The 72,089-nt window shown below is 44.5% G+C and overlaps 1 protein-coding gene across 1 annotated transcript; it reads left to right on the top strand.

The window, feature by feature from the left end:
• Positions 1–31,870: 31,870 nt before the first annotated feature.
• On the top strand, positions 31,871–59,043 carry fbp2 (fructose-1,6-bisphosphatase 2). The gene is made up of 8 exons (XM_046348252.1): positions 31,871–32,166; positions 36,182–36,344; positions 37,252–37,344; positions 40,495–40,503; positions 47,125–47,265; positions 47,897–48,034; positions 55,591–55,710; positions 58,814–59,043. The coding sequence occupies exons 1-8, from the start codon at positions 31,991–31,993 to the stop codon at positions 58,997–58,999; spliced, it is 1,026 nt and encodes a 341-aa protein (XP_046204208.1). The 5' UTR covers positions 31,871–31,990; the 3' UTR covers positions 59,000–59,043.
• The last annotated feature ends 13,046 nt before the right edge of the window (positions 59,044–72,089 follow it).

Below are 72,089 nucleotides of genomic sequence, written 5' to 3'. Positions count from 1 at the left end.
ATCCATTCCCTCAGATTATTTATCCATTCCCTCAGATGCTTTATCCATTCCCTCAGATGTTTTATCCATTCCCTCAGATGATTTATTCATTCCCTCAGATTATTTATCCATTCCCTCAGATTATTTATTCATTCCCTCAGATTATTTATCCATTCCCTCAGATTATTTATCCATTCCCTCAGATGTTTTATCCATTCCCTCAGATTATTTATCCATTCTCTCAGGTGTTTTATCCATTCTCTCAGGTGTTTTATCCATTCTCTCAGGTGTTTTATCCATTCTCTCAGGTGTTTTATCCATTCTCTCAGGTGTTTTATCCATTCTCTCAGGTGTTTTATCCATACTCTCAGGTGTTTTATCCATTCTCTCAGGTGTTTTATCCATTTTCTCAGGTGTTTTATCCATTCTCTCAGGTGTTTTATCCATTCTCTCAGGTGTTTTATCCATTCTCTCAGGTGTTTTATCCATTCTCTCAGGTGTTTTATCCATTCTCTCAGGTGTTTTATCCATTTCCTCAGATTATTTTTTCCATTCCCTCAGATTATTTTTCCATTTCCTCAGATTATTTTTCCATTCCCTCAGATTATTTTTCCATTCCCTCAGATTATTTTTCCATTCCATCAGATTTGTTATCCATTTCCTCAGATTATTTATCCATTCCCTCAGATTATTTATCCATTCCCTCAGATTATTTATCCATTTCCTCAGATTATTTTTTCCATTCCCTCAGATTATTTATTAATTCCCTCAGATTTGTTATCCATTTCCTCAGATTATTTTTCCATTCCCTCAGATTATTTTTCCATTCCCTCAGATTTGTTATCCATTCCCTCAGATTTGTTATCCATTTCCTCAGATTATTTATCCATTCCCTCAGATAATTTATCCATTCCCTCAGATTATTTATCCATTCCCTCAGATTATTTATCCATTCCCTCAGATTATTTATCCATTCCCTCAGATTTGTTATCCATTTCCTCAGATTATTTATCCATTCCCTCAGATTATTTATCCATTCCCTCAGATGATTTATCCATTCCCTCAGATGATTTATTCATTCCCTCAGATTATTTATCCATTCCCTCAGATTATTTATCCATTCCCTCAGATTATTTATCCATTCCCTCAGATTATTTATCCATTCCCTCAGATTATTTATCCATTCCCTCAGATGTTTTATCCATTCCCTCAGATGTTTTATCCATTCCCTCAGATTATTTATTCATTCCCTCAGATTATTTATCCATTCCCTCAGATTATTTATTCATTCCCTCAGATTATTTATCCATTCCCTCAGATTATTTATCCATTTCCTCAGATTATTTTTCCATTCCCTCAGATGTTTTATCCATTCCCTCAGATTATTTATTCATTCCCTCAGATTATTTATCCATTCCCTCAGATTATTTATTCATTCCCTCAGATTATTTATCCATTCCCTCAGATTATTTATTCATTCCCTCAGATTATTTATCCATTCCCTCACATTATTTATCCATTCCCTCAGATTATTTATCCATTCCCTCAGATTATTTTTCCATTCCCTCAGATTATTTATTCATTCCCTCACATTATTTATCCATTCCCTCAGATTATTTATCCATTCCCTCAGATTATTTATTCATTCCCTCAGATTATTTTAACCATTCCCTCAGATTATTTATCCATTCCCTCAGATTATTTTTCCATTTCCTCAGATTGTTTATCCATTCCCTCAGATTATTTATCCATTACCTCAGATTATTTATCCATTCCCTCAGATTATTTATCCATTCCCTCAGATTATTTATTCATTCCCTCAGATTATTTATCCATTCTCTCAGATTTGTTTTCCCATTCCCTCAGATTATTTATCCATTCCCTCAGATTATTTATTCATTCCCTCAGATTATTTTAACCATTCCCTCATATTATTTATCCATTCCCTCAAATTTGTTTTTTCATTCCCTCAGTTTTGTTTTCCATTCCCTCAGATTTGTTTTCCATTCCCTCAGATTTTTTGTGGATGTGGAGAATGATACATTTGCATCTGTTGACCATCAAGTAGTCTATTAATGTGTATTAATGCGTATGCCATTGTAGGCTTCCATTTGATACAATAAATATGTTGAAATGACAATATCACGGGAGTCATTTCAAATCAATTTGTGCCACTTGTGTAGCGTTCCTGGAGCTGTCAAACCAATTTAATAAATAGCCTGTAACTTCAGTGTATTTCTGCCGTAGCCTTGTGTTATTATGGACATGTTAAGTTCATTACATTGGAAGGTATCAAAGCTCTATCGCAATTGCCAATCATGTGTTAGAACGCATTAGATTGACAAGTCAATCCCAATTATTAACAGTTTATAGTCTTAATATCTGCCACAGAATAACAGCATAATTGCCAGATTATTTTCATTTACCCTTTATTTAACTAGGCAAGTCAGTTAAGAACACATTCTTATTTACAATTCTGGCCTACCCCGGCCAAACCCTAACCCGGACGATGCTGGGTCAATTGTGCGCTGCCCTATGGGACTCCCAATCACGGCCGGGTTGTGATACAGCCTGGAATTGAACCAGGATCTGTAGTGACGCCTCAAGCACTGAGATACAGTGCCGTAGACCGCTGTGCCACTCGGGAGCCAGAAAATAGCTCAACATTTGTTTTTTCATCCAAGTGTTTCTTGCTCAGAGATTCCAAGATCTATGAGGAACAAACTCAACAAACTCTCCTGTCGGATTTATCTATAGTTATGCACATGCGTAAAGGGGATTTATTTACAATTATAAACCTGGTTTGATCCATGAATGCAGATTGGCTGAAAGCTGTGGTATATCAGACCATATACCACAGGTTTGACAAAAAAAAAAGTTTTTACTGTTCTAATCAACGTCAACAAAACAAAGGAGATGATTGTGGACTTTAGGAAACAGCAGAGGGCGCACCCCCCCCCATCCACATCGAAAGGACAGCAGTGGAGAAGGTGAAAAGTTTTAAGTTCCTCTGCGTACACATCACAGACAAACTGAATTGGTCCACCCACACAGACAGCGTGGTGAAGAAGGTGCAACAGCGCCTCTTCAACCTAAGGAGGCTGAAGACATTTGGCTTAACACCTAAAACCCTCACAAACTTTTACAGATGCACAATCAAGAGCATCCTGTCAGGCTGTATCACAGCCTGGTAAGGCAACTGTACCGCCCTCAACCGCAAGGCTCTCCAGAGGGTGGTGTGATCTGCACAATGCACCACCAGGGGCAAACTACCTGCCCTCCAGGACACCTATAGCACCGGATGTCATAGGAAGGCCAAAAAGATCATCAAGGACAACAACCACCCGAGCCACTGCCTGTTCACCCCGCTATCATCCAGAAGGCGAGGTCAGTATAGGTGCATCAAAGCTGGGACTGAGATTCTGAAAAACAGCTTCTATCTCAAGGACATCAGACTGTTAAATAGCCATCACAAACTCAGAGAGGCTGCTGCCTACATGGAGACCCAATCACTGGCCACATTAATAAATGGATCACTAGTCACTTTATACAATGCCACTTTAATAGTGTTTACATATCTCTCATTACTCATATCACATGTATATACTATATACATCTGTATACTTCTGTAGCTCAGTTGGTAGAGCATGGCGCTTGTAACGCCAGGGTAGTGGGTTCGATCCCCGGGACCACCCATACGTAGAATGTATGCACACATGACTGTAAGTCGCTTTGGATAAAAGCGTCTGCTAAATGGCATATATCATATATTATTATATTATATTATTATTATATTATTATTATTATTATTATATTTTATACCATCTATTGCACCTTGCCTATGCCGCTCGGCCACCACTCATCCATATACTTACATGTACATATTCTCATTCACCCCTTTAGATTTGTGTATATTAGGTAGTTGTTGGGAAATTGTTAGATATTACTGCACTAAAAAAAAACATGAGGTGGCGCACACCCAGAATAATAGTCTGTGTGGAGGTGCTGACTAACTATAACATATCATAATAAAGAAAGTCTCACATGTGTGCTCCAGATGTTACTGTCGGAACTAGAAGTACAAGCATTTCTCTACACTCGCATTAACATCTGCTCAAATGTGATTTGATTTGGTAACCAGTTTATAATAGAATTAAGACACACTGGAGGTTTGCGGTATATGGCCAATATACCACACCCCCTTGTGCCTTATTGCTTAATCATAGCAGTCACATATTTAGCAGATGTTATTGTGGGTGTAGCGACATTCTTGTGTTCCTGGCTCCAACAATGCAGTAGTATCTAACAATTCACAATAATACGCACATCTAAAAGTAAAAGAATGGAATTAAGAATTATATCAATATTAGGACGAGCAATGTCGTGTTGACTAAAATCCAGTAGAATAGAATACAGTATATACATATTAAATGAGTAAAGCAGTATGTAAACATTATTAAAGTGACTAGTTAGTAAATACAGTAGAATAGAATACAGTATATACATATTATAATAATATAATAATATATGCCATTTAGCAGACGCTTTTATCCAAAGCGACTTACAGTCATGTGTGCATACATTCTACGTATGGGTGGTCCCGGGGATCGAACCCACTACCCTGGCGTTACAAGCACCATGCTCTACCAACTGAGTATATTAAATGAGTAAAGCAGTATGTAAACATTATTAAAGTGACTAGTTAGTAAATACAGTAGAATAGAATACAGTATATACATATGAGATGGGTAAAGCAGTATGTAAACATTATTAAAGTGACTAGTTAGTAAATACAGTAGAATAGAATACAGTATATACATATTAAATGAGTAAAGCAGTATGTAAACATTATTAAAGTGACTAGTTAGTAAATACAGTAGAATAGAATACAGTATATACATATGAGATGGGTAAAGCAGTATGTAAACATTATTAAAGTGACTAGTTAGTAAATCCAGTAGAATAGAATAGAGTATATACATATTAAATGAGTAAAGCAGTATGTAAACATTATTAAAGTGACTAGTTAGTAAATACAGTAGAATATAATACAGTATATACATATGAGATGGGTAAAGCAGTATGTAAACATTATTAAAGTGACTAGTTAGTAAATCCAGTAGAATAGAATACAGTATATACATATGAGATGGGTAAAGCAGTATGTAAACATTATTAAAGTGACCAGTGATTCCATGTCTATTTACAAAGGGCAGCAGCCTCTAAGGTGCAGGTTTGAGTAACTGGGTGGTAGCCAGCTAGTGGTGGCTATTTAACAGTCTGATGGCCTTGAGTTATAAGCTGTTTTTCAGTCTCTCGGTCCCAGCTTTGATGCACCTGTACTGACCTCACCTTCTGGATGATAGCGGGGTGAACAGGCCGTGGCTTGGATGATTGATGTCCTTGATGATCTTTTTGGCCTTCCTGTGACATCGGGTGGTGTAGGTTTCCTGGAGGGCAGGTAGTTTGCCCCCAGTGATGTGTTGGAAAGACAGCACTACCCTCTGGAGAGCCTTATGGTTGTGGGCGGAGCAGTTGCTGTACCAGGCAGTGATACAGCCCGACAGAATGCAATCAATTGCACATCTGTAAACGTTTGTTAGGGTCTTAGGGGCCAAATCATTGATGGAAAATGTTCTGGCGAGTTTTTAATAAGGGCAAATTATATTTTTTCTTGCGACTGATTCAAAATCTTCTATTAAGTCATGTCAATTATTATTTTGCTTCTAATGTCTTTAAAAGTGACTGCGATATTCATTCTTAATTTCAGGACAAGAAGAAGATGGCTGACATTTTACGTGCTCCTTGTGTTTTTATGTTCATTTTTTAATGTTATTTGTAACTTATTTTTTACTTATTTTGTACATAATTTTGCTGCTACGTCTCTTATGACTGAAAAGCGATTACTCACCACAAACTGGCAGAAGCCTTTTTTTCCTTTAACGAGTCCGATGAGCCCGTCAAATCAAATCAAATGGATTTATATAGCCCTTCGTACATAAGCTGATATCTCAAAGTGCTGTCCAGAAACCCAGCCTAAAACCCCAAACAGCAAGCAATGCAGGTGTAGAAGCACAGTGGCTAAGAAAAACTCCCTAGGAAGAAACCTAGAGAGGAACCAGGCTATAAGGGGTGGCTAGTCCTTTTCTGGCTGTGCCGGGTGGAGATAACGGAACATGGCCAAGATGTTCAAATGTTCATAAATGACTAGCATGGTCAAATAATAATAATCACAGTAGTTGTCGAGGGTGCAGCATGTCAGTTGAGTATCTCTACCACTCCTGCTGTCTCTAGAGACTTGACAGCAGGTCTGGGACATGTAGCACGTCCGGTGAACAGGTCAGGATTCCATAGCCGCAGGCAGAACAGTTGAAACTGGAGCAGCAGCACTGCCAGGTGGACTGGGGACAGCAAGGAGTCATCATGTCAGGTAGTCCTGAGGCATGGTCCTAGGGCTCAGGTCCTCCGAGAGAATTAGAGAAAGCATACTTAAATTCACACAGGACACCGGATAAGACAGGAGAAGTACTCCAGATATAACAAACTGACCCTAGCCCCCCGACACATAAACTACTGCAGCATAAATACTGGAGGCTGAGACAGGAGGGGTCAGGAGACACTGTGGCCCCATCCGATGATACCCCCGGACAGGGCCAAACAGGAAGGATATAATTCCACCCACTTTGCCAAAGCACAGCCCCCACACCACTAGAGGGATATCTTCAACCACCAACTTACCATCCTAAGACAAGGCAGAGTATAGCCCACGAAGATCTCCACCACGGCACAACCAAGGGAGGGCACCAACCCAGACAGGAAGATCACATCAGTGACTCAACCCACTCAAGTGACGCACCCCTCCTAGGGACGGCATGAAAGAGCACCAGTAAGCCAGTGACTCAGCCCCTGTAATAGGGTTAGAGGCAGAGAATCCCAGTGGAGAGAGGAGAACCGGCCAGGCAGAGACAGCAAGGGCGGTTCGTTGCTCCAGAGCCTTTCCGTTCACCTTCACACTCCTGGGCCAGACTACACTCAATCATATGACCCACTGAAGAGATGAGTCTTCAGTAAAGACGTAAAGGTTGAGACCGAGTCTGCGTCTCTCACATGGGTAGGCAGACCATTCCATAAAAATGGAGCTCTATAGGTGAAAGCCCTGCATCCAGCTGTTTGCTTAGAAATTCTAGGGACAATTAGGAGGCCTGCGTCTTGTGACCGTAGCGTACGTGTAGGTATGTACAGCAGGACCAAATCAGAGAGATAGGTAGGAGCAAGCCCATGTAATGCCTTGTAGGTTAGCAGTAAAACCTTGAAATCAGCCCTTTCCTTAACAGGAAGCCAGTGTAGGGAGGCTAGCACAGGAGTAATATTATACTTTTTTTTTGGTTCTAGTCAGGATTCTAGCAGTCGTATTTAGCACTAACTGAAGTTTATTTAGTGCTTTATCCGGTTAGCCGGAAAGTAGAGCATTGCAGTAGTCTATCCTAGAAGTAACAAAAGCATGGATTAATTTTTAAGTAATTAATTTGCATTTTATTGCATGACATAAGTATTTGATACATCAGAAAAGCAGAACTTAATATTTGGTACAGAAACCTTTGTTTGCAATTACAGAGATCATACGTTTCCTGTAGTTCTTGACCAGGTTTGCACACACTGCAGCAGGGATTTTGGCCCACTCCTCCATACAGACCTTCTCCAGATCCTTCAGGTTTCGGGGCTGTCGCTGGGCAATACGGACTTTCAGCTCCCTCCAAAGATTTTCTATTGGGTTCAGGCCTGGAGACTGGCTAGGCCACTCCAGGTCCTTGAGATGCTTCTTACGGAGCCACTCCTTAGTTGCCCTGGCTGTGTGTTTCGGGTCGTTGTCATGCTGGAAGACCCAGCCACGACCCATCTTCAATGCTCTTACTGAGGGAAGAAGGTTGTTGGCCAAGATCTCGCGATACATGTCCCCATCCATCCTCCCCTCAATACGGAGCAGTCGTCCTGTCCCCTTTGCAGAAAAGCATCCCCAAAGAATGACGTTTCCACCTCATTGCTTCACGGTTGGGATGGTGTTCTTGGGGTTGTACTCATCCTTCTTCTTCCTCCAAACACGGCGAGTGGAGTTTAGACCAAAAAGCTCTATTTTCGTCTCATCAGACCACATGACCTTCTCCCATTCCTCCTCTGGATCATCCAGATGGTCATTGGCAAACTACAGATGTGCCTTGACATGCGCTGGCTTGTCAAGGGGGACCTTGCGTGCGCTGCAGGATTTTAATCCATGACGGCGTAGTGTGTTACTAATGGTTTTCTTTGAGACTGGTCCCAGCTCTCTTCAGGTCATCGACCAGGTCCTGCCGTGTAGTTCTGGACTGATCCATCACCTTCCTCATGATCATTGATGCCCCACGATTTGAGATCTTGCATGGAGCCCCAGACCGAGGGTGATTGACCGTCATCTTGAACTTCTTCCATTTTCTAATAATTGCGCCAACAGTTGTTGTCTTCTCACCAAGCTGCTTGCCTATTGTCCTGTAGCCCATTCCAGCCTTGTGCAGGTCTACAATTTGATCCCTGATGTCCTTACACAGCTCTCTGGTCTTGGCCATTGTGGAGAGGTTGGAGTCTGTTTGATTGAGTGTGTGGACAGGTGTCTTTTATACAGGTAACGAGTTCAAACAGGTCCAGTTAATACAGGTAATGAGTGGAGAACAGGAGGGCTCCTTAAAGAAAAACTAACAGGTCTGTGAGAGCCGGAATTCTTACTGGTTGGTAGGTGATCAAATACTTATGTCATGCAATGAAATGCAAATTAATTACTTATAAATCATACAATGTGATTTTCTGGATTTTTGTTTTAGATTCCGTCTCTCACAGTTGAAGTGTACCTATACTAAAAATTACAGACCTCTACATGCTTTGTAAGTAGGAAAATCTGCAAAATCGACAGTGTATGAAATACTATGTAAACAACAGCTGGTGCACGATATCTAAGGAAGTTTTGCTTACCTGAGGTAGAGTATCTCATGATAAGCTGTAGACCACACTATCTACCTGTTTCATTAGTATTTTTCGTAGCTATCTACATACCACCACAGACCGATGCTGGCACTAAGATCGCACTCAATGGACTGTCTTCCGTATTAAGCAAACAGGAAAATGTTCATCCTGAGGCGGCACTCCTAGTGGCCGGAGACTTTAATGCAGGGAAACTTAAATCTGTTCTGTTCTATCAGCATGTCACATGTGCAACCAGAGAGAAAAAACCTGTAGATCACCTTTACACCAAGCAAAAAATAAAGCAGGAAGCACCAGTGACTTTGTCAGATGAAGCCGATGCTAAGCTACAGGACTGTTTTGCTAGCACAGAATGGGATATGTTACGCGATTCTTCCTATTCTTCCGACAGATTGGTGCGGCTGGCTTCCGGGTTGGATGCGCGTTGTGTTAAGAAACAGTGCGGCTTGGATGGGTTGTGTATCGGAGGACGCATGACTTTCAACCTTCGTCTCTCCCGAGCCCGTACGAGTTGTAGCGATGAGACAAGATAGTAGCTACTACAACAATTGGATACCACGAAATTGGGGAGAAAAAGGGGTATAAAAAAATAAAAAACAACAACAAAAAAGACAAAAATAAAAGAGACTGCAGCTCAGCGTTCAACACCATAGTGCCCTCAAGCTCATCAATAAGCTAAGGACCCTGGGACTAAACACTTCCCTCTGCAACTGGAACCTGGACTTCCTGACGGGCCGGCCCCAGGTGGTGAAGTTAGGTAACAACACATCTGCCACGCTGATCCTCAACACAGGGGCCCCTCAGGCTTGCATGCTTAGTCCCCTCCCTGTTCACTCATGACTGCAGGGCCAAGCACGACTCCAACACCATCATTAAGTTTGCCGATGACACACCCAGCAAGTTTGCCTGATCACCAACAACGTCAGGACAACAACCTCTCCGTCAATATGATCAAGACAAAGGAGATGGTTGTGGAAAAGGAGAACCGAGCACGCCCCCATTCTCATCGACGGGCTGCAGTGGAGCAGATTAAGAGCTTCAAGGTCTTTGGTGTCCACATCACCAACAAACGAACATGGTCCAAGCATGCTAAGGCAGTCGTGAAGAGGGCACAAAGAGACCTATTCCCCCTCAGGAGACTAAAAAGATTTGGTATGGGTCCTCAGATCCTCAAAAGTTTCGACAGCTGCACCATCGAGAGCATCCTTACTGGTTGCATCACTGCCTGGCAACTGTTCGGCCTCCGACCACAAGCGAGGGTAGTGCGTAAGGCTCACTGGGGCGAAGCTTCCTACCATCCAGGACCTCTATACCAGGTGGTGTCAGAGGAAGGCCCTAAAAATGGTCAAGCCACCCTAGTAATAGACTGTTCTCTCAGCTACCACACGGGAAGTGGTACCGGAGCGCCAAGTCTAGGTCCAAGAGGCTTCTAAACAGCTTTTACCCCCAAGCCATAAGACTCCTGAACAGGTAATCAAATGGTTACCCAGACCCCCCTTTCACACGACTGCTCTCTGTTAATTATGTATGCATAGTCACTTTAACATGTACATATTATCTCAATTACCTCGACTAACCGATGCCCCCGCACATTGACTCTGTACCAGTACCCCCTGTATATATATACAGTGGGGCAAAAAAGTATTTAGTCAGCCACCAATTGTGCAAGTACCCTTTGTTGGCAATGACAGAGGTCAAACGTTTTCACAAGGTTTTCACACACTGTTGCTGGTATTTTGGCCTATTCCTCCATGCAGATCTCCTCTAGAGCAGTGATGTTTTGGGCTGTTGCTGGGCAACACTGACTTTCAACTCCCTTCAAAGATTTTCTATGGGCTTGAGATCTGGAGACTGGCTAGGCCACTCCAGGACCTTGAAATGCTTCTTACGAAGCCACTCTTTCGTTGCCCGGGCGGTGTGTTTGGGATCATTGTAATGCTGAAAGACCCAGCCACGTTTCGTCTTCAATGCCCTTGCTGATGGTAGGCTTTGTTACTTTGGTCCCAGCTCTCTGCAGGTCATTCACTAGGTCCCCCCTTGTGGTTCTGGGATTTTTGCTCACCGTTCTTGTGATCATTTTGACCCCACTGGGTGAGATCTTGCGTGTAGCCCCAGATCGGGGGAGATTATCAGTGGTCCTAATAATTGCTCCCACAGTTGATTTATTCAAACCAAGCTGCTTACCTATTGCAGATTCAGTCTTCCCAGCCTGGTGCAGGTTTACAATTTTGTTTCTGGTGTCCTTTGACAGCTCTTTGGTCTTGGCCATAGTGGAGTTTGGAGTGTGACTGTTTGAAGTTGTGGACAGGTGTCTTTTATACTGATAACAAGTTCAAACAGGTGCCATTAATACAGGTAATGAGTGGAGGACAGAGGAGCCTCTTAAAGAAGAAGTTACAGCTCTGTGAGAGCCAGAAATCTTGCTTGTTTGTAGGTGACCAAATACTTATTTTCCACCATAATTTGCAAATAAATTCATTAAAAATTCTACAATGTGATGTGAGTTCTCATATTGTCTATCATAGTTGAAGTGTACATTTACATTTACATTTAAGTCATTTAGCAGACGCTCTTATCCAGAGCGACTTACAAATTGGTGCATACACCTTATGACATCCAGTGGAACAGTCACTTTACAATAGTGCATCTAAATCTTAAAGGGGGGGGGGGTGAGAGGGATTACTTATCCTATCCTAGGTATTCCTTAAAGAGGTGGGGTTTCAGGTGTCTCCGGAAGGTGGTGATTGACTCCGCTGTCCTGGCGTCGTGAGGGAGTTTGTTCCACCATTGGGGGGCCAGAGCAGCGAACAGTTTTGACTGGGCTGAGTGGGAGCTGTACTTCCTCAGTGGTAGGGAGTAGAGCAGGCCAGAGGTGGATGAACGCAGTGCCCTTGTTTGGGTGTAGGGCCTGATCAGAGCCTGGAGGTACTGAGGTGCCGTTCCCCTCACAGCTCCGTAGGCAAGCACCATGGTCTTGTAGCGGATGCGAGCTTCAACTGGAAGCCAGTGGAGAGAACGGAGGAGCGGGGTGACGTGAGAGAACTTGGGAAGGTTGAACCTATGTGTACCAATGATGACAATTACAGGCCTCTGTCATCTTTTTAAGTGGGAGAACTTGCACAATTGGTGGCTGACTAAATACTTTTTTGCCCCACTGTACATAAACTCAGCAAAAAAAAAAATATCCTCTCATTGTAAACTGCGTTTATTTTCAGCAAACTTAACGTGTAAATATTTGTATGAACATAACACGATTCAACAACTGACACATAAACTGAACAAGTTCCACAGACATATGACTAAAGGAAATGGAATAATGTGTCCCTAAACAAAGGGGAGGTCAAAATCAAAAGTAACAGTCAGTATCTGGTATGGCTACCAGAAGCATAAGTATTGCAGTGCATCTCCTCCTCATGGACTGCACCAGCTTTGCCAGGTGTTGCTGTGAGATGTTACCCCACTCTTCCACCAAGGCACCTGCAAGTTTCTGGACATTTCTGGGGGGAATGGCCCTAGCCCTCACCCAACAGGTCCCAGACGTGCTCAATGGGATTGATGGGCTCTTCGTTGGCCATGGCAGAACACTGACATTCCTGTCTTGCAGGAAATCACACACAGAACGAGCAGTATGGCTGGTGGCATTGTCAGTATGGCTGGCGACAGGGTCATGTCAGGATGAGCCTGCAGGAAGTGTACCACATGAGGGAGGAGGATATTCTTCCTGTAACGCACAGCGTTGAGATTGGCTGCAATGACATCAAGCTCAGTCCGATGATGCTGTGACACACCGCCCCAGACCATTTTATTTTTATTTTTCATTTCACCTTTATTTAACCAGGTAGGCAAGTTGAGAACAAGTTCTCATTTACAATTGTGACCTGGCCAAGATAAAGCAAAGCAGCTCGACACATACAACGACACAGTGTTACACATAGAGTAAAACAAACATACAGTCAATAATACAGTATAAACAAGTCTATATACGATGTGAGCAAGTGAGGTGAGATAAGGGAGGTAAAGGCAAAAAAAGGCCATGGTGGCAAAGTAAATACAATATAGCAAGTAAAACACTGGAATGGTAGATTTGCAGTGGAAGAATGTGCAAAGTAGAAATAAAAATAATGGGGTGCAATGGAGCAAAATAAATAAATACTGTAGGGAAAGAGGTAGTTGTTTGGGCTAAATTATAGGTGGGCTATGTACAGGTGCAGTAATCTGTGAGCTGCTCTGACAGTTGGTGCTTAAAGCTAGTGAGGGAGATAAGTGTTTCCAGTTTCAGAGATTTTTGTAGTTCGTTCCAGTCATTGGCAGCAGAGAACTGGAAGGAGAGGCGGCCAAAGAAAGAATTGGTTTTGGGGGTGGCCAGAGAGATATACCTGCTGGAGCGTGTGCTACAGGTGGGAGATGCTATGGTGACCAGCGATCAGAGATAAGTGGGTCTTTACCTAGCAGGGTCTTGTAGATGACATGTAGCCAGTGGGTTTGGCGACGAGTATAAAGCGAGGGCCAGCCAACGAGAGCGTAGAGGTCGCAATGGTGGGTAGTATATGGGGCTTTGGTGACAAAACGGATTGCACTGTGATAGACTGCATCCAATTTGTTGAGTAGGGTATTGGAGGCTATTTTGTAAATTACATCGCCGAAGTCCAGGATTGGTAGGATGGTCAGTTTTACAAGGGTATGTTTGGCAGCATGAGTGAAGGATGCTTTGTTGCGAAATAGGAAGCCGATTCTAGATTTAACTTTGGATTGGAGATGTTTGATGTGGGTCTGGAAGGAGAGTTTACAATCTAACCAGACACCTAGGTATTTGTAGTTGTCCACGTATTCTAAGTCAGAGCCGTCCAGAGTAGTGATGATGGAGGTGCAGGCAGCGATCGGTTGAAGAGCATGCATTTAGTTTTACTTGTATTTAAGAGCAATTGGAGGCCATGGAAGGAGAGTTGTATGGCATTGAAGCTTGCCTGGAGGGTTGTTAACACAGTGTCCAAAGAAGGGCCAGAAGTATACAGAATGGTGTCAACTGCGTAGAGGTGGATCAGAGACTCACCAGCAGCAAGAGCGACATCATTGATGTATACAGAGAAGAGAGTCGGTCCAAGAATTGAATCCTGTGGCACCCCCATAGAGACTGCCAGAGGTCCGGACAGCAGACCCTCCGATTTGACACACTGAACTCTATCAGAGAAGTAGTTGGTGAACCAGACGAGGCAATAATTTGAGAAACCAAGGCTGTCGGGTGCACCTCAGTTAGTGGTTGAAATCCGGGGACATGGAGAGAAAAATAGGTCCGGTATGTTCCGGTCCGAGTCGTGCCGTACAAAACTGGCAGTAGATTTTCGAGCTAAAGGATAGCTGATGACCACAAACCGTGGTTAGCTGAATTCTAACGATTAGCCAGTAAAGAAGCTAACTAGCTTCTGATTAGCTTCTGGTTAGCTTCAGGCTAGCTTCTGGCTAGCTTCTGGCTAGCTTCTGGTTAGCTTCTGGCTAGCTTCTGTCTAGCTTCTGTCTAGCTTCTGGCTAGCTTCTGGTTAGCTTCTGGCTAGCTTCTGGCTAGCTTCTGGATAGGATTACAGATTTCAGGTAAATAATACTTTCTTTTAAAAGATAAATTGGTGAGGCAGGTTGCAGGAGAGTGTTTTGAAGATGAATTTATGGAAAATAAAAAATATATATAAAAAGGTATGCGAAGAAAGTTGTAAATGTATATATATATACATATACGGGACACGACAAGACGAGGACAAAAGACGTCTGACTGCTACGTTGCACCTCCACCTCCAAATCGATCCCACTCCAGAGTACAGACCTCGGTGTAACGCTTATTCCTTCGATGATAAACGTGAATCTGACCATCACCCCTGGTGAGACAAAACCGTGACTTGTCAGTGAAGAGCACTTTTTGCCAGTCCTGTCTGGTCCAGCGACAGTGGGCTTGTGCCCATAGGTGGCATTGTTGCCGGTGATGTCTGGTGAGGACCTGTCTTACAACAGGCCCTCAGTCTCTCTCAGCCTATTGCAGACAGTCTGAGCACTGATGGAGGGAGTGTGCATTCCTGGTGTAACTCGGGCAGTTGTTGTTGCCATCCTGTACCTGTCCCGCAGGTGTGATGTTCGGATGTACTGATCCTGTGCAGGTGTTGTTACACGTTTTCTGCCACTGCGAGGACGATCAGCTGTCCGTCCTGTCTCCCTGTAGCGCTGTCTTAGGCGTCTCACAGTATGGACATTTCAATGTATTGCCCTCAGTCCTCATGCCTCCTTGCAGCATGCCTAAGGCACGTTCACGCAAATGAGCAGGGACCCTGGGCATCTTTCTTTTGGTGTTTTTCAGAATCAGTAGAAGGCCTCTTTAGTGTCCTAAGTTTTCATAACTGTGACCTTAATTGCCTACCATCTTTAAGCTGTTAATTTATTAACGACCGTTCCAAAGGTCCATGTTCATTAATAATTGTTTATGGTTCATTGAGCAAGCATGGGAAACAGTGTTTAAACCCTTTACAATGTTGATCTGTGAAGTTATTTTGATTTTTACGAATTATCTTTGAAAGACAGGGTCCTGAAAAAGGGACATTTCTATTTTTGCTGAGTTTATACATATATATATATATATATATATATATATATTTTCTACTTATCTATTTTTTACTTAACACTTTGTTCTTAACTTTTTAAAGCATTGTTGGTTAAGGGCTTGTAAGTCAGCATTTCACTGTAAGGTTGTTGTTTTCGGGGCATGTGACAAGTACAATTGTATTTAATTTGATTTGAAGACCATCAAACACTAGACTGAAGACCAAAGACACACACTCAAACCTCAACACCCAGAACTAGCCTCACCACCCCAGACCAAGCATTACCACCCCGAACTAGCCTCACCACCCAGGCCAAACCTTACCACCCAGAACTAGCCTCACCACCCCAGACCAAGCATTACCAACCAGAACTAGCCTCACCACCCAGGCCAAACCTCACCACACAGAACTAGCCTCACCACCCCAGACCAAGCATTACCACCCAGACCAAGCATTACCACCCAGAACTAGCCTCACCACCCAGGCCAAACCTCACCACCCAGAACTAGCCTCACCACCCAGAACTCGCCTCACCACCCAGACCAAACCTCACCACCCAGAACTAGCCTCACCACCCAGAACTAGCCTCACCACCCAGACCAAGCATTACCACCCAGAACTAGCCTCACCACCCAGAACTAGCATCACCACCCAGACCTAGCATTACCACCCAGACCAAGCATTACCACCCAGAACTAGCCTCACCACCCAGAACTAGCCTCACCACCCAGACCTAGCATTACCACCCAGACCTAGCCTCACCACCCAGACCAAGCCTCACCACCCAGAACTAGCCTCAACACCCCAGACTAAGCATTACCACCCAGAACTAGCCTCACCACCCAGAACTAGCCTCAACACCCCAGACCAAGCATTACCACCCAGAACTAGCCTCACCACCCAGACCAAGCCTCACCACCCAGAACTCGCCTCACCACCCAGACCAAGCCTCACCACCCAGAACTCGCCTCACCACCCAGACCAAGCATTACCACCCAGAACTAGCCTCACCACCCAGAACTAGCCTCAACACCCCAGACCAAGCATTTACCACCCAGAACTAGCCTCACCACCCAGAACTAGCCTCAACACCCCAGACCAAGCATTACCACCCAGAACTAGCCTCACCACCCAGACCAAGCATTACCACCCAGACCAAGCATTACCACCCAGAACTAACCTCACCACCCAGGCCAAACCTCACCACCCAGAACTAGCCTCACCACCCCAGACCAAGCATTACCACCCCGACCAAGCATTACCACCCAGAACTAGCCTCACCACCCAGGCCAAACCTCACCACCCAGAACTCGCCTCACCACCCAGAACTCGCCTCACCACCCAGACCAAACCTCACCACCCAGAACTAGCCTCACCACCCAGAACTAGCCTCACCACCCAGACCAAGCATTACCACCCAGAACTAGCCTCACCACCCAGAACTAGCCTCACCACCCAGACCTAGCATTACCACCCAGACCAAGCATTACCACCCAGAATTAGCCTCACCACCCAGAACTAGCCTCACCACCCAGACCTAGCATTACCAACCAGAACTAGCCTCACCACCCAGAACTAGCCTCAACACCCCAGACCAAGCATTACTACCCATAACTAGCCTCACCACCCAGACCAAGCCTCACCACCCAGAACTCGCCTCACCACCCAGAACTAGCCTCAACACCCCAGACCAAGCATTTACCACCCAGAACTAGCCTCACCACCCAGACCAAGCCTCACCACCCAGACCAAGCCTCACCACCCAGAACTAGCCTCACCACCCAGAACTAGCCTCACCACCCAGACCAAGCATTACCACCCAGAATTAGCCTCACCACCCAGACCAAGCCTCACCACCCAGACCAAGCCTCACCACCCAGAACTAGCCTCACCACCCAGACCAAGCATTACCACCCAGAACTAGCCTCACCACCCAGACCAAGCCTCACCACCCAGACCAAGCATTACCACCCAGACCAAGTCTCACCACCCAGACCAAGCCTCACCACCCAGACCAAGCCTCACCACCCAGACCAAGCATTACCACCCAGACCAAGCCTCACCACCCAGACCAAGCCTCACCACCCAGACCAAGCCTCACCACACAGACCAAGCCTCACCACACAGACCAAGCATTTACCACCCAGACCAAGCCTCACCACCCAGACCAAGCCTCACCACCCAGACCAAGCATTACCACCCAGACCAAGCCTCACCACCCAGACCAAGCATTGCCACCCAGACCAAGCCTCACCACCCAGACCAGAGACCAAGAAGAAAACCAAGATGGCCACCTACTATGACTTCCCATCCTGGACCAGGAACTGGAGGGGAAGAGACCATTTTCCCTCATTACATCATTGTAATTTATTTTAAAGGAATTTGCAGATGACCTGCAGTACCTTCTTGGACCACCAGTGGCCCCAGACCACTAAGCAAACCAGACATCACCAGTGTCTTTTAAAGAACGGATAGCCAGGGGCTTGCTCCAACATAATTTACAAACTAAGCATTTGTGTTTAGATGACCAGGGATGTTCTCTGTTTAGTGAGTCCTCCAGATTAGAGGCAGTAGGGATGACCAGGAATGTTCTCTGTTTATAGAGTCCTCCAGATCAGCGGCAGTAGGGATGACCAGGGATGTTCTCTGTTTAGTGAGTCCTCCAGATCAGAGGCAGTAGGGATGACCAGGAATGTTCTCTGTTTAGTGAGTCCTCCAGATCAGAGGCAGTAGGGATGACCAGGGATGTTCTCTGTTTAGTGAGTCCTCCAGATCAGAGGCAGTAGGGATGACCAGGGATGTTCTCTGTTTAGTGAGTCCTCCAGATCAGAGGCAGTAGGGATGACCAGGGATAATCTCTGTTTAGTGAGTCCTCCAGACTAGAGGCAGTAGGGATGACCAGGGATGTTCTCTGTTTAGTGAGTCCTCCAGATCAGAGGAAGTAGGGATGACCAGGGATGTTCTCTGTTTATAGAGTCCTCCATATCAGAGGCAGTAGGGATGACCAGGGATGTTCTCTGTTTAGTGAGTCCTCCAGATCAGAGGCAGTAGGGATGACCAGGGATGTTCTCTGTTTAGTGAGTCCTCCAGATCAGAGGAAGTAGGGATGACCAGGGATGTTCTCTGTTTATAGAGTCCTCCAGATCAGAGGCAGTAGGGATGACCAGGGATGTTCTCTGTTTAGTGAGTCCTCCAGATCAGAGGCAGTAGGGATGACCAGGGATAATCTCTGTTTAGTGAGTCCTCCAGACTAGAGGCAGTAGGGATGACCAGGGATGTTCTCTGTTTAGTGAGTCCTCCAGATCAGAGGAAGTAGGGATGACCAGGGATGTTCTCTGTTTATAGAGTCCTCCAGATCAGAGGCAGTAGGGATGACCAGGGATGTTCTCTGTTTAGTGAGTCCTCCAGACTAGAGGCAGTAGGGATGACCAGGGATGTTCTCTGTTTAGTGAGTCCTCCAGACTAGAGACAGTAGGGATGACCAGGGATGTTCTCTGTTTAGTGAGTCCTCCAGATCAGAGGAAGTAGGGATGACCAGGGATGTTCTCTGTTTAGTGAGTACTCCAGACTAGAGGCAGTAGGGATGACCAGGGATGTTCTCTGTTTAGTGAGTCCTCCAGATCAGAGGAAGTAGGGATGACCAGGGATGTTCTCTGTTTAGTGAGTCCTCCAGATCAGAGGAAGTAGGGATGACCAGGGATGTTCTCTTGATAAGTCCTTGAGTTGGACCATTTTCTTGTCCTGCTAAACATTCAAAACGTAACGACAACTTTTGGGTGTCAGGGAAAATGTATGGAGTAAAAAGTATATTATTTTGTTTAAGAATGTAGTTAAGTAAACGTAAAAGTTGTCAAAATGGTGAAGTACAGATACCCCCCCAAAAAGTGACTAAAGTAGTACTTTAAAGTATTTCCACTACTGCCCAATGTGACCTCTATGCAGTACAGAAGCTATTAGCTATTACAGTAGCTAACAGCTAGGTGCCTTCTTTGGGATGATGAAGCATGTGAATAATAGACGCTGGTGATGATGTCATCGTGTTGTTGTGAGTCTCTTACTTTGCGATCCTATTTTACCGCTTATATACAACACCAGTAGTAATCAGATGCTCTAAAATGAACAGCAAAGATAAATCAAACTGATAGACAATCAATATACCAGTATCTTTGTATGCCTAACAACACCGCTACCGTGACTCGGGCCTGGATTCCATCCCATAGTGGATTTGGCTAATGATCTGTTTACAGGGCATTTCCTGTTGTGACGACATATGCAGTGTTTACTGGTCATTTCCTGTTGGGACGACATATGCAGCGTTTACTGGGCATTTCCTGTTGTGACGACATATGCAGCGTTTACTGGGCATTTCCTGTTGTGACGACATATGCAGCGTTTACTGGTCATTTCCTGTTGTGACGACATATGCAGCGTTTACTGGGCATTTCCTGTTGTGACGACATATGCAGCGTTTACTGGTCATTTCCTGTTGTGACGACATATGCAGCGTTTACTGGTCATTTCCTGTTGTGACGACATATTTTTATATGCCATTTAGCAGACGCTTTTATCCAAAGCGACTTTTACAGTCATGTGTGCATACATTCTACGTATGGGTGGTCCCGGGGATCGAACCCACTACCCTGGCGTTACAAGCGCCATGCTCTACCAACTGAGCTACAGAAGGACCACATATGAAGCGTTTACTGGTCATTTCCTGTTGTGACGACATATGCAGCGTTTACTGGTCATTTCCTGTTGTGACCACATATGCAGCGTTTACTGGTCTTTCCTGTTGTGACGACATATGCAGCGTTTACTGTCAATTTGGTTTCCCCAAACATGGGAGCATTGCCTTTTAAAAGCATTGAATCCCAGCCTTGTTTTTTTCTGTGAACCAATGATATCCTCAACACACTAATTTACCCAATTTGACTTAAGGTCAAAGCCACTCAGAGACCCATCACAACTTGACTTAATTTCAAAGCCACTCAGAGACCCATCACAACTTGACTTAATTTCAAAGCCACTCAGAGACCCATCACAACTTGACTTAATTTCAAAGCCACTCAAAGACCCATCACAACTTGACTTAATTTCAAAGCCACTCAGAGACCCATCACAACTTGACTTAATTTCAAAGCCACTCAAAGACCCATCACAACTTGACTTAATTTCAAAGCCACTCAGAGACCCATCACAATAGTTTCCATTATGCTCCAGCTGCGGCCAGAGAGTGGAGTGTACACTGAAGACCAACTGGGGAGGAGCCGACCTTTAATCTGCAGGTCAACTAAAGAGCAGGTGACATTTGAGTCACACTTGAACTTCCCTGAACCAGTCTGGAACGAGCCTCAATGTCAGGTCTTAGACTGCGTCTCAAACAGCACACTATTTAGTGGGTACAGTTTGACCAAGGCCCATAGAGGTGGCACCCTATCCCCTATTTAGTGGGTACAGTTTGACCAAGGCCCATAGAGGTGGCACCCTATCCCCTATTTAGTGGGTACAGTTTGACCAAGGCCCATAGAGGTGGCACCCTATCCCCTATTTAGTGGGTACAGTTTGACCAAGGCCCATAGAGGTGGCACCCTATCCCCTATTTAGTTTGTACAGTTTGACCAAGGGCCATAGAGGTGGCACTCTATCCCCTATTTAGTGGGTACAGTTTGACCAAGGCCCATAGAGGTGGCACCCTATCCCCTATTTAGTGGGTACAGTTTGACCAAGGGCCATAGAGGTGGCACTCTATCCCCTATTTAGTGGGTACAGTTTGACCAAGGCCCATAGAGGTGGCACCCTATCCCCTATTTAGTGGGTACAGTTTGACCAAGGCCCATAGAGGTGGCACTCTCTCCCATATTTAGTGGGTACAGTTTGACCAAGGGCCATAGAGGTGGCACTCTCTCCCATATTTAGTGGGTACAGTTTGACCAAGGCCCATAGAGGTGGCACCCTATCCCCTATTTAGTGCATGAAGTTTAACCAATTTTTTATTTCACCTTTATTTAACCAGGTAGGCTAGTTGAGAACAGGTTCTCATTTGCAACTGCGACCTGGCCAAGATAAAGCATAGCAGTGTGAACAGACAACACAGAGTTACACATGGAGTAAACAATTAACAAGTCAATAACACAGAGAAAAAAGGGGAGTCTATATACAATGTGTGCAAAAGGCATGAGGAGGTAGGCGAATAATTACAATATTGCAGATTAACACTGGAGTGATAAATGATCAGATGATCATGTACAGGTAGAGATATTGGTATGCAAAAGAGCAGAAAAGTAAATAAATAAAAACTGTGGGGATGAGGTAGGTGAAAATGGGTGGGCTATTTACCAATAGATTATGTACAGCTGCAGCGATCGGTTAGCTGCTCGGATAGCTGATGTTTGAAGTTGGTGAGGGAGATAAAAGTCTCCAACTTCAGCGATTTTTGCAATTCGTTCCAGTCACAGGCAGCAGAGTACTGGAACGAAAGGCGGCCGAATGAGGTGTTGGCTTTAGGGATGATCAATGAGATACACCTGCTGGAGCGCGTGCTACGGATGGGTGTTGCCATCGTGACCAGTGAGCTGAGATAAGGAGGAGCTTTGCCTAGCATGGCCTTGTAGATGACCTGAAGCCAGTGGGTCTGGCGACGAATATGTAGCGAGGGCCAGCCGACTAGAGCATACAAGTTGCAGTGGTGGGTAGTATAAGGTGCTTTAGTGACAAAACGGATGGCACTGTGATAAACTGCATCCAGTTTGCTGAGTAGAGTGTTGGAAGCAATTTTGTAGATGACGTCGCCGAAGTCGAGGATCGGTAGGATAGTCAGTTTTACTAGGGTAAGCTTGGCAGCGTGAGTGAAGGAGGCTTTGTTGCGGAATAGAAAGCCGATTCTTGATTTGATTTTCGATTGGAGATGTTTGATATGGGTCTGGAAGGAGAGTTTGCAGTCTAGCCAGACACCTAGGTACTTATAGGTGTCCACATATTCAAGGTCGGAACCATCCAGTGTGGTGATGCTAGTCGGGCCATAGAGGTGGCACTCTATCCCCTATTTAGTGGGTACAGTTTGACCAAGGCCCATAGAGGTGGCACCCTAACCCCTATTTAATGCATGAAGTTTGACCAAGGCCCATAGAGGTGGCACTCTACCCCCTATTTAGTGGGTACAGTTTGACCATGGCACATAGAGGTGGCAGGTAGCCTATCGGTATCTGTAAATATCAGAGCTGAAAATATAATCTGTCTTTGCCCTCGAGCAAAGCACTTAACACTAATTGGCTCCGGGCACTACTATGCCTGACCCTGTAAAACAACACAATTCACCACTACTATACCTGACCCTGTAAAACAACACAATTCACCGCTACTATACCTGACCCTGTAAAACAACACAATTCACCACTACTAGACCTGACCCTGTAAAACAACACAATTCACCACTACTATACCTGACCCTGTAAAACAACACAATTCACCACTACTATACCTGACCCTGTAAAACAACACAATTCACCACTACTAGACCTGACCCTGTAAAACAACACAATTCACCACTACTATACCTGACCCTGTAAAACAACACAATTCACCACTACTATACCTGACCCTGTAAAACAACACAATTCACCACTACTAGACCTGACCCTGTAAAACAACACAATTCACCACTACTATACCTGACCCTGTAAAACAACACAATTCACCACTACTATACCTGACCCTGTAAAACAACACAATTCACCACTACTAGACCTGACCCTGTAAAACAACACAATTCACCACTACTAGACCTGACCCTGTAAAACAACACAATTCACCACTACTAGACCTGACCCTGTAAAACAACACAATTCACCACTACTATACCTGACCCTGTAAAACAACACAATTCACCACTACTAGACCTGACCCTGTAAAACAACACAATTCACCACTACTAGACCTGACCCTGTAAAACAACACAATTCACCACTACTATACCTGACCCTGTAAAACAACACAATTCACCACTACTATACCTGACCCTGTAAAACAACACAATTCACCACTACTATACCTGACCCTGTAAAACAACACAATTCACCACTACTAGACCTGACCCTGTAAAACAACACAATTCACCACTAATATACCTGACCCTGTAAAACAACACAATTCACCACTACTATGCCTGACCCTGTAAAACAACACAATTCACCACTACTATACCTGACCCTGTAAAACAACACAATTCACCACTACTATACCTGACCCTGTAAAACAACACAATTCACCACTACTATACCTGACCCTGTAAAACAACACAATTCACCACTACTATACCTGACCCTGTAAAACAACACAATTCACCACTACTATACCTGACCCTGTAAAACAACACAATTCACCACTACTATGCCTGACCCTGTAAAACAACACAATTCACCACTACTATGCCTGACCCTGTAAAACAACACAATTCACCACTACTAGACCTGACCCTGTAAAACAACACAATTCACCACTACTATACCTGACCCTGTAAAACAACACAATTCACCACTACTATACCTGACCCTGTAAAACAACACAATTCACCACTACTATGCCTGACCCTGTAAAACAACACAATTCACCACTACTAGACCTGACCCTGTAAAACAACACAATTCACCACTACTAGACCTGACCCTGTAAAACAACACAATTCACCACTACTATACCTGACCCTGTAAAACAACACAATTCACCACTACTATACCTGACCCTGTAAAACAACACAATTCACCACTACTATGCCTGACCCTGTAAAACAACACAATTCACCGCTACTATGCCTGACCCTGTAAAACAACACAATTCACCGCTACTATGCCTGACCCTGTAAAACAACACAATTCACCACTACTATGCCTGACCCTGTAAAACAACACAATTCACCACTACTATGCCTGACCCTGTAAAACAACACAATTCATCACTACTATGCCTGACCCTGTAAAACAACACAATTCACCGCTACTATGCCTGACCCTGTAAAACAACACAATTCACCACTACTATGCCTGACCCTGTAAAACAACACAATTCACCACTACTAGACCTGACCCTGTAAAACAACACAATTCACCACTACTAGACCTGACCCTGTAAAACAACACAATTCACCACTACTATACCTGACCCTGTAAAACAACACAATTCACCACTACTATACCTGACCCTGTAAAACAACACAATTCACCACTACTATACCTGACCCTGTTAAACAACACATAGATACTGAGTCATAGATGATGATTAAATTATTAGACTCATCACATAGATGAGTCTACTCACTATCTATCTATGATGAGTCTCCTCACTATCTATGATGAGTCTCCTCACTATCTATGATGAGTCTCCTCACTATCTATGAGTCTACTCACTATCTATCTATGATGAGTCTACTCACTATCTATCTATGATGAGTCTACTCACTATCTATCTATGATGAGTCTACTCACTATCTATCTATGATGAGTCTACTCACTATCTATCTATGATGAGTCTACTCACTAGTATCTATGATGAGTCTACTCACTATCTATGGTGAGTCTACTCACTACTATCTATGATGAGTCTACTCTAGAATCTATGATGAGTCTACTCACTATCTATGATGAGTCTACTCTAGTATCTATGATGAGTCTACTCACTAGTATCTATGATGAGTCTACTCACTATCTATGGTGAGTCTACTCACTACTATCTATGATGAGTCTACCAACTAGTATCTATGATGAGTCTCCTCACTATCTATGATGAGTCTCCTCACTATCTATGATGAGTCTCCTCACTATCTATGATGAGTCTCCTCACTATCTATGATGAGTCTCCTCACTATCTATGATGAGTCTCCTCACTATCTATGATGAGTCTACTCACTATCTATCTATGATGAGTCTACTCACTATCTATCTATGATGAGTCTACTCTAGTATCTATGGTGAGTCTACTCACTAGTATCTATGATGAGTCTACTCACTATCTATGATGAGTCTACTCACTATCTATGATGAGTCTACTCACTATCTATGATGAGTCTACTCACTAGTATATATGATGAGTCTACTCACTAGTATATATGATGAGTCTACTCACTAGTATCTATGATAAGTCTACTCACTATCTATCTATGATGAGTCTACTCACTATCTATCTATGATGAGTCTACTCACTAGTATCTATGATGAGTCTACTCACTAGTATCTATGATGAGTCTACTCACTAGTATCTATGATGAGTCTACTCACTATCTATGGTGAGTCTACTCACTACTATCTATGATGAGTCTACTCACTAGTATATATGATGAGTCTACTCACTAGTATCTATGATAAGTCTACTCACTATCTATCTATGATGAGTCTACTCACTATCTATCTATGATGAGTCTACTCACTAGTATCTATGATGAGTCTACTCACTATCTATGGTGAGTCTACTCACTACTATCTATGATGAGTCTACTCACTAGTATCTACAATAGGTCTACTCATTACTATCTATGGTGAGTCTACTCACTATCTATGATGAGTCTACTCACTATCTATGATGAGTCTACTCTAGAATCTATGATGAGTCTACTCTAGAATCTATGATGAGTCTACTCACTAGTATCTATGATGAGTCTACTCACTATCTATCTATGATGAGTCTACTCACTATCTATCTATGATGAGTCAACTCACTATCTATCTATGATGAGTCTACTCACTATCTATCTATGATGAGTCTACTCACTATCTATCTATGATGAGTCTACTCACTATCTATCTATGATGAGTCTACTCACTAGTATCTATGATGAGTCTACTCACTATCTATCTATGGTGAGTCTACTCACTACTATTATGATGAGTCTACCAACTAGTATCTATGATGAGTCTACTCAATACTATCTATGATGAGTCTACTCACTATCTATCTATGATGAGTCTACTCACTATCTATCTATGGTGAGTCTACTCTAGTATCTATGGTGAGTCTACTCACTAGTATCTATGATGAGTCTACTCACTATCTATGATGAGTCTACTCACTATCTATGATGAGTCTACTCTAGTATCTATGATGAGTCTACTCACTATCTATGATGAGTCTACCAACTAGTATCTACAATAGGTCTACTCACTAGTATCTATGATGAGTCTACTCACTATCTATCTATGACGAGTCTACTCACTATCTATCTATGATGAGTCTACTCACTATCTATGATGAGTCTACTCACTATCTATGGTGAGTCTACTCACTATCTATGATGAGTCTACTCACTATCTATGATGAGTCTACCAACTAGTATCTACAATAGGTCTACTCACTAGTATCTATGATGAGTCTACTCACTATCTATGATGAGTCTACTCACTATCTATGATGAGTCTACTCTAGAATCTATGATGAGTCTATTCACTAGTATCTATGGTGAGTCTATTCACTAGTATCTATGGTGAGTCTATTCACTAGTATCTATGGTGAGTCTGCCCACTAGTATCTATGGTGAGTCTACTCACTAGTATCCATGATGAGTCTATTCTAGAATCTATGATGAGTCTACTCACTATCCATGATGAGTCTACTCACTAGTATCTATGATGAGTCTACTCACTACTATCTATGATGAGTCTACTCACTACTATCTATGATGAGTCTACCAACTAGTATATATGATGAGTCTACTCACTAGTATCTATGATGAGTCTACTCACTACTATCTATGATGAGTCTACCAACTAGTATATATGGTGAGTCTACTCACTACTATCTATGATGAGTCTACCAACTAGTATATATGATGAGTCTACTCACTAGTATCTATGATGAGTCTACTCACTAGTATCTATGATGAGTCTACTCACTATCCATGATGAGTCTACTCACTAGTATCTATGATGAGTCTACTCACTAGTATCTATGATGAGTCTACTCACTAGTATCTATGATGAGTCTACTCACTAGTATCTATGATGAGTCTACTCACTATCCATGATGAGTCTGCCCACTAGTATCTATGATGAGTCTACTCACTATCCATGATGAGTCTACTCACTAGTATCTATGATGAGTCTACTCACTAGTATCTATGATGAGTCTACTCACTAGTATCTATGATGAGTCTACTCACTATCCATGATGAGTCTACTCACTAGTATCTATGATGAGTCTGCCCACTAGTATCTATGGTGAGTCTACTCACTAGTATCTATGATGAGTCTACTCACTAGTATCTATGATGAGTCTACTCACTATCCATGATGAGTCTACTCACTAGTATCTATGATGAGTCTACTCACTATCCATGATGAGTCTACTCACTAGTATCTATGATGAGTCTGCCCACTAGTATCTATGGTGAGTCTACTCACTAGTATCTATGATGAGTCTACTCACTAGTATCCATGATGAGTCTACTCACTAGTATCTATGATGAGTCTACTCACTAGTATCTATGATGAGTCTACTCACTATCCATGATGAGTCTACTCACTAGTATCTATGATGAGTCTGCCCACTAGTATCTATGATGAGTCTGCCCACTAGTATCTATGATGAGTCTACTCACTAGTATCTATGATGAGTCTACTCACTAGTATCTATGATGAGTCTACTCACTAGTATCTATGATGAGTCTACTCACTAGTATCTATGATGAGTCTGCCCACTAGTATCTATGGTGAGTCTACTCACTAGTATCTATGATGAGTCTACTCACTATCCATGATGAGTCTACTCACTAGTATCTATGATGAGTCTACTCACTAGTATCTATGATGAGTCTACTCACTAGTATCTATGATGAGTCTACTCACTATCCATGATGAGTCTACTCACTAGTATCTATGATGAGTCTACTCACTAGTATCTATGATGAGTCTACTCACTAGTATCTATGATGAGTCTACTCACTAGTATCTATGATGAGTCTGCCCACTAGTATCTATGATGAGTCTACTCACTAGTATCTATGATGAGTCTACTCACTAGTATCTATGATGAGTCTACTCACTAGTATCTATGATGAGTCTACTCACTAGTATCTATGATGAGTCTACTCACTAGTATCTATGATGAGTCTACTCACTAGTATCTATGATGAGTCTACTCACTAGTATCTATGATGAGTCTACTCACTAGTATCTATGATGAGTCTACTCACTAGTATCTATGATGAGTCTACTCACTAGTATCTATGATGAGTCTACTCACTAGTATCTATGATGAGTCTACTCACTAGTATCTATGATGAGTCTACTCTAGAATCTATGATGAGTCTACTCACTAGTATCTATGATGAGTCTACTCTAGAATCTATGATGAGTCTACTCACTAGTATCTATGATGAGTCTACTCACTATCCATGATGAGTCTACTCACTAGTATCTATGATGAGTCTACTCTAGAATCTATGATGAGTCTACTCACTAGTATCTATGATGAGTCTACTCTAGAATCTATGATGAGTCTACTCACTAGTATCTATGATGAGTCTACTCACTATCCATGATGAGTCTACTCACTAGTATCTATGATGAGTCTACTCACTATCTATGATGAGTCTACTCTAGTATCTATGATGAGTCTACTCACTAGTATCTATGATGAGTCTACTCTAGAATCTATGATGAGTCTACTCACTATCTATGATGAGTCTATTCACTAGTATCTATGATGAGTCTACCAACTAGTATATATGATGAGTCTACTCACTAGTATCTACGATGAGTCTACTCACTACTATCTATGATGAGTCTACTCACTATCTATCTATGATGAGTCTACTCACTATCCATGATGAGTCTATTCACTAGTATCTATGATGAGTCTACCAACTAGTATATATGATGAGTCTACTCACTAGTATCTACGATGAGTCTACTCACTACTATCTATGATGAGTCTACTCACTATCTATCTATGATGAGTCTACTCACTATCCATGATGAGTCTACTCTAGTATCTATGATGAGTCTATTCACTATCTATGATGAGTCTACTCACTAGTATCTATGATGAGTCTACCAACTAGTATATATGATGAGTCTACTCACTAGTATCTACGATGAGTCTACTCACTACTATCTATGATGAGTCTACTCACTATCTATCTATGACGAGTCTACTCACTAGTATCTACGATGAGTCTACTCACTACTATATATGATGAGTCTACTCACTATCTATGATGAGTCTACTCACTATCTATCTATGATGAGTCTACTCACTATCTATCTATGATGAGTCTACTCACTATCTATCTATGACGAGTCTACTCACTAGTATCTACGATGAGTCTACTCACTACTATATATGATGAGTCTACTCACTATCTATGATGAGTCTACTCACTATCTATCTATGATGATTCTACTCACTATCTATCTATGATGAGTCTACTCACTATCTATGGTGAGTCTACTCACTACTATCTATGATGAGTCTACTCACTAGTATCTACGATGAGTATACTCACTACTATCTATGATGAGTCTACTCACTATCTATCTATGATGAGTCTACTCACTATCTATGATGAGTCTACCAACTAGTATCTACAATAGGTCTACTCACTAGTATCTACGATGAGTATACTCACTACTATCTATGATGAGTCTACTCACTATCTATCTATGACGAGTCTACTCACTATCTATGATGAGTCTATTCACTAGTATCTATGATGAGTCTACCAACTAGTATCTATGATGAGTCTACTCACTAGTATCTACGATGAGTCTACTCACTACTATCTATGATGAGTCTTTCTCGTCCTTCTAGCATGGACATGTCTTACTGCATCCTTCTAGCATGGACAGGTCTTACTGCATCCTTCTAGCATGGACATGTCTTACTGCATCCTTCTAGCATGGACATGTCTTACTGCATCCTTCTAGCATGGACATGTCTTACTGCATCCTTCTAGCATGGACATGTCTTACTGCATCCTTCTAGCATGGACAGGTCTTACTGCATCCTTCTAGCATGGACATGTCTTACTGCATCCTTCTAGCATGGACAGGTCTTACTGCATCCTTCTAGCATGGACATGTCTTACTGCATCCTTCTAGCATGGACATGTCTTACTGCATCCTTCTAGCATGGACATGTCTTACTGCATCCTTCTAGCATGGACATGTCTTACTGCATCCTTCTAGCATGGACATGTCTTACTGCATCCTTCTAGCATGGACATGTCTTACTGCATCCTTCTAGCATGGACATGTCTTACTGCATCCTTCTAGCATGGACATGTCTTACTGCATCCTTCTAGCATGGACATGTCTTACTGCATCCTTCTAGCATGGACATGTCTTACTGCATCCTTCTAGCATGGACATGTCTTACTGCATCCTTCTAGCATGGACATGTCTTACTGCATCCTTCTAGCATGGACATGTCTTACTGCATCCTTCTAGTATGGACATGTCTTACTGCATCCTTCTAGTATGGACATGTCTTACTGCATCCTTCTAGCATGGACATGTCTTACTGCATCCTTCTAGCATGGACATGTCTTACTGCATCCTTCTAGCATGGACATGTCTTACTGCATCCTTCTAGTATGGACATGTCTTACTGCATCCTTCTAGTATGGACATGTCTTACTGCATCCTTCTAGCATGGACATGTCTTACTGCATCCTTCTAGCATGGACATGTCTTACTGCATCCTTCTAGCATGGACATGTCTTACTGCATCCTTCTAGTATGGACATGTCTTACTGCATCCTTCTAGTATGGACATGTCTTACTGCATCCTTCTAGCATGGACATGTCTTACTGCATCCTTCTAGCATGGACATGTCTTACTGCATCCTTCTAGCATGGACATGTCTTACTGCATCCTTCTAGTATGGACATGTCTTACTGCATCCTTCTAGTATGGACATGTCTTACTGCATCCTTCTAGCATTGAACTTCTGTCTTAGAAAGTCCAGACACACACAAAATAATCAAATGCAAATGAATTACTTAAAAATCATACAATGTGATTGTCTGGATGTTTGCTTTAGATTCCATCTCTCACAGTTGAAGTGTATCTATGATTAAAAAATTACAGACCTCTACATGCTCTGTAAGTAGGAAAACCTGCAAAATCGGCAGTGTATCAAATACTTGTTCTCCCCACTGTACATATCCGTCTGTCTGTGACCAAAGGTTTGCTTCCACTCTATACCCTTCTCTACTCTCCCCCTGTACTGCCATCACAAATATAACCTCGGCGTTCAGCCATGCTGCTGGAATGAGGTTGACCTTCTCTGTTAATAACAGCTGCTCTTTCTCTCTCTCTCACACACACACAGCCTGACCCTCTCACTCACTCATACACCTCTCACAGACACAGTCGTGCTTCTCTACCCAGGAGTATCAGCCTAACCCGGACCCCACGAGGTAGGACCCCAACACGGCTACAACATGTCGGATAATAGCTCTAAGATCGACACGGACGTGTGGACCCTAACTCGGTTTGTGATGGAGACGGGGCGCCAGGTCAAGGGGTCAACGGGAGAGCTGACCCAGCTGATTAACAGTCTGCTGACATCCATCAAAGCCATCTCCTGCGCCGTGCGTAAGGCCGGACTCGCACACCTGTAAGTACTACACTGTCTCCCTGACTACAGCACACCTGTAAGTACTACACTGTCTCCCTGACTACAGCACACCTGTAAGTACTACACTGTCACCCTGACTACAGCACACCTGTAAGTACTACACTGTCTCCCTGACTACAGCACACCTGTAAGTACTACACTGTCTCTCTGACTACAGCACACCTGTAAGTACTACACTGTCTCCCTGCACCTCCACCTGTAAGTACTACACTGTCTCCCTGACTACAGCACACCTGTAAGTACTACACTGTCTCCCTGACTACAGCACACCTGTAAGTACTACACTGTCTCTCTGCACCTCCACCTGTACCTTTGAAACATAATTCAAAAGTTATTGGAAAGTCCTGATTGAAAGTTATGAACCATTTTCAATTCATTCATGCAACATGGATGGTAGAAGAGATTGAGAGACAGACAGTGTTTGTGATAGAGACAGTATATAGTGTTAATTAAGGACGTTCCCCTCTGCAGTGTGACATGTTTCTACGGTACTCCCCTCTCAGTTGAATCAGAGCATCAGGATGTTAAAGTCAGTTAGCTAACTACTGTTTGAGAGTAACCTCCAGGCAGCAGCATGTGAATGAAATGGGTGTGGTTAGTTGAATGCATGGGGACACATGCTTCTGCCATGACCTGTGATATTTAAGGCTGAATGTACTGTATGCTCCAGTAGGAGATAGCTGTTCTCTGGGACAGTACAGGATGTTGTATTCAGCAGGAGATAGCTGTTCTCTGGGACAGTACAGGATGTTGTATTCAGCAGGAGATAGCTGTTCTCTGGGACAGTACAGGATGTTGTATTCAGTAGGAGATAGCTGTTCTCTGGGACAGTACAGGATGTTGTATTCAGCAGGAGATAGCTGTTCTCTGGGACAGTACAGGATGTTGTATTCAGCAGGAGATATAATTTTTAAAGCCGTTTTTGCATCAGCCGATGTCACAAAGTGCTATTCAGAAACCCAGCCTAAAACCCCAAACAGCAAGCAATGCAGATGTAGAAGCCTGGTGGCTTCTCCAGATATAACAAACTGACCCTAGCCCCCCGACACATAAACTACTGCAGCATAAATACTGGAGGCTGAGACAGGGGGGGGCTGGAGGCCCTGTGGCCTCGTCCGACGATACCCACAGGACAGGGCCAACCAGGCAGGATATAACCCCACCCACTTTGCCAAAGCACATCCCCCACACCACTAGAGGGATATCTTCGAACCACCAACTTACTACCCTGAGATAAGGCTGAGTATAGCCCACAAAGATCTCCCCCACAGCAAGAACCCGAGGGGGGCGCCAACCCGGACAGGAAGATCACATCATTGACTCAAGTGATGCACCCCTCCAAGTTACAACATGGAAAAGCACCAGTAAGCCCGTGACTCAGCCTCTATAATAGGGTTAGAGGCAGAGAATCCCGGTGGAGAGAGGGGAACTGGCCAGGCAGAGACAGCAAGGGAGGTTCGTCGCTCCAGAGCCTTTCCATTCACCTTCACACTCCTGGGCCAGACTACACTCAATCATAGGACCTACTGAAGAGGTGAGTCTTCAATAAAGACTTAAAGGTTGAGACCGAGTCTGCGTCTCTCACATGGATAAGCAGATCATTCCATAAAAATGTAGCTCTATAGGAGAAAGCCCTAGCTCAAGCTGTTTGCTTTGAAGGTTAGCAGTAAAACCTTTAAATCAGCCCTTGCCTTAACAGGAAGCCAGTGTAGAGAGGCTAGCACTGGAGTTATATGTTCACATTTTTTGGTTCTAGTCAAGATTCTAGCAGCCGTGTTTAGAACTTGTTTAGATCTTATTGTTTCCTGGGAAGTAGAACTAGCATTTCTGTTTTGTTCGAGTTTAAAAGTAACACATTTTCCTTGTGTCTGAAACACAGGCTTTCAGGGAGGGGAATTTTAGGGCTTCACCATGTTTCATTGAAATGTACAGCTGTGTATCATCCGCATAGCAGTGAAAGTTAACATTATGTTTCCAAATGACATCACCAAGAGGTCAAATATATAATGAAAACAATAGTGGTCCTAAAACGGAACCTTGAGGAACACCGACATTTACAGGACAAACCATCCACAGAGACAAACTGATATCAAAAGCAGCATTAAGGTCTAGGAGCACAATGACAGATGCAGAGCCTCGGTCTGACGTCATTAAAAGGTAATTTACCACCTTCACGACTGCAGTCTCAGTGCTATGATGGGGTCTAAAACCAGACTGAAGCATTTCATAAACATTGTTTGTCTTCAGGAAGGCAATGAGTTGCTGCGCAACAGCTTTTTCAAGAATGTTTGAGAGGAATTGGAGATTCGATATCGGCCGATTAGTTTTTATATTTTCTCGTCAAGGTTTGGCTTTTTCACGAGAGGCTTTATTACTGTCACTTTTAGTGAGTTTGGTACACATCCGGTGGATAGAGAGCCATTTATTGTGTTCAACATAGGAGGACCAAGCACAGTAGCAGCTCTTTCCGTAGTTTAGTTGGAATAGGGTCCAGTATGCAGCTTGAAGGTTTAGAGGCCATGATTATTTTCATCAATGTGTCAAGAGATATAGTACTGAAACACTTGAGTGTTTCCCTTGATCCTAGGTCCTGGGAGAGTTGTGCAGACTCAGGACAACTGAGGTTTGGAGGAATACGCAGGTTTAAAGAAGGGCCCGTAATTTGCTTTCTAATAATCATAATCTTTTCCTCAAAGAAGTTCATGAATTTATCACTGCTAAAGTGAAAGTCATCCTCTCTTGGGGAATGCTGCTTTTTAGTTCAGCTTTGCGACAGTATCAAAAAACAATTTCGGATTGTTCTTATTTTCCTCAATTAAGTTAGAAAAATAGGATGATCGAGCAGCAGTAAGGGCTCTTCGGTACTGCACGGTACCGTCTTTCCAAGCTAGTCGGAAGACTTCCAGTTTGGTGTGGCGCCATTTCCGTTCCAATTTTCTGGAAGCTTGCTTCAGAGCTCGGGTATTTTCTGTGTACCAGGGAGCTAGTTTCTTATGAGAAATGTTTTTAGTTTTTAGGGGTGCAACTGCATCTAGGGTATTGCGCAAGGTTAAATTGAGATCCTCGGTTAGATGGTTAACTGATTTTTGTCCTCTGGCGTCCTTGGGTAGGCAGAGGGAGTCTGGAAGGGCATCAAGGAATCTTTGTGTTGTCTGTGAATTTATAGCACGACTTTTGATGGTCCTTGGTTGGGGTCTGAGCAGATTATTTGTTGCAATTGCAAACGTAATAAAATGGTGGTCTGATAGTCCAGGATTATGAGGAAAAACGTTAAGATCCACAACATTTATTCCATGGGACAAAACTAGGTCCAGCGTATGACTGTGACAGTGAGTGGGTCCAGAGACATGTTGGACAAAACCCACTGAGTCGATGATGGCTCCGAAAGCCTTTTGGAGTGGGTCTGTGGACTTTTGGGTCTGTGGGTCAGTGGACCATATTCTTAATGCCCAACCAGGCAGACAGTCTCCCTGTAACATTATCTGTTACACCTTCTCCTAGTACTGGAGAGTCTCCCTGTAACATTATCTGTTACACCTTCTCCTAGTACTGGAGAGTCTGTCTGTAACATTATCTGTTACACCTTCTCCTAGTACTGGAGAGTCTCCCTGTAACATTATCTGTTACACCTTATCCTAGTACTGGAGAGTCTCCCTGTAACATTATCTGTTACACCTTCTCCTAGTACTGGAGAGTCTGTCTGTAACATTATCTGTTACACCTTCTCCTAGTACTGGAGAGTCTCCCTGTAACATTATCTGTTACACCTTATCCTAGTACTGGAGAGTCTCCCTGTAACATTGTTTATAACAAATCCTTCATTGATTTAAACCACAGCATCTTTGACTGATTGACAGCTAATGTTGCATGTCGCTCTGCACGGACACCCACAGACACAGAAGGCATCTGCTCCAGCAGGTAAACTTCTCACAGTACAGTGAAGGTGGCAGGAGACGTGGTAACAAGGGTGTGTGTGTGTGTGTGTGTGTTCCAGCCAGGGCATTGCAGGGACAGTGAACACGACGGGTGATGACCAGAAGAAGCTGGACATCCTCTCTAATGACCTGGTCATTAATATGCTGAGGTCTTCATACGGAACCTGCTGCATGGTGTCAGAGGAGAACGAACATGCCATCATCACACCCAAGGAAAAGAGGGTATCTTCTGATCTTCTCTCTAATTGTTTAGATAAAAGTTTGGAAGACTATTCTCTTTCTCAGTTAATCTTTCATCGATTCCTCACATTCACTCTCCTTGCCTCTTCTAAAGGCCATTGAGGCTCCTTGGACCTTCTTCTGAGGAGTCGCAGAAAGACAAATTGAGAAAGAGACATAAAAATGTGCTAGAAGCCTACAGTACAGTCCCTAACAGCCTTCGAACACACATTTAATGACCCTGGTGGGAAGTCATGTAATTTAATGACCCTGGTGGGAAGTCATGTAATTTAATGACCCTGGTGGGAAGTCATGTAATTTAATGACCCTGGTGGGAAGTCATGTAATTTAATGACCCTGATGGGAAGTCATGTAATTTAATGACCCTGGTGGGAAATCATGTAATTTAATGACTCTGGTGGGAAGTCATGTAATTTAATGACCCTGGTGGGAAGTCATGTCATTTAATGACCCTGGTGGGAAATCATGTAATTTAATGACCCTGGTGGGAAGTCATGTAATTTAATGACCCTGATGGGAAGTCATGTAATTTAATGACCCTGATGGGAAGTCATGTAATTTAATGACCCTGGTGGGAAATCATGTAATTTAATGACTCTGGTGGGAAGTCATGTAATTTAATGACCCTGGTGGGAAGTCATGTAATATTAGTGTAGCAATATACATGTCCCCCTACCTCTACCCTCAAATGACCCCCCTGGTCTCTCCTCCAGGGTAAATACGTGGTGTGTTTTGACCCCCCTGGTCTCCCCTCCAGGGTAAATACGTGGTGTGTTTTGACCCCCCTGGTCTCTCCTCCAGGGTAAATACGTGGTGTGTTTTGACCCCCCTGGTCTCTCCTCCAGGGTAAATACGTGGTGTGTTTTGACTCCCCTGGTCTCTCCTCCAGGGTAAATACGTGGTGTGTTTTGATCCTCTGGATGGCTCCTCTAACATCGACTGCTTGGCTTCCATCGGCACCATCTTCGCAATCTACAAAAGGGTGAGTATGTCTGTAGTACAGTACACAGCATGTCAACACATGAAATCGTTTTTAGACATTTGTGTGTTCAACTATACAGTATGGAAATACTTTTTAAGAAACAGATATTCCTGACAGAAGTGTAGAAACAGATGAAATCAAATCAAATGTTATAGGTCACATACACATGGTTATCAGATGTTATTGCGAGTGTAGCGAAATGTTTGTACTTCTAGTTCCGACAGCGCAGCAATATCTAATAAGTAATCTAACAATTCCACATCAACTACCTAATACGCTTCTGTCAGGTATATCTGTTTCTACACTTCTGTCAGGTATATCTGTTTCTACACTTCTGTCAGGTATATCTGTTTCTACACTTCTGTCAGGTATATCTGTTTCTACACTTCCAGGGTATATCTGTTTCTACACTGTCAGGTATATCTGTTTCTACACTTCTGTCAGGTATATCTGTTTCTACACTTCTGTCAGGTATATCTGTTTCTACACTTCTGTCAGGTATATCTGTTTCTACACTTCTGTCAGGTATATCTGTTTCTACACTTCTGTCAGGTATATCTGTTTCTACACTTCTGTCAGGTATATCTGTTTCTACACTTCTGTTAGGTATATCTGTTTCTACACTTCTGTCAGGTATATCTGTTTCTACACTTCTGTCAGGTATATCTGTTTCTACACTTCTGTCAGGTATATCTGTTTCTACACTTCTGTCAGGTATATCTGTTTCTACACTTCTGTTAGGTATATCTGTTTCTACACTTCTGTCAGGTATATCTGTTTCTACACTTCTGTCAGGTATATCTGTTTCTACACTTCTGTCAGGTATATCTGTTTCTACATTTCTGTCAGGTATATCTGTTTCTACACTTCTGTCAGGTATATCTGTTTCTACATTTCTGTCAGGTATATCTGTTTCTACACTTCTGTCAGGTATATCTGTTTCTACACTTCTGTCAGGTATATCTGTTTCTACACTTCTGTCAGGTATATCTGTTTCTACACTTCTGTTAGGTATATCTGTTTCTACACTTCTGTTAGGTATATCTGTTTCTACACTTCTGTCAGGTATATCTGTTTCTACACTTCTGTCAGGTATATTTGTTTCTACACTTCTGTCAGGTATATCTGTTTCTACACTTCTGTCAGGTATATCTGTTTCTACACTTCTGTTAGGTATATCTGTTTCTACACTTCTGTCAGGTATATCTGTTTCTACACTTCTGTCAGGTATATCTGTTTCTACACTTCTGTCAGGTATATCTGTTTCTACATTTCTGTCAGGTATATCTGTTTCTACACTTCTGTCAGGTATATCTGTTTCTACACTTCTGTCAGGTATATCTGTTTCTACACTTCTGTCAGGTATATCTGTTTCTACACTTCTGTCAGGTATATCTGTTTCTACACTTCTGTCAGGTATATCTGTTTCTACACTTCTGTCAGGTATATCTGTTTCTACACTTCTGTCAGGTATATCTGTTTCTACACTTCTGTCAGGTATATTTGTTTCTACACTTCTGTCAGGTATATCTGTTTCTACACTTCTGTCAGGTATATCTGTTTCTACACTTCTGTCAGGTATATCTGTTTCTACACTTCTGTCAGGTATATCTGTTTCTACACTTCTGTTAGGTATATCTGTTTCTACACTTCTGTCAGGTATATTTGTTTCTACACTTCTGTCAGGTATATCTGTTTCTACACTTCTGTCAGGTATATCTGTTTCTACACTTCTGTCAGGTATATCTGTTTCTACACTTCTGTCAGGTATATGTGTATTTCTTTGTTATCTGTGATCGTTTTGTTGGTCTTGTTTATTTTTTAAATCATTGTACCTAAACTGTATGTGTAAACATGTATACGTAGGGCCCAGATGTAAAAGAGACCTTGGTCTCAGTCTGTTGAAATAAAGGTATAAGAAGACTAAATCTAAAGAGATGGAATATATAAATATTTGGATGGGCCCTGACCTAGCAGCATAGACAAGATGCAATAGATGGTATAAAATACAGTATATACATCTGGGATGAGTAGTGAAAGATATGTAAACATCATTATTAAAGTGGCATTAATAAAGTGACTAGTGATCCATTTATAAAAGTGGCCAATGATTTCAAGTATGTATTTTGGCAGCAGCTTCTCTGTGCTAGTGATGGCTGTTTAACAGTCTGATGGCCTTGAGATAGAAGCTATTTTTCAGTCGCTCAGTCCCTGCTTTGATGCACCTGTACTGACCTCGCCTTCTGAATGGTAGTGAGGTGAACACGCAGCGGCTCGGGTGGTTATCTGACTTCCGGCGCCAACTGAGATGGCCGCCTCGCTCCGCGTTCCTAGGAAACTATGCAGTTTTTTGTTTTTTTTACGTGTTATTTCTTACATTAGTACCCCAGGTCATCTTAGGTTTCATTACATACAGTCGAGAAGAACTACTGAATATAAGATCAGCGTCAACTCACCATCAGTACGACCAAGAATATGTTTTCTGCGACGCGGATCCTGTATTCTGCCTTACAAACAGGACAACGGAATGGATCGCATGCAGCGACCCAAGGAAACGACTCCGAAAAAGAGGGAAACGCGGCGGTGTTCTGGTCAGACTCCGAAAAAGGGCACATCGCGCACCACTTCCCAGCATTCTTCTTGCCAATGTCCAGTCTCTCGACAAGGTTGACGAAATCCGAGCAAGGGTGGCATTCCAGAGGGACATCAGAGACTGCAACGTTCTCTGCTTCACGGAAACATGGCTTACTGGGAAGACGCTATCCAGGGCGGTGCAGCCAACGGGTTTCTCCACGCATCGCGCCGACAGAAACATACATCTCTCTGGTAAGAAGAGTGGCGGGGGCGTATGCCTCATCTATAGAAGTTTGTGAGGGTTTTAGGTGACAAGCCAAATATTTTCAGCCTCCTGGTGCTGTTGCGCCTTCTTCAACACAGAGTCTGTGTGGGTGGACCATTTCAGTTTGTCCGTGATGTGCACGCCGAGTAGCAGAAGTGTAGAAACAGATATGTCTAACAGAAATGTAGTGTATTTGTGACATTCAATACATGCTGAGGGGCAATTTAGTATGGGTAAATCTGTTGTTTATATGCACTCTGTCTGTTCTCTGACGTGTGTCTCCTTGTGTCTCTCTCCATGTGCCTCTCCAGATTGACGAGGTAACTGCCCCACTGATCGCCAGCCTGATCATATGCACCAGCTAAGCTATGGAATTATATTATGGAACTGTTAAAGCTAGGATTGACACATTCCTTAGACATTAGACACTAGCATGAACACATTCCTTAGACATTAGACACTAGCATGAACACATTCCTTAGACATTAGACACTAGCATGAACACATTCCTTAGACATTAGACACTAGCATGAACACATTCCTTAGACATTAGACACTAGCATGAACACATTCCTTAGACATTAGACACTAGCATGAACACATTCCTTAGACACTAGCATGAACACATTCTTTAGACATTAGACACTAGCATGAACACATTCTTTAGACATTAGACACTAGCATGAACACATTCCTTAGACATTAGTCGTTAGGATTGATACATTCTTTAGACATTAGTCATTAGGTTTGACACATTCCTTAGACATTAGTCGTTAGGATTGATACATTCTTTAGACATTAGTCGTTAGGTTTGACACATTCCTTAGACATTAGTCGTTAGGATTGATACATTCTTTAGACATTAGACACTAGCATGAACACATTCCTTAGACATTAGACACTAGCATGAACACATTCCTTAGACATTAGACACTAGCATGAACACATTCCTTAGACATTAGTCGTTAGGATTGATACATTCTTTAGACATTAGTCGTTAGGTTTGATACATTCTTTAGACATTAGACACTAGCATGAACACATTCCTTAGACATTAGACACTAGCATGAACACATTCCTTAGACATTAGACACTAGCATGAACACATTCCTTAGACATTAGTCGTTAGGATTGATACATTCTTTAGACATTAGTCGTTAGGCTTGATACATTCTTTAGACATTAGTCGTTAGGATTGATACATTCTTTAGACATTAGTCATTAGGATTGATACATTCTTTAGACATTAGTCATTAGGATTGACACATTCCTTAGACATTAGACACTAGCATGAACACATTCCTTAGACATTAGTCGTTAGGATTGATACATTCTTTAGACATTAGTCATTAGGTTTGACACATTCTTTAGACATTAGTCATTAGGTTTGACACATTCCTTAGACATTAGACACTAGCATGAACACATTCCTTAGACATTAGTCGTTAGGATTGATACATTCTTTAGACATTAGACACTAGCATGAACACATTCCTTAGACATTAGACACTAGCATGAACACATTCCTTAGACATTAGACACTAGCATGAACACATTCCTTAGACATTAGTCGTTAGGATTGATACATTCTTTAGACATTAGTCATTAGGTTTGACACATTCCTTAGACATTAGTCGTTAGGATTGATACATTCTTTAGACATTAGTCGTTAGGCTTGATACATTCTTTAGACATTAGTCGTTAGGATTGATACATTCTTTAGACATTAGTCATTAGGATTGATACATTCTTTAGACATTAGTCATTAGGATTGACACATTCCTTAGACATTAGACACTAGCATGAACACATTCCTTAGACATTAGTCGTTAGGATTGATACATTCTTTAGACATTAGTCATTAGGATTGACACATTCTTTAGACATTAGTCGTTAGGATTGATACATTCTTTGGACATTAGTCGTTAGGATTGATACATTCTTTAGACATTAGTCGTTAGGATTGATACATTCTTTAGACATTAGTCGTTAGGATTGATACATTCTTTAGACATTAGTCGTTAGGATTGATACATTCTTTAGACATTAGTCATTAGGATTGACACATTCTTTAGACATTAGTCGTTAGGATTGATACATTCTTTAGACATTAGTCATTAGGATTGACACATTCTTTAGACATTAGTCATTAGGATTGATACATTCTTTAGACATTAGTCGTTAGGATTGATACATTCTTTAGACATTAGACACTAACAACATGATTCTTAGTATCATAGTATCAGACATAGTATTAGTATCAGACATGCATAATTGACAGAGAAATTCAGTCCAAGCTGTGGTTGAGTTGAAGGAGCTACAACAGATGAAGGATCCATCCATGCTCCAGCACCAGCAGGCTTAGAAGACCGCAGTTACAATAACCAACAATAGAGGGTGCTGTTGTTGCACAGACCTGACATGCAATAATCATATCACGCTCAACATTTACACAAATACTTTATTTTATGGTAGTAGTAGATTTTATTTCACTGACTCATGTTAGCATGTTATATACAGTGTGTTTAGCTCTATCAGGGGGATATTCAGCTGGCCCATGTTAGCATGTTAGCATGTTATATCCAGTGTGTATAGCTCTATCAGGGGGATATTCAGCTGGTCCATGTTAGCATGTTATATCCAGTGTGTTTAGCTCTATCAGGGGGATATTCAGCTGGCCCATGTTAGCATGTTAGCATGTTATATCCAGTGTGTATAGCTCTATCAGGGGGATATTCAGCTGGCCCATGTTAGCATGTTATATTTAGCATGTTATATACAGTGTGGATATTCAGCTGGCCCATGTGTGGATATTCAGCTGGCCCATGTTAACATGTTAGCATGTTATATCCAGTGTGTATAGCTCTATTAGGGGGAATATCCAGCTGGCACATGTTATATCCAGTGTGTATAGGTCTATTAGGGAGGAATATCCAGCTGGCCCATGTTAGCATGTTAGCATGTTATATCCAGTGTGTATAGCTCTATGAGGGGGAATATCCAGCTGGCCCATGTTATATCCAGTGTGTATAGGTCTATTAGGGGGAATATCCAGCTGGCCCATGTTCTATCCAGTGTGTATAGCTCTATTTGGGGGAATATCCAGCTGGCCCATGTTCTATCCAGTGTGTATAGGTCTATTAGGGGGAATATCCAGCTGGCCCATGTTCTATCCAGTGTGTATAGGTCTATTAGGGGGAATATCCAGCTGGCCCATGTTCTATCCAGTGTGTATAGCTCTATTAGGGGGAATACCCAGCTGGCCCATGTTCTATCCAGTGTGTATAGCTCTATTAGGGGGAATATCCAGCTGGCCCATGTTCTATCCAGTGTGTATAGCTCTATTTGGGGGAATATCCAGCTGGCCCATGTTCTATCCAGTGTGTATAGGTCTATTAGGGGGAATATCCAGCTGGCCCATGTTCTATCCAGTGTGTATAGCTCTATTTGGGGGAATATCCAGCTGGCCCATGTTATATCCAGTGTGTATCGGTCTATTGGGGGGAATATCCAGCTGGCCCATGTTCTATCCAGTGTGTATAGGTCTATTAGGGGGAATATCCAGCTGGCCCATGTTCTATCCAGTGTGTATAGCTCTATTTGGGGGAATATCCAGCTGGCCCATGTTCTATCCAGTGTGTATAGGTCTATTAGGGGGAATATCCAGCTGGCCCATGTTCTATCCAGTGTGTATAGCTCTATTAGGGGGAATATCCAGCTGGCCCATGTTCTATCCAGTGTGTATAGCTCTATTTGGGGAATATCCAGCTGGCCCATGTTCTATCCAGTGTGTATAGGTCTATTAGGGGGAATATCCAGCTGGCCCATGTTCTATCCAGTGTGTATAGCTCTATTTGGGGGAATATCCAGCTGGCCCATGTTATATCCAGTGTGTATCGGTCTATTGGGGGGAATATCCAGCTGGCCCATGTTCTATCCAGTGTGTATAGGTCTATTAGGGGGAATATCCAGCTGGCCCATGTTCTATCCAGTGTGTATAGCTCTATTTGGGGGAATATCCAGCTGGCCCATGTTCTATCCAGTGTGTATAGGTCTATTAGGGGGAATATCCAGCTGGCCCATGTTCTATCCAGTGTGTATAGGTCTATTAGGGGGAATATCCAGCTGGCCCATGTTCTATCCAGTGTGTATAGCTCTATTAGGGGGAATACCCAGCTGGCCCATGTTCTATCCAGTGTGTATAGCTCTATTAGGGGGAATATCCAGCTGGCCCATGTTCTATCCAGTGTGTATAGCTCTATTTGGGGGAATATCCAGCTGGCCCATGTTCTATCCAGTGTGTATAGGTCTATTAGGGGGAATATCCAGCTGGCCCATGTTCTATCCAGTGTGTATAGGTCTATTTGGGGGAATACCCAGCTGGCCCATGTTCTATCCAGTGTGTATAGGTCTATTAGGGGGAATATCCAGGTGGCCCATGTCATATCCAGTGTATATAGGTCTATTATGGGGAATATCCAGCTGGCCCATGTTATATCCAGTGTGTATCGGTCTATTGGGGGGAATATCCAGCTGGCCCATGTTCTATCCAGTGTGTATAGGTCTATTAGGGGGAATACCCAGCTGGCCCATGTTCTATCCAGTGTGTATAGGTCTATTAGGGGGAATACCCAGCTGGCCCATGTTCTATCCAGTGTGTATAGGTCTATTAGGGGGAATATCCAGCTGGCCCATGTTATATCCAGTGTGTATAGGTCTATTAGGGAGGAATATCCAGCTGGCCCATGTTATATCCAGTGTGTATAGGTCTATTAGGGGGAATATCCAGCTGGCCCATGTTCTATCCAGTGTGTATAGGTCTATTAGGGAGGAATATCCAGCTGGCCCATGTTATATCCAGTGTGTATAGGTCTATTAGGGGGAATATCCAGCTGGCCCATGTTCTATCCAGTGTGTATAGGTCTATTAGGGGGAATATCCAGCTGGCCCATGTTATATCCAGTGTGTATAGGTCTATTAGGGGGAATATCCAGCTGGCCCATGTTCTATCCAGTTCGTATAGGTCTATTAGGGGAATATCCAGCTGGCCCATGTTCTATCCAGTTCGTATAGGTCTATTAGGGGGAATATCCAGCTGGCCCATGTTATAGCCAGTGTGTATAGGTCTATTAGGGGGAATATCCAGCTGGCCCATGTTATATCCAGTGTCTATAGGTCTAGCCAATATAGGTCTTGCCAGTGGACACAGCCAGTGTGTAGTTTATGTTCTAATTCATGTCTACTTGGCAGAATCACAATCATGAACATTTAGACTGTTCTCAGGGCAGATCTGATTGTAGCTAGATATGTTCCAGTCGTGTCGGGAACAATTTTCGCTAACCCTAACTGTTTTCCTACCTAATTGTCCTAACCTTAACCTAATTCTCCTAACGTACCACGTTAATTCTCCTAACCTTAACCTAATTCTCCTAACCTGGCATGTTAATTCTCCTAAACTGACATGTAAATTCTCCTAACCTTAACCTAATTCTCCTAACCTGGCATGTTAATTCTCCTAAACTGACATGTAAATTCCTGTAACTTCTTAAGGATCGGACACTTTTTTTCAATGACATACCCCAAATATGACTGCCTATAGCAAAGACATACCTAAATCTAACTGTCCTGAAGCAATGACATACCTAAATCTAACTACCTATAGCAATGACATACCTAAATCTAACTGTCCTGAAGCAATGACATACCTAAATCTAACTGTCCTGAAGCAATGACATACCTAAATCTAACTACCTATAGCAATGACATACCTAAATATAACTACCTATAGCAATGACATACCTAAATCTAACTGTCCTGAAGCAATGACATACCTAAATCTAACTGTCCTGAAGCAATGACATACCTAAATCTAACTGTCCTGAAGCAATGACATACCTAAATCTAACTGTCCTGAAGCAATGACATACCTAAATCTAACTGTCCTGAAGCAATGACATACCTAAATCTAACTGTCCTGAAGCAATGACATACCTAAATCTAACTACCTATAGCAATGACATACCTAAATCTAACTACCTATAGCAATGACATACCTAAATCTAACTGTCCTGAAGCAATGACATACCTAAATCTAACTGTCCTGAAGCAATGACATACCTAAATCTAACTGTCCTGAAGCAATGACATACCTAAATCTAACTGTCCTGAAGCAATGACATACCTAAATCTAACTGTCCTGAAGCAATGACATACCTAAATCTAACTTTCCTGAAGCAGGGATATGCATATTCTTGGTACCATTTGAAAGGACACTCTTTTTTAGTTTGTGGAAATGTAGGAGAATATGACACATTAGATCTGGTGAAAGACAATACAAAGAAAAAACAACCGTTTTTTTGTATTATTTTTGTACCATCATCTTTGAAATGCAAGAGAAAAGCCATAATGTATTATTCCAGCCCAGGTGCAATTTAGATTTTGTGCATGTGCAAAGAAAGACTGATCCAATGAACCATTGCATTTCTGATCAAAATGTTGTATCAAGACTGCCCAAATGTGCCTAATTTGTTTATTAATAACTTTTCAAAGTTCAAAACTGTGCACTCTCCTCAAACAATAGCATGGTATTATTTCACTGTAATAGCTACTGTAAATTGGACAGTGCAGTTAGATTAACAAGAATTTAAGCTTTCTGCCAATATCAGATATGTCTATGTCCTGGGAAATGTTCTTGTTACTTACAACCTCATGCTAATCGCATTAGCCTACGTTAGCTCAACCGTCACGCAGGGGACCCACCAATCCTGAAGAAGTTTCTCCTAACCTTAACCTAATTCTCCTAACCTGACACGTTCATTCTCCTAACATTAACCTAATTCTCCTAACCTGCTACTAAAAGTCAGTGATCGTCAAAACCGGCAGACTTGCCCTGAGAGTAGTGTGAATATCCACTAATATGATACAATGTCTATTTTTGTCAGACATCAACTAAGGACGCCACAGAGAAGGATGCGCTGCAGCCTGGCAGCAAGATTGTTGCCGCGGGATATGCACTCTATGGTAGTGCCACCTTGGTTGCCCTCTCCACCGGACAGGGCCTCAACTTCTTTATGCTGGACCCTGTGAGTTTGTGGAAGTAATAGCCCCATATTCAAAGTTAATTCACAGGAGTTTCCTTAGCGCAGGCTAATCCACCACCCACACTGAGCAACAGTGTTTAATCAGACTCAAGGACAGATATAGAGGACAGAGAACAGAGACAGAGGCAGAGGACAGAGACAGAGGTCAGAGACAGAAGAAAGGGGACAGAGACAGAGGACATAGAGAGGACTGAGACAGACAGAGGTCAGAGACAGAAGAGAAACAAAGTAAAAAGACAGAGGACAGTGACAGAGGACAGAGGCCAGTGACAGAGGACAGGGACAGAGGACAGTGACAGAGGACAGGGACAGAGGACCCAGTGACAGAGGACAGGGACAGAGGACAGGGACGGAGGCCAGAGGGCAGTGGACAGTGACAGAGGACAGGGACAGAGGACAGGGACAGAGGCCAGAGGGCAGTGGACAGTGACAGAGGACAGCGACAGAGGACAGGGACAGAGGACAGGGACAGAGGGCAGTGGACAGTGACAGAGGACAGAGGACAGTGACCGTGACAGAGGACAGAGACAGTGACTGAGGACAGAGGACAGAGGCCAGTGTTGGTAAAATAACAAGTGAATGTCCTTAACTAACTGTGTTGTTTGGTTTCCAGGCGATTGGAGAGTTTATCCTGACAGAGAAAAATGTGAAGATCAAGCCCAAAGGAAAGATCTACAGTCTGAACGAGGGATACGCCAAATACATGCACCCATCCATCAACGCGTACCTGAAGCACAAGAAATACCCAGAGGTACACACATACACACACACAAACATGATCATCACCTGACACCTTGAGTTTTGGAACCACAAATAACTTTTAGCGATCTTCCATTTCCCCATTAAACACACTAGCCTTATGGAACCCATTAAACACACTAGCCTTATGGAACCCATTAAACACACTACATTTACATTACATTTAAGTCATTTAGCAGACGCTCTTATCCAGAGCGACTTACAAATTGGTGCATTCACCTTATGACATCCAGTGGAACAGCCACTTTACAATAGTGCATCTAAATATTTTAAGGGGGGAAGGGGGGAGGTGAGAAGGATTACTTTATCCTATCCTAGGTATTCCTTAAAGAGGTGGGGTTTCAGGTGTCTCCGGAAGGTGGTGATTGACTCCGCTGTCCTGGCGTCGTGAGGGAGTTTGTTCCACCATTGGGGAGCCAGAGCAGCGAACAGTTTTGACTGGGCTGAGCGGGAACTGTAGTTCCTCAGTGGTAGGGAGGCGAGCAGGCCAGAGGTGGATGAACGCAGTGCCCTTATTTGGGTGTAGGGCCTGATCAGAGACTGGAGGTACTGAGGTGCCGTTCCCCTCACAGCTCCGTAGGCAAGCACCATGGTCTTGTAGCGGATGCGAGCTTCAACTGGAAGCCAGTGGAGAGAGCGGAGGAGCGGGGTGACGTGAGAGAACTTGCGAAGGTTGAACACTAGACGGGCTGCGGCGTTCTGGATGAGTTGTAGGGGTTTAATGGCACAGGCAGGGAGCCCAGCCAACAGCGAGTTGCAGTAATCCAGACGGGAGATGACAAGTGCCTGGATTAGGACCTGCGCCGCTTCCTGTGTGAGGCAGGGTCGTACTCTGCGGATGTTGTAGAGCATGAACCTACAGGAACGGGCCACCGCCTTGATGTTAGTTGAGAACGACAGGGTGTTGTCCAGGATCACGCCAAGGTTCTAGCCTTATGGAACCTATTACACACACTAGCCTTATGGAACCCATTAAACACACTAGCCTTATGGAACCTATTACACACACTAGCCTTATGGAACCCATTACACACTAACCTTATGGAACCCATTACACACACTAGCCTTATGGAACCCATTAAACACACTAGCCTTATGGAACCCATTAAACACACTAGCCTTATGGAACCCATTAAACACACTAGCCTTATGGAACCCATTAAACACACTAGCCTTATGTATTCTTGCTGACAGTGAGTCCAGTTGTCAGTTGGCCTCACAGTAACCTCTCTGTCTAGCCTTATGGAACCCACCATAATTGTATTCTTGCTGACAGTGATTCCAGTAGTCAGTTACTCTCACCTCATGGTACCACTCACTAGCTCATACTACAGGTAAAGGGGGGGTCAAACACAACCCCATTCACATCGAGGAGGCTGTAGTGGAGTGGGTCGAGAGTTCCTTTGTGTCCACATTACCAACAAACTATCATGTTCAAAAACTCACCAAGAAAGTCGTGAAGAGGGCACCACAACACCTTTTCCCCCTCAGGAGACTGAAAAGATTTGGCATGGGTCCCCAGATCCTCAAAAATGTCTACAGCTGCACCATCGAGAGCACACTGACCAGTTGTATGGTAACTGCTTGGCATCCGACCATACGGCGCTACAGAGGGTTGTGCGTAGCGTATGGCCCAGGATATTCACTGGGGCCAAGCTTCCTGCCATCCCGTACCTACAGTGCCTTGCGAAAGTATTCGCCCCCCTTCAACTGAAAAATTGGGCGTGCAAACTTATTCAGCCCCCTTAAGTTAATACTTTGTAGCGCCACCTTTTGCTGCGATTACAGCTGTAAGTCGCTTGGGGTATGTCTCTATCAGTTTTGCACATCGAGAGACTGACATTTTTTCCCATTCCTCCTTGCAAAACAGCTCGAGCTCAGTGAGGTTGGATGGTGAGCATTTTTGAACAGCAGTTTTCAGTTCTTTCCACAGATTCTCGATTGGATTCAGGTCTGGACTTTGACTTGGCCATTCTAACACCTGGATATGTTTATTTTTGAACCATTCCATTGTAGATTTTGCTTTATGTTTTGGATCATTGTCTTGTTGGAAGACAAATCTCCGTCCCAGTCTCAGGTCTTTTGCAGACTCCATCAGGTTTTCTTCCAGAATGGTCCTGTATTTGGCTCCATCCATCTTCCCATCAATTTTAACCATCTTCCCTGTCCTTGCTGAAGAAAGGCAGGCCCAAACCATGATGCTGCCACCACCATGTGTGACAGTGGGGATGATGTGTTTAGGGTGATGAGCTGTGTTGCTTTTACGCCGAACGTAACGTTTTGCATTGTTGCCAAAAAGTTCAATTTTGGTTTCATCTGACCAGAGCACCTTCTTCCACATGTTTGGTGTGTCTCCCAGGTGGCTTGTGGCAAACTTTAAACGAAACTTTTTATGGATATCTTTAAGAAATGGCTTTCTTCTTGCCACACTTCCATAAAGGCCAGATTTGTGCAATATACGACTGATTGTTGTCCTATGGACAGAGTCTCCCACCTCAGCTGTAGATCTCTGCAGTTCATCCAGAGAGATCATGGGCCTCTTGGCTGCATCTCTGATCAGTCTTCTCCTTGTATGAGCTGAAAGTTTAGAGGGACGGCCAGGTCTTGGTAGATTTGCAGTGGTCTGATACTCCTTCCATTTCAATAGTATCACTTGCACAGAGCTCCTTGGGATGTTTAAAGCTTGGGAAATCCGGCTTTAAACTTCTTCACAACAGTATCTCGGACCTGCCTGGTGTGTTCCTTGTTCTTCATGATGCTCTCTGCGCTTTTAACGGACCTCTGAGACTATCACAGTGCAGGTGCATTTATACGGAGACTTGATTACACACAGGTGGATTGTATTTATCATCATTAGTCATTTAGGTCAACATTGGATCATTCAGAGATCCTCACTGAACTTCTGGAGAGAGTTTGCTGCACTGAAAGTAAAGGGGCTGAATAATTTTGCACGCCCAATTTTTCAGTTTTTCATTTGTATTTTTTTTTAAATATCCAATAAATGTCGTTCCACTTCATGATTGTGTCCCACTTGTTGTTGATTCTTCACAAAAAAATACAGTTTTATATCTTTATGTTTGAAGCCTGAAATGTGGCAAAAGGTCGCAAAGTTCAAGGGGGGCGAATACTTTCGCAAGGCACTGTATATACCAGGCGGTGTCAGAGAAAGGCCCAAAAGATTGTCACCCAATACTCCAGTCACCTAAGTCATAGACTGTTCTTTCAGCTACTGCACGGCAAGCGGTACCAGAGCGCCAAGTCCAGCTCCAAAAGGCTCCTTACCAGCTTCTACCCCCAAGCCATAAGACTGCTGAACAGCTCCTACCCCCAAGCCATAAGACTGCTGAACAGCTCCTACCCCCAGGCCATAAGACTGCTGAACAGCTCCTACCCCCAAGCCATAAGACTGCTGAACAGCTCCTACCCCCAAGCCATAAGACTGCTGAACAGCTCCTACCCCCAAGCCATAAGACTGCTGAACAGCTCCTACCCCCAGGCCATAAGACTGCTGAACAGCTCCTACCCCCAGGCCATAAGACTGCTGAACAGCTCCTACCCCCAAGCCATAAGACTGCTGAACAGCTCCTACCCCCAAGCCATAAGACTGCTGAACAGCTCCTACCCCCAAGCCATAAGACTGCTGAACAGCTCCTACCCCCAGGCCATAAGACTGCTGAACAGCTCCTACCCCCAGGCCATAAGACTGCTGAACAGCTCCTACCCCCAAGCCATAAGACTGCTGAACAGCTCCTACCCCCAAGCCATAAGACTGCTGAACAGCTCCTACCCCCAGGCCATAAGACTGCTGAACAGCTCCTACCCCCAGGCCATAAGACTGCTGAACAGCTCCTACCCCCAGGCCATAAGACTGCTGAACAGCTCCTACCCCCAGGCCATAAGACTGACTGAACAGCTCCTACCCCCAGGCCATAAGACTCCTACCCCCAGCTGAACAGCTCCTACCCCCAGCTGAACAGCTCCTACCCCCCCCCAGGCCATAAGACTGCTGAACAGCTCCTACCCCCAGGCCATAAGACTGCTGAACAGCTTCTACCCCCAGGCCATAAGACTGCTGAACAGCTCCTACCCCCAGGCCATAAGACTGCTGAACAGCTCCTACCCCCAGGCCATAAGACTGCTGAACAGCTCCTACCCCCCAAGCCATAAGACTGCTGAACAGCTCCTACCCCCAGGCCATAAGACTGCTGAACAGCTCCTACCCCCAGGCCATAAGACTGCTGAACAGCTTCTACCCCCAGGCCATAAGACTGCTGAACAGCTTCTACCCCCAAGCCATAAGACTGCTGAACATCTAATAAAATGGCCACCTGGACTATTTACATTGACCCCCACCATTTGTTTTGTACACTGCTGCTACACACCGTTTATTATCATCAAATCAAATTTATTTATAAAGCCCTTCTTACATCAGCTGATATCTCAAAGTGCTGTACAGAAACCCAGCCTAAAACCCCAAACCGCAAGCAATGCTGTTTGGCACCTCAGGAGTAAATGTCAGTTGACTTTTCATAGCCGATCCTTCAGAGTATCTCTACTGCTCCTGCTGTCTCTAGAGAGTTGAAAACAGCAGGTCTGGGACAGGTAGCAGGTCTGGGACAGGTAGCAGGTCTGGGACAGGTAGCAGGTCTGGGACAGGTAGCAGGTCTGGGACAGGTAGCAGGTCTGGGACAGGTCTCTGGGACAGGTAGCAGGTCTGGGACAGGTAGCAGGTCTGGGACAGGTAGCAGGTCTGGGACAGGTAGCAGGTCTGGGACAGGTAGCAGGTCTGGGACAGGTAGCAGGTCTGGGACAGGTAGCAGGTCTGGGACAGGTAGCAGGTCTGGGGCAGGTCTCTGGGACAGGTAGCAGGTCTGGGACAGGTAGCAGGTCTGGGACAGGTAGCAGGTCTGGGACAGGTAGCAGGTCTGGGACAGGTAGCAGGTCTGGGACAGGTAGCAGGTCTGGGACAGGTAGCACGTCTGGGACAGGTAGCACGTCAGGTACTATGCATATTATCTATGCATAGTCATTTTACCCCTACCTACATGTACAAATTACCTTGTTTTACTAACTTGTACTCATGCACAATGACCTGGCACCGGTACCCCCTGTATATAACCTTATTTATATAGCCTCATTATTGTTATTTTATTGTGTTACTTTTTAATTGATTTTTTACGGTGTTTTATTTTGTAAATCTTTACTTAACTCTATTTTCCTAAAACTGCATTGTTGGTTAAGGGTTTGTAAGTAAGAATTTCACGGTAAGGTCTACTACACCTGTTGTATTCGGCTCATGTGACAAATAACATGTGATTTGATTTGATCGGTGTGAGGATGCATCAATCAAATGTATTTTTATAGCCCTTTTTACATCAGCCGATGTCACAAAGTGCTATAGTGAAACACAGCCTAAAACCCCAAACAGCAAGCAATGCAGGTGTAGAAGCATGGTGGCTAGGAAAAACTCCCAAGAAAGGCAGGAACATAGGAAGAAACCTAGAGAGGAACCAGGCTCTGAGGGGTGGCCAGTCATCTTCTGGCTGTGCCGGGTAGAGATTATAACAGAACATGGCCAAGATTTTCAAACGTTCAAAGATGACCTGCAGGGTCAAATAATATTAATAATCAGTGGTTGTAGAGGGTGCAACAGGTCAGCACCTCATGAGTAAATGTCAGCTGGCTTTTTATAGCTGGGTTAAAGACAGCAGGTGCGGAAGAGAGAGAGAGTTGAAAACAGCAGGTCTGGGACATTTAGCACGTCCGGTGAACAGGTCAGGATTCCATAGCCGCAGGCAGAACAGTTGAAACTGGAGCAGCAGCACGGCCAGGTGGACTGGGGACAGCAAGGAGCCATCAGGCCAGGTAGTCCTGGGGCATTGTCCTCCGAGAGAAAGAGAGAGAGAATTAGAGAGAGCATACTTAAATTCACACAGGACACCGGATACGATAGGAGAAGTACTCCAGATATAACAAACTGACCCTAGCCCCCCGACACAAACTACTGAATAAATACTGGAGGCTGAGACAGGAGGGGTCAGGAGACACTGTGGCCCAGTCCGATGATACCCCCGGACAGGGCCAACCAGGCAGAATATAACCCCACCCACTTTGCCAAAGCACAGTCCCCAAGGATTCAGTTTGTCTGTGATGTGTACGCCGAGGAGCTTAAAACTTACTACCCTCTCCACTACTGTTCCATCGATGTGGATAGGGGGGTGTTCCCTCTGCTGATTCCTGAAGTCCACAATCATCTCCTTAGTTTTGTTGACGTTGAGTGTGAGGTTGTTTTCCTGACACCACACTCTGAGGGCCCTCACCTCCTCCCTGTAAGCAGTCTCGTCGTTGTTGGTAATCAAGCCTACCACTGTTGTGTCGTCCGCAAACTTGATGATTGAGTTGGAGGCGTGCGTGGCCACGCAGTCATGGGTGAACAGGAGAGGGCTCAGAACGCACCCTTGTGGGGCCCCAGTGTTGAGGATCAGCGGGGTGGAGATGTTTTTGCCTACCCTCACCACCTGGGGGCGGCCCGTCAGGAAGTCCAGTACCCAGTTGCACAGGGCGGGGTCGAGACCCAGGGTCTCGAGCTTGATGACGAGCTTGGAGGGCACTATGGTGTTAAATGCCGAGCTGTAGTCGATGAACAGCATTCTCACATAGGTATTCCTCTAGTCCAGATGGGTTAGGGCAGTGTGCAGTGTGATTAACAGGTGTAATAAGTCCAACCCCTTACAGATGGGATTAGTTTAGAAACATTTCAGTTATTTATCTTTGTATAGTATAAGATTAATGAATCAATGTGCATGCAGAAACATAGATATTAAAATAAAAAATTCTAAAAATCAACCTGCAACAAAGCATCCTGGGAAATATGATAGAGGTCCTTCAAGAGTTAACGGAAATTAACTCAACACAGTCGATTAACCAACACCACGCAGTGTTGATACCACTGTAATTCAAATAACACTTTATTTATTCACCGCAGGTGGTATCAATTTTAATCCCACTGGTGTTAACACCATTAGAATCAACACTCAGATATAACACTGGTGTTAACACCATTAGAATCAACACTCAGATATAACACTGGTGTTAACCCCACTAGAATTAACACTCAGATATAACACTGGTGTTAACCCCACTAGAATTAACACTCAGATATAACACTGGTGTTAACCCCACTAGAATCAACACTCAAATATAACACTGGTGTTAACCCCATTAGAATCAACACTCAGATATAACACTGGTGTTAACCCCACTAGAATCAACACTCAGATATAACACTGGTGTTAAACACATTAGAATCAACACTCAGATATAACACTCACAACACTTTTTACATTAACACTGAGATTTTAACACGTGCAAATGTGCTGTGTAGCTGTGCATAGCCTCCTGTTGCTTGCTACTGTAGCTTCATCTATGGCTCTGGCAAACGAATGTAGTTGTGATGGTATCAATCAAAACTGTACATCAATCAATCAAAGTTGTTTTGATAACAGTGTATGGTGATGAGAGTTCAGTGTCTTGTCTCTGCCCCTATAGGACGGGAGCGCTCCCTATGGAGCAAGGTATGTGGGCTCTATGGTGGCAGACGTCCATCGCACCATCGCATATGGAGGAATCTTCATGTACCCCGCCAATGAAAAGAGCCCTAAGGGAAAGGTAGGTTTAGCCTTAACCATTGACCTCTAACCCCTAACCCCTGACCTTTAACCCTAACCCTATCAACAAGAAGAGCCCCAAGGGCAAGGTAGGCAGGCCCTGACCCTAAAAGTATCCCTTGACCTCTAATCCCTCACCTCTAACCATGCCAGTGAAAAGATTAGTTGAATTATAGACTCTATAGATTTAACTCATCCACAGACCACAGAAAACAGGTCAAGTGGTTATTTTTGTATTTGTATTATTTATCTTTTGGGTGGGGGGGGTCAAGGTGAGGAGGGGGATTATTTAAGATAATGTTTGAAGAGGTAGGGTTTCAGATGTTTTCAGAAGATGAGCAGGGACTCTGATGTCCTAGATTCAGGGGGAAGCTGGTTCCACCATTGGGGTGCCAGAACAGAGGAGGAGGATAGACTGGGCTGAGACAGGAGCTGCCCTCCCGTGGGGGTTGGAGGGCCAAGGGACCGGAGGTGACAGAACAGAGGAGGAGCATAGACTGGGCTGAGACAGGAGCTGCCCTCCCGTGGGGGTTGGAGGGCCAAGGGACCAGAGGTGACAAAACAGAGGAGGAGGATAGACTGGGCTGAGACAGGAGCTGCCCTCCCGTGGTGGTTGGAGGGCCAAGGGACCGGAGGTGACAGAACAGAGGAGGAGCATAGACTGGGCTGAGACAGGAGCTGCCCTCCCGTGGGGGTTAGAGGGCCAAGGGACCTGAGGTGACAGAACAGAGGAGGAGGATAGACTGGGCTGAGACAGGAGCTGCCCTCCCGTGGGGGTTAGAGGGCCAAGGGACCTGAGGTGACAGAACGGAGTGCTCGGGTTGGGGTGTAGGGTTTGAGCCTGAAGGTAGGAAGGGGCAGTTCCCCTTGCAGTTCCGTAGGTAAGCATCATGGTCTGGTAGTGGAGCTTCAACTGGAGGCCAGTGGAGAGTGAGGAGGAGCAGCGTGACATGAGAGAACTTGGGTTCAAAACCAGGCGGCCTGCTGCAATCTCAATAGTTTGCATGGGTTTGACGGCACAAGCGGGGAGCCCAGCCAACAGAGAGTTGCAGATGTCCAGACGGGAGATGACAAGTCCCTGGATTAGGACCTGCGCCACTTCCTGTACTCTACGGATGTTGTTGAGCATGATCCTGCAGGAGTCCAGAGGGGAGATGACGAGCCTGTATTAGGACCTGTGCCGATTCCTGTGTGAGGTAGGGTCATACTCTACGGATATTGTTGAGCATGATCCTGCAGGAGTCACTTGGTTTGATGTTTGCAGAGAACAACAGGGAGTCGTCCAGGGTCACGCCAAGGTTCCTTGTACTCTGGGAGGGCAATACTGTGGAGTCAACTGTGATGTAGAGGTCTTTAATTGAGCGGGGAGGCGTTCCCCGGGAGGAAGAGCAGCGCCGTCTTGTTGAGGTGGTGGGACAACATCCAAGCTGAGATATCTGCCAGGCACGCAGAGATGCGTTTCGCCACCTGGGTGTCAGAAGGGGGGAAGAAGAAAGGTAGTTGAGTGTCATCCGCATAGCAATGACAGGAGAGACCATGTGAGGATATAGCTGTAGTAATACCATTACAGCTGTGTAATACCATTACAGCTGTGGTAATACCATTACAGCTGTGGTAATACCATTACAGCTGTAGTAATACCATTACAGCTGTAGTAATACCATTACAGCTGTAGTAATACCATTACAGCTGTAGTAATACCATTACAGCTGTAGTAATACCATTACAGCTGTAGTAATACCATTACAGCTGTAGTAATACCATTACAGCTGTGGTAATACCATTACAGCTGTGGTAATACCATTACAGCTGTAGTAATACCATTACAGCTGTGGTAATACCATTACAGCTGTAGTAATACCATTACAGCTGTGGTAATACCATTACAGCTGTGGTAATACCATTACAGCTGTGGTAATACCATTACATTTACATTTAAGTCATTTAGCAGAGGCTCTTATCCAGGGCGACTTGGTAATACCATTACAGCTGTGGTAATACCATTACAGCTGTGGTAATACCATTACAGCTGTAGTAATGCCATTACAGCTGTGGTAATACCATTACAGCTGTAGTAATACCATTACAGCTGTGGTAATACCATTACAGCTGTGGTAATACCATTACAGCTGTGGTAATACCATTACAGCTGTGGTAATACCATTACAGCTGTTGTAATACCATTACAGCTGTAGTAATACCATTACAGCTGTGGTAATACCATTAAAGCTGTAGTAATACCATTAAAGCTGTAGTAATACCATTAAAGCTGTCGTAATACCATTAAAGCTGTCGTAATACCATTACAGCTGTCGTAATACCATTACAGCTGTCGTAATACCATTGCAGTTGTAGTAGAGTCTCTGTCTATGGGGAAACAGGGCCCAGATCTCTCCGGCTATGGGGAAACAGGGCCCAGATCTCTCCGGCTGTGGGGAAACAGGGCCCAGGTCTCTCTGGATGTGGGGAAACAGGGCCCAGGGCTCTCCGGATGTGGGGAAACAGGGCCCAGGGCTCTCCGGATGTGGGGAAACAGGGCCCAGGTCTCTCTGGATGTGGGGAAACAGGGCCCAGGTCTCTCCGGATGTGGGGAAACAGGGCCCAGGTCTCTCTGGATGTGGGGAAATAGGGCCCAGGTCTCTCGATGTGGGGAAACAGGGCCCAGGTCTCTCGATGTGGGGAAACAGGGCCCAGGTCTCTCGATGTGGGGAAACAGGGCCCAGGTCTCTCTGGATGTGGGGAAACAGGGCCCAGGTCTCTCTGGATGTGGGGAAAGGGCCCAGGTCTCTCTGGCTGTGGGGAAACAGGGCCCAGGCCTCTCTGGCTATGGGAAACAGAACCCAGGGCTCTCTGGATGTGGGGAAACAGAGCCCAGGCCTCTCTGGCTATGGGGAAACAGAACCCAGGGCTCTCTGGATGTGGGGAAACAGGGCCCAGGTCTCTCTGGATGTGGGGAAACAGGGCCAAGATCTCTCTGGCTAAGAGAAGGAAAGTTAAGAAAGGTATAAACAATAGCTAATCCAGTTAAATAGGTTGAAGCTGTGTATCACTCCTTCACATTCCCTCCTCTAATCTTGGTGTGTGTATTCCTTTCCCTTTCCTAGCTGCGTTTGCTGTACGAGTGCAACCCCATTGCCTTCCTGATCGAGCAGTGTGGAGGCGTGGCCACTACGGGAGAAGGGCGTGTCCTAGACGTGGTTCCAACCAACATCCACCAGAGAGTTCCGTTTATTGTGGGTTCACCTGATGACGTCAACGAGTACCTCGACTTTGTCAAGAAGCACAAGTAGAGCGACAACAAAACTTGAATAAAAGTTAAATACCAACAAAAAAACCATGAGTAACTACATGTCTGTCCATCAGCAAGAAGAGCAAATGGCATCCTCTTCCTTATATACTGCACTGCTTTTGACCAGGGCCCATATTTCAGGATTCAGATATTCCACTCTTCCTGTTCATGTAACCCTATCCTCAACTCTACTAGAACCAGAACTCTGACAGCTGTTTGTCTCATAGGCTCACTTTATACTCTAGAGAGCAGCCTGCCAGTAGTAAGACACAGTATCAATAATATCGCCCTAAAGCCAAACTAACCTGAAGAATTGAGAGACTTCCGGGCTGACTTGTCTGTGTTTTGTGATGTGTGCTAAAGATTAGCTTGCGCCGCCAACGGTCCAACCTGCCAATCAGAGTTTTGATCAGAAAGAGAAGGAAAGGAGGGAAGAAGGAAATAGAGACAAAGCTAAGTCTGCATAAATAATACTATAATAACACTGATCGAGGTCTGATGAACAACAAGCTCCTCTCCTATCCAACTAGGAACTACACAATAACACTGATCTAGGTCTGATGAACAACAAGCTCCTCTCCTATCCAACTAGGAACTACACAATAACACTGATCTAGGTCTGGGTGAACAACAAGCTCCTCTGGTGTGAACTAGGAACTCTGGTAACACTGATCTAGGTCTGGGTTGTCTGGTGTGACTGGATTGTCTGGTGTGACTGGATTGTCTGGTGTGACTGGGTTGTCTGGTGTGACTGGATTGTCTGGTGTGACTGGATTGTCTGGTGTGACTGGATTGTCTGGTGTGACTGGATTGTCTGGTGTGACTGGATTGTCTGGTGTGACTGGATTGTCTGGTGTGACTGGATTGTCTGGTGTGGGAGGGAGACTCTGGCGGATCCAGACTGGAGGGAGACTCTGGCGGATCCAGACTGGAGGGAGACTCTGGTGGATCCAGACTGGATTGTCTGGTGGATCCAGACTGGAGGGTCTGGTGGATCCAGACTGGAGGGAGACTTGTCTGGATCCAGACTGGAGGGAGACTCTGGCGGATCCAGACTGGAGGGAGACTCTGGCGGATCCAGACTGGAGGGAGACTCTGGCGGATCCAGACTGGAGGGAGACTCTGGCGGATCCAGACTGGAGGGAGACTCTGGCGGATCCAGACTGGAGGGAGACTCTGGCGGATCCAGACTGGAGGGAGACTCTGGCGGATCCAGACTGGAGGGAGACTCTGGCGGATCCAGACTGGAGGGAGACTCTGGCGGATCCAGACTGGAGGGAGACTCTGGCGGATCCAGACTGGAGGGAGACTCTGGCGGATCCAGACTGGAGGGAGACTCTGGCGGATCCAGACTGGAGGGAGACTCTGGCGGATCCAGACTGGAGGGAGACTCTGGCGGATCCAGACTGGAGGGAGACTCTGGCGGATCCAGACTGGAGGGAGACTCTGGCGGATCCAGACTGGAGGGAGACTCTGGCGGATCCAGACTGGAGGGAGACTCTGGCGGATCCAGACTGGAGGGAGACTCTGGCGGATCCAGACTGGAGGGAGACTCTGGCGGATCCAGACTGGAGGGAGACTCTGGCGGATCCAGACTGCGACCCTTCGTAGGAGGTTCCGGACTGCGACCCGTCGTAGGAGGTATCCGGTCTGTAGACTATCGCCGGACACTCTGGACTGGGTACTGTTGCCGGACGCTCTGGACTGGGTACTGGCACTGGACGCTCTGGACTGGCGAGGCGCACTGTAGGCCTGGTACTTGGTGCCGGCACTGGTGGTACCGGGCTGGAGACACGCACCTTAGGGCGAGTGCGGGGAGGAGGCACCGGACGTACTGGGCTGTGGAGGCGTACTGAAGGTCTGGAGTGTAGAGCTGACCCAACCCATCCTGGCTGGATGGTTATACTTGTCCTGCAAATGCAGGGTGCTGGCACAGGACGCACAGGGCTGTGCAGACTCACAGTACGCAGAGTCGGCGTAGGATATCCTGGTCCATGGAGGTATACTGGAGACCAGGAGGGCTGAGCCGGCACCCTCCTTCCTGGCTGGATGCTCAGTCTAGCCCGGCCAATGCGAGGAGCTGGAATATAGTGCACCGGGCTAGAAATGCACACTGGAGACACCGTGCACATCTCTGCATAACACGGTGCCTGAGCAGTTACACGCTCCCCAAAGTAAGCACGAAAAGTTGGCTCAGGTCTCCTACCTGACTTAGCCAATCTCCTTGTGTGCCACCCCCCAAAAAAAATAATTGGAGCTGTCTCTCGGGCTTCCGTGCTAGCCGTGTACCCTTATATCGTCACCGTTCCTCCATTCTCCTGTATCCCTCCTCGCACTGTTCCATCGAATCCCAGGCGGGCACTGGCACTCTCTCTGGATCGATCGACCACCTCTATCTCCTCCCAGGTTGTTACCAACTCATCTTTCTCCCGGGTCCATTCTTCCCCAAAGCGCTGTTCCTCCTTATCACGCTGCTTGGTCCTTTTACGGTGGGTTATTCTGTCACGTTCGTTGAATGGAGGAGACCAAGGCACAGCGTGATGTGAATACATGTTACTTTAATGACGACGCAGAAACACATAAACAAACTACAAAACAACAAAACGAACGTGAAGCTAAATATAGTGCTGACACGGGCAACTAACACATAGACAATAACCCACGAAATACCCAAAGAAGATGGCTGCCTAAATATGGTTCCCAATCAGAGACAACGATAAACAGCTGCCTCTAATTGAGAACCAATCTAGGCAACCATAGACATACATAAACACCTAGATGGTAAACAACCACATAAACCTACAAAACCCCTAGACAGTACAAAAACACATACATCACCCATGACACACCCTGACCTAACCAAAATATATAAAGAAAGCAAAGAATACTAAGTTCAGGGCATGACAACTGGAGCTTTAGAGAAACAGTCAGTAATATACTGGAGCTGTAGAGAAACAGCCAGTAATATACTGGAGATACTCTCTGTTGTAGAGAAACAGTCAGTAATATACTGGAGCTGTAGAGAAACAGTCAGTAATATACTGGAGATACTCTCTGTTGTAGAGAAACAGTCAGTAATATACTGGAGCTGTAGAGAAACAGTCAGTAATATACTGGAGCTGTAGAGAAACAGTCAGTAATATACTGGAGCTGTAGAGAAACAGTCAGTAATATACTGGAGCTGTAGAGAAACAGTCAGTAATATACTGGAGCTGTAGAGAAACAGTCAGTAATATACTGGAGCTATAGAGAAACAGTCAGTAATGTACTGGAGCTGTAGAGACACAGTCAGTAATGTACTGGAGCTGTAGATAAACAGTCAGTAATGTACTGGAGCTGTAGAGAAACAGTCAGTAATGTACTGGAGCTGTTGAGAAACAGTCAGTAATGTACTGGAGCTGTTGAGAAACAGTCAGTACAGTAATGTACTGGAGCTGTAGAGAAACAGTCAGTACAGTAATGTACTGGAGCTGTAGAGAAACAGTCAGTAATATAATGGAGCTGTAGAGAAACCGCCAGCTGGGTTCTCAGTACATCACACAGACCGGAATAAAGAACTCTCTGGGAAGAAGAAAGGGGGTGGTGTATGTTTCATGATTCCTAGTTTCTACTTCCGGCGCCGACAGAGATGGCCGCCTCGCTTCGCGTTCCTAGGAAACTATGCAGTTTTTTGTTTTTTTACGTGTTATTTCTTACATTAGTACCCCAGGTCATCTTAGGTTTCATTACATACAGTCGAGAAGAACTACTGAATATAAGATCAGAGTCAACTCACCATCAGTACGACCAAGAATATGTTTTCCGCGACGCGGATCCTGTGTTCTGCCTTACAAACAGGACAACGGAATGGATCGCATGCAGCGACCCAAGAAAACGACTCCGAAAAAGAGGGAAACGAGGCGGTCTTCTGGTCAGACTCAGGACACGGGCACATCGCGCACCACTCCCCAGCATTCTTCTTGCCAATGTCCAGTCTCTTGACAACAAGGTTTACGAAATCCGAGCAAGGGTGGCATTCCAGAGGGACATCAGAGACTGCAACGTTCTCTGCTTCACGGAAACATGGCTCACTGGAGAGACGCTATCCGATGCGGTGCAGCCAACGGGTTTCTCCACGCATCGCGCCGACAGAAACAAACATCTTTCTGGTAAGAAGAGTGGCGGGGGCGTATGCCTCATGACTAACGAGACATGGTGTGATGAAGGAAACATACAGGATCTCAAATCCTTCTGTTCACCTGATTTAGAATTCCTCACAATCAAATGTAGACCGCATTATCTTCCAAGAGAATTCTCTTTGATTATAATCACAGCCGTATATATCCCCCCCCAAGCAGACACATCGATGGCTCTGAACGAACTTTATTTAACTCTTTGCAAACTGGAAACCATTTATCCGGAGGCTGCATTCATTGTAGCTGGGGATTTTAACAAAGCTAATCTGAAAACAAGACTCCCTAAATTTTATCAGCATATCGATTGCGCAACCAGGGGTGGTAAAACCTTGGATCATTGTTACCCTAACTTCCGCGACGCATATAAGGCCCTGCCCCGCCTCTCTTTCGGAAAAGCTGACCACGACTCCATTTTGCTGATCCCTGCCTACAGGCAGAAACTCAGAGGCCCCCACGCTGAGGTCTGTCCAACGCTGGTCAGACCAAGCTGACTCCACACTCCAAGACTGCTTCCATCACGTGGACTGGGACATGTTTCGTATTGCGTCAGATAAAAATATTGACGAATACGCTGATTCGGTGTGCAAGTTCATTAGAACGTGCATCGAAGATGTCGTTCCCATAGCAACGATAAAAACATTCCCTAACCAGAAACCGTGGATTGATGGCAGCATTCGCGTGAAACTGAATGCGCGAACCACTGCTTTTAATCAGGGCAAGGTGTCTGGCAACATGACCGAATACAAACAGTGCAGCTATTCCCTCCGCAAGGCTATTAAACAAGCTAAGCGTCAGTACAGAGACAAAGTGGAATCTCAATTCAATGGCTCAGACACAAGAGGCATGTGGCAGGGTCTACAGTCAATCACGGACTACAAGATGAAATCCAGCCCAGTCACGGACCAGGATGTCTTGCTCCCAGGCAGACTAAATAACTTTTTTGCCCGCTTTGAGGACAATACCGTGCCACTGACACGGCCTGCAACGAAAACATGCGGTCTCTCCTTCACTGCAGCCGAGGTGAGTAAGACATTTAAACGTGTTAACCCTCGCAAGGCTGCAGGCCCAGACGGCATCCCCAGCCGCGCCCTCAGAGCATGTGCAGACCAGCTGGCCGGTGTGTTTACGGACATATTCAATCAATCCCTATACCAGTCTGCTGTTCCCACATGCTTCAAGAGGGCCACCATTGTTCCTGTTCCCAAGAAAGCTAAGGTAACTGAGCTAAATGACTACCGCCCCGTAGCACTCACTTCCGTCATCATGAAGTGCTTTGAGAGACTAGTCAAGGACCATATCACCTCCACCCTACCTGACACCCTAGACCCACTCCAATTTGCTTACCGCCCAAATAGGTCAACAGGCGATGCAATCTCAACCACACTGCACACTGCCCTAACCCACCTGGACAAGAGGAATACCTATGTGAGAATGCTGTTCTTCGACTACAGCTTGGCATTCAACACCATAGTACCCTCCAAGCTCGTCATCAAGCTCGAGACCCTGGGTCTCGACCCCGCCCTGTGCAACTGGGTACTGGACTTCCTGACGGGCCGCCCCCAGGTGGTGAGGGTAGGCAACAACATCTCCTCCCCGCTGATCCTCAACACGGGGGCCCCACAAGGGTGCGTTCTGAGCCCTCTCCTGTACTCCCTGTTCACCCACGACTGCGTGGCCACGCACGCCTCCAACTCAATCATCAAGTTTGCGGACGACACAACAGTGGTAGGCTTGATTACCAACAACGACAAGACGTCCTACAGGGAGGAGGTGAGGGCCCTCGGAGTGTGGTGTCAGGAAAATAGCCTCACACTCAACGTCAACAAAACTAAGGAGATGATTGTGGACTTCAGGAAACAGCAGAGGGAACACCCCCCTATCCACATCGATGGAACAGTAGTGGAGAGGGTAGCAAGTTTTAAGTTCCTCGGCATACACATCACAGACAAACTGAATTGGTCCACTCACACTGACAGCGTCGTGAAGAAGGTGAAGTAGCGCCTCTTCAACCTCAGGAGGCTGAAGAAATTTGGCTTGTCACCAAAAACACTCACAAACTTCTACAGATGCACAATCGAGAGCATCCTGGCGGGCTGTATCACCGCCTGGTACGGCAACTGCTCCGCCCTCAACCGTAAGGCTCTCCAGAGGGTAGTGAGGTCTGCACAACGCATCACCGGGGGCAAACTACCTGCCCTCCAGGACACCTACACCACCCGATGTTACAGGAAGGCCATAAAGATCATCAAGGACATCAACCACCCGAACCACTGCCTGTTCACCCCGCTATCATCCAGAAGGCGAGGTCAGTACAGGTGCATCAAAGCTGGGACCGAGAGACTGAAAAACAGCTTCTATCTCAAGGCCATCAGACTGTTAAACAGCCACCACTAACATTGAGTGGCTGCTGCCAACACACTGTCATTGACACTGACCCAACTCCAGCCACTTTAATAATGGGAATTGATGGGGAATGATGTAAATATATCACTAGCCACTTTAAACAATGCTACCTTATATAATGTTACTTACCCTACATTATTCATCTCATATGCATACGTATATACTGTACTCTACATCATCGACTGCATCCTTATGTAATACATGTATCACTAGCCACTTTAACTATGCCACTTTGTTTACTTTGTCTACATACTCATCTCATATGTATATACTGTACTCGATACCATCTACTGTATGCTGCTCTGTACCATCACTCATTCATATATCCTTATGTACATATTCTTTATCCCCTTACACTGTGTATAAGACAGTAGTTTTGGAATTGTTAGTTAGATTACTTGTTGGTTATCACTGCATTGTCGGAACTAGAAGCACAAGCATTTCGCTACACTCGCATTAACATCTGCTAACCATGTGTATGTGACAAATAAAATTTGATTTGATTTGATTTGTGTGATTGTAATAACGTACAGGAACTCAAGTATTTTTGTTCACCCGACCTAGAACATCTCACAATCAAAGGCCGACCGTATTACCTCTATTTCCTACACTAGACTTTCTGTAACCCACATATCCTGAGGCCGCTTAAAAAAATAATAATATATATCTATATATATATATATATATATATATATATATATATATATATATATATATATATATATATATATATATATATATATATATATATATATATCTATATATCTATATATATATATATATATATATATATCTATATATATATATATATATATATACTGTATATATCTATAACTATATTTGTTACCTTTATTTAATTAGGCAAGTCAGTAAGAACAAATTCTTATTTACAATGACGGCCTACCCCAACCAAACCCAGACGATGCTGGGCCATTTGTGTGCCGCCCTATGGGACTCCCAATCACAGCCGGATGTGATTCAGCCTGAATTTGAACCAGGGACTGTATTTACGGTGGGTGGGGAGGAAAATGCTACCAAAGTTTTATCAACACATTACCTGTAGTACTCACTCTTCAAAAACTCTCAACCATTGTTACTCTCCCTTCCAGGATGGCTATGAGGCCCTCCCCCGCCCTAACTCTAACCCCAAACCTCCCTCACTAACCTCCCTAACTCTAACCCCCAACCTCCCTCCCTAACTCTAACCCCAAACCTCCCTCCCTAACTCTAACCCCTCAACCTCCCTCCCTAACTCTAACCCCTCAACCTCCCTCCCTAACTCTAACCCCGAACCTCCCTCCCTAACCTCCCTAACTCTAACCCCCATCCTCCTTCCCTGAACTCTAACCCCCCTCCCTAACTCTAACCTCCCTAACTCTAACCCCGAACCTCCCTCCCTAACCTCCCTAACTCTAACCCCGAACCTCCCTCCCTAACTCTAACCCTCAACCACCCTCCCTAACTCTAACCCTCAACCACCCTCCCTAACTCTAACCCACCATCTCAATCTTTCTACCTCTCCTCGACTATCTGTGATCTCCCCAACTACCCTCCCTCCGAAACTCTAACTACACACACACACACACACACACACACACACACACACACACACACACACACACACACACACACACACACACACACACACACACACACACACACACACACACACACACACACACACACACACACACACAAACAGATCAGTCATGGGCGGCAGCTGCTGTTGTCACTTACCGCAGGCCTCTCCCACTGGCCTCACAGCGGACATTCCTCTAGCCGGCTCAGTCAAGACAGATGTATCTTAATAATCTCAACATGTGCTGCATGGACAGAATGAGGGGGGAAAAACAATGTTGTTGTTTAGGTTAGCACACACGTATGACCAGGGGAGTGCTGTTCTGAGAACTGCACACTAGGTTCCCGCTTCCTAGGTGTCGAGTTTAGTTTATTCTTTATGGTGGTAACATGTCTATGTCTGCCTCTGTGGTTTACCCATCATACTCTCTGCCTCATGCTGTAACAGGAGAGGGCAGGTGAGTCCCTAAGGGGGTATGACCGAACAGACACAGAGCCCCTAGCAGGCATGCCGACGGTGCATCACATAGTTGGCCTCTGGTTGTGAGGTATTCTGCAGGAATGTGGAAGAGGATCTGTGTCAGGATGGAGGCCAACTGAGAGTAAGGAGGACATCACCGTGTAGCATAACTGTGTACACTCTCATACACACAAATAACTAGAATAACACACAACTAGAAGTGAGAAGAGACATGACAACTCTAGACGTGAGGAGAGGAGAGACATGACAACTCTAAACGTGAGGAGAGACATGACAACTCTAGACGTGAGGAGAGACATGACAACTCTAGACGTGAGGAGAGACATGACAACTCTAGACGTGAGGAGAGGAGAGACATGACAACTCTAGACGTGAGGAGAGACATGACAACTCTAGACGTGAGGAGAGACATGACAACTCTAGACGTGAGGAGAGGAGAGACATGACAACTCTAGACGTGAGGAGAGGAGAGACATGACAACTCTAGACGTGAGGAGAGACATGACAACTCTAGACGTGAGGAGAGACATGACAACTCTAGACGTGAGGAGAGACATGACAACTCTAGACGTGAGGAGAGACATGACAACTCTAGACGTGAGGAGAGACATGACAACTCTAGACGTGAGGAGAGACATGACAACTCTAGACGTGAGGAGAGACATGACAACTCTAGACGTGAGGAGAGACATGACAACTCTAGACGTGAGGAGAGACATGACAACTCTAGACGTGAGGAGAGACATGACAACTCTAGACGTGAGGAGAGACATGACAACTCTAGACGTGAGGAGAGACATGACAACTCTAGACGTGAGGAGAGATGACATGACATGACAGCTCTAGACGTGAGGAGAGACATGACAGCTCTAGACGTGAGGAGAGACATGACAACTCTAGACGTGAGGAGAGAGAGACATGACAACTCTAGACGTGAGGAGAGACATGACAACTCTAGACGTGAGGAGAGACATGAGGAACTCTAGACGGAAGGAAAGTCAGACAGGTTGTTTTTCTCTGTCTCTAGGAGAGACATCAACTCTAGACGTGAGGATCCTAAACAGGACAGACATGTTTTCTAGACTCTAGTCATCTCTAGAGGAGAGAGACATGAAACTGGACGTGAGGAGAGTTCATCTCTGTCTGACAACTCTAGAGTGAGGAGAGACATGAAACTGGACAGGTTGTTTTGACTCTGTCTCTAGTCACCTCTAGAGGAGAGAGACATAAACAGACAGGTTGTTTTTCTCTGTCTCTAGTCATCTCTAGAGGAGAAGATCCTAAACAGGAGAGGTTGTTTTTCTCTGTCTCTAGTCATCTCTAGAGGAGGGATCCTAAACAGGACAGGTTGACATCTCTGTCTCTAGTCATCTCTAGAGGAGAGGATCCTAAACTGGACAGGTTGTTTTTCTCTGTCTCTAGTCACCTCTAGAGGAGAGGATCCTAAACAGGACAGGTTGTTTTTCTCTGTCTCTAGTCATCTCTAGACGGAGAAGATCCTAAACAGGACAGGAGAGTTTTGACAACTCTCTAGTCATCGTAGAGGAGAGGATCCTAAACAGGACAGGTTGTTTTTCTCTAGTCGTGAGGAGAGACATGACAACTCTAGACGTGAGAGGATCCTAAACTGGACAGGTTGTTTTTCTCTGTCTCTAGTCATCTCTAGAGGAGAGATCCTAAACTGACAGGTTGTTTTCTCTGACGTGAGGAGAGACATGACAACTCTAGACGGAGAGAGACATGAAACTGGACAGGAGTTTTTCTCTGTCTCTAGTCATCTCTAGAGAGAGGATCCTAAACAGGAGAGGTTGTTTTTCTCTGTCTCTAGTCACCTCTAGAGTGAGAGGATCCTAAACAGGACAGGTTGTTTTTCAACTCTAGTCATCTCTGAGAGAGAGATGACAACTCTAGACTGGGAGAGACATGTTCATCTCTGTCTCTAGTCATCTCTAGAGGAGAGGATGACAACTCTAGACAGGACAGGTTGTTTTGACAACTCTGTCTGAGGAGTGACAACTCTAGACGTGAGAGGAGAGGATCATGACAACTCTAGGTTGTTTTTCTCTGAGACTATGTCATCTCTAGAGGAGAGGATCCTAAACAGGACAGGTTGTTTTTCTCTGTCTCTAGTCACTCTAGAGGAGAGGATCCTAAACTGGACAGGTTGTTCATCTCTGTCTCTAGTCATCTCTAGAGGAGAGATCCTAAACTGGACAGGTTGTTTTTCTCTGTCTCTAGTCACTCTAGAGGAGAGGATCCTAAACATGACAGGTTGTTCATCTCTGTCTCTAGTCACCTCTAGAGGAGAGGATCCTGAACAACAGGTTGTTTTTCTCTGTCTCTAGTCACCTCTAGAGGAGAGATCCTAAACATGGACAGGTTGTTTTTCAACTCTAGTCATCTCTAGAGGAGAGGATCATAAACTGGACAGGTTGTTTTTCTCTGTCTCTAGTCACCTCTAGAGGAGAGGATCCTAAACAGGACAGGTTGTTCATCTCTGTCTCTAGTCACCTCTAGAGGAGAGGATCCTAAACATGGACAGGTTGTTCATCTCTGTCTCTAGTCATCTCTAGAGGAGAGGATCCTAAACTGGACAGGTTGTTTTTCTCTGTCTCTAGTCATCTCTAGAGGAGAGGATCCTAAACTGGACAGGTTGTTCATCTCTGTCTCTAGTCATCTCTAGAGGAGAGGATCCTAAACTGGACAGGTTGTTTTTCTCTGTCTCTAGTCACCTCTAGAGGAGAGGATCCTAAACTGGACAGGTTGTTTTTCTCTGTCTCTAGTCATCTCTAGAGGAGAGGATCCTAAACAGGACAGGTTGTTTTTCTCTGTCTCTAGTCATCTCTAGAGGAGAGGATCCTAAACTGGACAGGTTGTTTTTCTCTGTCTCTAGTCATCTCTAGAGGAGAGGATCCTAAACAGGACAGGTTGTTTTTCTCTGTCTCTAGTCACCTCTAGAGGAGAGGATCCTAAACAGGACAGGTTGTTTTTCTCTGTCTCTAGTCATCTCTAGAGGAGAGGATCCTAAACTGGACAGGTTGTTCATCTCTGTCTCTAGTCATCTCTAGAGGAGAGGATCCTAAACAGGACAGGTTGTTTTTCTCTGTCTCTAGTCATCTCTAGAGGAGAGGATCCTAAACTGGACAGGTTGTTTTTCTCTGTCTCTAGTCATCTCTAGAGGAGAGGATCCTAAACAGGACAGGTTGTTTTTCTCTGTCTCTAGTCACCTCTAGAGGAGAGGATCCTAAACTGGACAGGTTGTTCATCTCTGTCTCTAGTCATCTCTAGAGGAGAGGATCCTAAACTGGACAGGTTGTTTTTCTCTGTCTCTAGTCACCTCTAGAGGAGAGGATCCTAAACAGGACAGGTTGTTTTTCTCTGTCTCTAGTCATCTCTAGAGGAGAGGATCCTAAACAGGACAGGTTGTTTTTCTCTGTCTCTAGTCACCTCTAGAGGAGAGGATCCTAAACTGGACAGGTTGTTTTTCTCTGTCTCTAGTCATCTCTAGAGGAGAGGATCCTAAACTGGACAGGTTGTTTTTCTCTGTCTCTAGTCACCTCTAGAGGAGAGGATCCTAAACAGGACAGGTTGTTCATCTCTGTCTCTAGTCACCTCTAGAGGAGAGGATCCTAAACTGGACAGGTTGTTTTCTCTGTCTCTAGTCATCTCTAGAGGAGAGGATCCTAAACAGGACAGGTTGTTTTTCTCTGTCTCTAGTCACCTCTAGAGGAGAGGATCCTAAACTGGACAGGTTGTTCATCTCTGTCTCTAGTCATCTCTAGAGGAGAGGATCCTAAACTGGACAGGTTGTTTTTCTCTGTCTCTAGTCACCTCTAGAGGAGAGGATCCTAAACTGGACAGGTTGTTTTTCTCTGTCTCTAGTCATCTCTAGAGGAGAGGATCCTAAACTGGACAGGTTGTTTTTCTCTGTCTCTAGTCATCTCTAGAGGAGAGGATCCTAAACTGGACAGGTTGTTTTTCTCTGTCTCTAGTCACCTCTAGAGGAGAGGATCCTAAACTGGACAGGTTGTTCATCTCTGTCTCTAGTCATCTCTAGAGGAGAGGATCCTAAACTGGACAGGTTGTTTTTCTCTGTCTCTAGTCACCTCTAGAGGAGAGGATCCTAAACAGGACAGGTTGTTTTTCTCTGTCTCTAGTCATCTCTAGAGGAGAGGATCCTAAACAGGACAGGTTGTTCATCTCTGTCTCTAGTCATCTCTAGAGGAGAGGATCCTTCCTAAACAGGACAGGTTGTTTTTCTCTGTCTCTAGTCATCTCTAGAGGAGAGGATCCTTCCTAAACAGGACAGGTTGTTCATCTCTGTCTCTAGTCATCTCTAGAGGAGAGGATCCTAAACTGGACAGGTTGTTTCTCTCTGTCTCTAGTCACCTGTAGAATAATGAGACAGTCTCTTCCTGATTGACCTGTTAACAGGATACTACGAACTCAGTTTC

Source organism: Oncorhynchus gorbuscha, linkage group LG04, assembly GCF_021184085.1.
Source record: "Oncorhynchus gorbuscha isolate QuinsamMale2020 ecotype Even-year linkage group LG04, OgorEven_v1.0, whole genome shotgun sequence".
NCBI classification, from domain to species: Eukaryota; Metazoa; Chordata; class Actinopteri; order Salmoniformes; family Salmonidae; genus Oncorhynchus; species Oncorhynchus gorbuscha.
Note: the sequence above shows the minus strand (reverse complement) of the source record. Positions and strands in the feature narration are given on the sequence as shown.

Excerpts from the sequence above, each read along its gene's own strand:
- fbp2 (XM_046348252.1), top strand. The coding sequence starts at position 31,991 with ATGTCGGATAATAGCTCTAAGATCGACACGGACGTGTGGACCCTAACT. Across the intron at positions 36,345-37,251 it reads TCACACCCAAGGAAAAGAGG|GGTAAATACGTGGTGTGTTT; the intron begins GTATCTTCTGAT and ends TCTCTCCTCCAG. Across the intron at positions 47,266-47,896 it reads ACTTCTTTATGCTGGACCCT|GCGATTGGAGAGTTTATCCT; the intron begins GTGAGTTTGTGG and ends TTTGGTTTCCAG.